General features: G+C 52.9%; 11 non-coding genes across 11 annotated transcripts; 5 read left to right on the top strand and 6 right to left on the bottom strand.

Moving 5' to 3' along the window:
- The first annotated feature begins 1,102 nt into the window (after positions 1 to 1,102).
- Positions 1,103 to 1,184, top strand: TRNAS-AGA. Its single transcript has one exon. It is a non-coding gene; the product is annotated as a tRNA-Ser (tRNA).
- Positions 1,185 to 12,668: 11,484 nt separating this feature from the next.
- Positions 12,669 to 12,740, top strand: TRNAA-UGC. The gene has a single exon. It is a non-coding gene; the product is annotated as a tRNA-Ala (tRNA).
- Positions 12,741 to 17,259: 4,519 nt separating this feature from the next.
- On the bottom strand, positions 17,260 to 17,331 carry TRNAG-UCC. Its single transcript has one exon. It is a non-coding gene; the product is annotated as a tRNA-Gly (tRNA).
- Positions 17,332 to 22,561: 5,230 nt separating this feature from the next.
- TRNAI-UAU lies at positions 22,562 to 22,635 on the bottom strand. Its single transcript has one exon. It is a non-coding gene; the product is annotated as a tRNA-Ile (tRNA).
- A 9,288-nt stretch (positions 22,636 to 31,923) lies between these two features.
- On the bottom strand, positions 31,924 to 32,005 carry TRNAS-UGA. The gene has a single exon. It is a non-coding gene; the product is annotated as a tRNA-Ser (tRNA).
- A 4,560-nt stretch (positions 32,006 to 36,565) lies between these two features.
- Positions 36,566 to 36,639, bottom strand: TRNAN-GUU. Its single transcript has one exon. It is a non-coding gene; the product is annotated as a tRNA-Asn (tRNA).
- Positions 36,640 to 38,224: 1,585 nt separating this feature from the next.
- On the top strand, positions 38,225 to 38,296 carry TRNAM-CAU. The gene has a single exon. It is a non-coding gene; the product is annotated as a tRNA-Met (tRNA).
- Positions 38,297 to 39,060: 764 nt separating this feature from the next.
- On the bottom strand, positions 39,061 to 39,134 carry TRNAN-GUU. Its single transcript has one exon. It is a non-coding gene; the product is annotated as a tRNA-Asn (tRNA).
- A 4,416-nt stretch (positions 39,135 to 43,550) lies between these two features.
- Positions 43,551 to 43,623, bottom strand: TRNAQ-CUG. The gene has a single exon. It is a non-coding gene; the product is annotated as a tRNA-Gln (tRNA).
- A 4,306-nt stretch (positions 43,624 to 47,929) lies between these two features.
- Positions 47,930 to 48,002, top strand: TRNAR-CCU. The gene has a single exon. It is a non-coding gene; the product is annotated as a tRNA-Arg (tRNA).
- Positions 48,003 to 57,314: 9,312 nt separating this feature from the next.
- Positions 57,315 to 57,388, top strand: TRNAT-AGU. The gene has a single exon. It is a non-coding gene; the product is annotated as a tRNA-Thr (tRNA).
- The last annotated feature ends 12,409 nt before the right edge of the window (positions 57,389 to 69,797 follow it).

Raw genomic sequence — 69,797 nt, forward strand, 5'->3', positions numbered from 1 at the left:
TTCAGGGACAGACTGAATTGTTCCTATTCCGGCCAGAGCCAGAGGACTGAAAGCAGCAACATCAAACCCCTGTGTAGCTCGCAGGAATGGACATAAACACTCCCTGGTATCTGAGGAGATGTTCAGCTTTGCCCTTGGTCAACTACAAGGCTAAAGGGAAAGGAGGTGGCGCCAGGTATAAAGAGTGAAACACGACACATCATAGTTATGCCCAAGGTGGCTGCAAAATCTTTTTATGTACTTGCTGTTATCAGCAGTGTATTGTTTTCTCTGGAGTCTAGACCTTGGCCAAGAAATTTGTACTTTGCTAAAATAATCGACTGCCCCTGGTGAAGACAATGGACTTGACACCCACTGGGGTGTCCCTACACAGGTTCAAGTACTAACAACAGTGGCTGCCTTTTAGCCATAGATTTTAATCAGGGCAATAAATTGAAACAAACCCCTGTTAAATCATTTCTCAGCCCGAGTCCTTCACCCACATTCCCTAGAGCATTGGGCCACCATGTGGACATTTCATTTCTGACCTCAGTTTCACACAGAGACAAAATTTCCTTTGCACAGATCCATAAACAGCAAAACCTCCCTGTGTCTCTGGTCTGAGCCAGGGCATTCGATGCCAGTGAACCTTTTTCTCCTGCAATGGTGACGGTCAGACAGAGGGGTCATGGCACCTGCATCCCTGCCACGGATATATTGGCTCGGCTCTTTCTTTCTGCTGCTGTTGTTAGTCCATGAAACATCAGGGATGGAATGCAAGGCTGAGTTCACGCACCAGCCCTCTGAAAAATTTCAGTGCCCCAGAGAAATCCTGCCCCCTGCTATTGGAACGATGTGCTGGAGATTTGACTAGGAAAGGGACTGTCTGAATTGTCAGAGTGGGGAATGAACAACAATCTACAGCAATGTCGTTCACACAAACACACTCTCATCCTGCTCCAGCCGGAAGGGAAATGGGCAGGAATTCTCGCTGTTCAGCCCAGGACACACTTACACTGATGCGCAGCCGTGAGTGTGCTGGGGAAGCTGGTCTGCGCAAACAATTTGAAGTGACAATTTAGTGAGAACAAAATCATCATGCAGTGAAAGAGTTGCATGTCAAGTAGTTGTGGCCGAGTGGTTAAGGTGATGGATTAGAAATCTATTGGGGTCTCCTTGCGCAGGTTCGAATCCTGCCAACTACGCAAGCGCTGCTGTTGTTATTATTGTAGTCTTAGTGCCTGAGCATCCACAGTGCGAATGGGAGATGAATCTAGTTTCACTCTGTCTACACTTAAAATGCTGCTGTGGCACTGCTATAGCACTTTGGAGTAGACAGTGACTGGAGGGGTTTTCCCATCCCTGTAATAGCTGCATGGACAGAACAATTCTTCCTTTTCTTTAGCACTATCTAACCCGGGCTTAGGTCACCTTAACTATATGGGTTTGTGGGGGACTCACACCCTGGGAGACGTCGCTTTGCCAGTTCAGTGCCCAGTGTACACCAGCCCTTAGATCCCTCTGGGTATTTCAATGCAGGCACTGACCTGTGGGAGGAAAACATCAGCTCACAAATACACAGACTGAATTTCCCACATTTAATCTCGCTGCACTTTCCAGAAAGTCACAAAATTCAATTCATTCTTGCTAGGACAGAGAAAAAATAAGTGATACTAAGTTTTTGGCTTGGGTAAATAAAATTAAGTGTTTAATTAATATAGTAAAAATCTGTACTGATTCCTCTAACTAACACCACAGCGTGAAATAGGAACAGAGACAAAGCTTGTCAGTGACGACTAATTTCGCAAATGATCTTCCCATTATTAATTTCCACACTGTCCCCATTTGAGGTCTGGGCATCACCAGTGTCATTGCTCTGCATTCACCTTCCCTTAGAATTGTTCCCGGACATTCGACTTCCTCTGCAGCGTGGGGCACGGGGTCACTTGCTGGAGGATTCCCTGCACCTTGAGGTCTTTAAGCCACAATTTGAGAACTTCAATAACTCAGACATAGGTTAGGGGTTTGTTACAGGAGTGGATGGGTGAGATTCTGTGGCCTGCATTGTGCAGGAGGTCAGACTAGATGATCATAATGGTCCCTTCTGACCTTAAGTCTATGAATCTATGAATCTATTCCCAAATTTGGAAAATTGTGCAGTTCAGAATGTGAATAGTGACCCCGTGTCCTTCTTGCACCTGCTCTACATTGCTCCACAGCAGCTTCTCCACCTGCAGAGTCACCCCAGCATGGCAGTGCAGCCGCCCAGGGTTCAGCAGGGGCCCCTGGCAAGGACAGTGGGTGCAGCTAACAGCCCAGTGTGCCTGGCCCTGAGGCAGCTGTAAAAAAGCAACCCACACCCCCAGAAGTACAGAGACTGAATTCCCCAACTTTAACATCATGACCCCCTGTGGAAAGCCACACGTGTCAGTTGTATTTTCACAGGGAGATGCAAAAATCAAGTGACAGCAATTTTTAAGTTGAGTAAATAAAGTTGAGGAGATAGTTATTAACCTCAGAAAAATATACTAAAGATCCCTCAACATAACACGTGAAGGTGAAATATGAACAGAGACAAACCTTGTCAGCAAAGGCTCATTTCCCAAATGATCCTCAAAATGTTACTAATTCCCACCCCTCCTCCACAGGAGCTCTGTGCAGTGTCACTGTTCTGCAGGCAGCTTCCCATTCAATGCTGTTGTGGGACATTCCCAGGCCTGGAAATGTACCAATGACAGAATTTGAAGAGCAAACCTGGCTCCCCGCACCAGGCGGGATTTGAGTGTTTTGTCTTTGTCACTTAGTCTTTGTCAATAGTACAGACACCATGGGCAGGACTCCAGACTCTGCTTGAGGGATCCTGGCACAGGGCTGAGGGAGGAGAAAGAATTGTAGATTCTCACCTGCCCTCTGGAGAGGAGGTAATAATTGAAGGGGGCATTTCCCACTCCTCCCCTCCTCAGTGTCCCAGGGCTGGAATTCTACATTCCACAGGGCCAAATGAGGGGGTGATGCCATGTGGTTAATGAAAACCAGTGCTCCAGGTGAGATTTGAATTCACAACCTCAGCATAGCTCCTTTCAGCACTGCCCTATAAGTACTGTGCACTAACCAATTGTTCCACTGGAGCACCTGTTGAATAGTATTTTCTGAAACCCCCCTAGGCTGATAAAGCCAAGGCGTGACCCCCCAAAACATTCTCAGTGGGGCTGAGAGCAGGTAGCGACAAGTGTTGTACTTGGTGGGGTGGATTCTTCTTAAGGGTTCCAGGCCCCATTTCACCCTTTTGTTCTTCCCTGTGTAATAACCGAGCTGGTTAAGACTCAATGGAGAGTCTTGCTGCAGCCCAACAGATCTGAAATCACTGATAACCAGCTCTAAGCATTAGTCCTGCTTTGGGACAGTGTCTCTCCTGCAAGAAACTGCCCAGTCTGCGCTAGCAGTGAGGCTCCCTCACTAACAGCTGAAATCAGGGAGAGCTGTGTGAAGTGCAGGGCCCCAGGGGTGCCGGAACAGGGGGGAACAACACCCCAGGGCTTTTAAAAATGGGAGAGCTCTGCCTTGCCACTTTGTAATGACCGTAAGGGTGAGTGAGGGTGGGGAGGGGACAGAGAGCAGTGAGCGGGAGGAGGGGTCTTGGCGGATGAGGCAGCGTAGGAGCCTCTTGTGGGAAATATCTCCTGCCCCACTGCCAAAAGGAGCACCTTGAGTGGGAACGGTCAGAGGCCCCACTCGGGGGCTGGCCCTGCTTTCCTACCTGCTTTTCAACTGCTGCAAAAACATCCCGAGCAGAGAAGCAGCGGGCCAAAATACTTTCAAGCAGCTGCCAAAGTAGCTCAGTTGGGAGAGTGTTAGACTGAAGATTTAAAGGTCCCTGGCTTAACCCCAGGCTTTGGCAAGTCCTTTGGCAGCTTGTTCTCTGGAAGTACAGCGGTGCCTGCACCCAAGGTGAGCAGGGCTGGCCTAGGGCAAAGCAATTTTGGGGGCCCTTTCCATTAAAAAAGTTGCAATTCTGTATTCTCATGGGGCCCCTGAGAGATGAGAGCTGTCTTTCCGAACGTGGTGGCCCTCAGGAATGGTGCCAGAGGGCTGCTGGGCAGTGACAGGCAGGCATTGGGGATGAAAACTCCTCTGCGCAGTTGAGCAAGGGCACTACCAGGGAAGGGGCATCTGTGAAAGTGGCCATGTGGAAGGTGGCAGGGATTTGGGGGCCCAGGAGGAGGTGCTTGCTGTTCAGTGCCTTGGAGCAGCTGGACTTGGCCATGGTGGGTGTTCAGGAAATGCACATTAACAACTCTAGGGTAGCTCAATAGGCAGAGGTTGATTGGAGGAAAGGCCTCCTGGACAGGGAAGAATGATGGGGCTGGAGTCTTGTTCTTCACATTCACGGTGCGAGTACAGAAGGTGCTGGAGCTCCGACCAGGGAGGGCATTTCTGGTGGGCTTTGTGATCTGTGGCACTGGTTACTGCTATATTAGTGTGTATGGTCCCCAGTTAAGGCATGAGAGGGAAGATCAAAGGCTCCCTTCCTCTGGACTGCATGATGTTTGGTGTTGGGGGGGATTTTAATTGTGTCAGCCGGCCTGAGCACCGCTGGTCCCGTTTTCCCAACCGTCAGAGGAAACATTTTTACAATGAGCACTACCTGGCGCAGGTCTGTAGTGAGGTCAGCTTAGAGGAGCTCACTCCAGCCACAGAGGGGGTTCACCTTTCTGCGGGGACAGACCAGGACTCGCACTGACCGGATTTATGCTTAGCTTTTGTGTCTTTAGCATGTTGCTTCTCAGATTCTTTCTTGGCCTGACTTGTTATACTTTGGCACTTAACAGGCCAGAGTTTGTGCACCTTCCTATTATCCTCACTAGGATCTGATTTCCAAATTTTAAGGAATGACTTTTTGCCTCTAATGGCCTCCATTACTCTGACGTTTACCTAGAGTGGCTTTCTGCTGGTCCTCCTATTGTCGTTTCTGATTTAGGGCAAACGTTTCATCTGAGCCTCTAACTGTGGTGGTTTTAAACGCTCTGCATGCTGCTTGCAGGCACCTAACACTTGTGACAGCAGCTCCTTTTAATTCCCATCCAACCATCTGTACTTATGCCGATAGGTCGACTTTAGGTCTTTAACTTTGAGCGGTAGCTGAGAAGATGTTAAATCAGGCAGAAACCCATTCGACAAACCTCTTCATTTCCTTGTTATTTCCTGACTTAGTCATTCATCGCCTTTTCCTTATTTCCTGGCTGAGGCGGCGGCCTGCCAGAGAGCTCCCTGGCACCTCTGGCTGCCTGGGCTGAAGGCAAGAGGCAGGCCTAGGCGTGGCCAGGGCCTCCTGTCCTGGAATGAGGCTGCAGTGCTTCCTGGTCCCCTTTTCCCACCCACACCGGCAGGCGGCTGCTGCGGGAGAACACGAGGGAGGCTCTGGGGGCGCTACGCAGCGCTGTGTGTGTGGCTGTCAGGGGAAAGAGCCGAGGCTCCCGACTCGACCTGCCATTGACTCGCGTGGCTCTGCGCACCGTCAGCCGGGGCGGGCCAGGCCGCGGACGTGACTCAGGCTTGGGCCGCATGGCCGCGCTTTCCTGACGAGGCATGAGGCAGGCCAAGAGCTTTGCACAGCGTACAGGGAAGTGGGAGGGAGGCGTCTTTGAGCCGGCGTGTCTCCTCCGCTTCTCCCTTGCCGCTTGGGCGGAGGCGGGAAGGGAGCGAAATGTTCCCGGCTGAAAGTTTTTGTGCTCGGCCTTGAGGATTAAACCTGAGCCTCCGGCACGGCTGCTTGGAGATGGGCTTTTGCAGCGCGGCCCCCACACTCTTGTAGGCAGCAGGTGAACCCACTGTGTCCAAGAGGGAGCCTTCAGGGTAGCAAAAGGGGAACATCACGGCTCCCAGGAGACCTTGAGGAGCCCACGAGGAGCCTTCAGTGGCAGCCCTGGGGGAGCATAACCCCCCCTCCTTTCCATTAACAGCTGCACTCACTGACCCATGATACCACAGAGTCACCTACCAGCAGCTGGTTTGCCAGGGCTGCTGCCCAGCACCCTGCAGCGCTTCCTGCCAGTGCCAGAGCTCACCAGGCACTAGCCTGGAGCCAGGGCCGCTAGGCGCTGCTGAAGAAAAGCCAGCAGAGGGACACAGTGGAAGTGTCCTGTGCCCAGAACACAGAGGTTGATTAATCAAAACCCTCTTCTGCCAGCACCGGGCCTCCTGCTTCTTACACTGGGCCTGCAAGCGAGGGGGCGGCTGGCACAGCGCCAAGAGTCTAACCTGTGAGGCAGGAGGCGGCTGACGCCTGCAGCCTGCTGGGGAGCTCCCAGAAGTTATTAAGGGACAGAGACTCCTGAATGCCCTTAGTAACAAGGGTTTGGGGGTCACCGAGGCCAGTAAGGGGGTCACTATGTCGGCCCTATAACCCTGGGTGTCAGGTCACTGTGCAGCTTTGATCTAGAGCTCGGATCCCAACAACCAACCAGCAGCCCACAGCCTCCCCCTGGGTCTGCCCCACCTGGTTACTCCTTACAGGCCGACCTCACCCCCCTTCCAGCCCCAGATTCGCCCCCTAATCATCCTACTGCCACTCAGAGCCACAGCCGTGGAGGTGCTGAAGGAGGGAGGGGTGACTCTAGGGTGGGGTTCTTCTCTAACGATGGCTGGCAGAAAGGTGGTGCTCTGCTCTGTCAGGGACCTGCCCAGTTGCCTCGCTGCCAGGGGATGCAGACGTTTCTGTAAGGCCATTAAATGGGTATTTGGCTTCTGAGTGAATGTGAGGAATGTGCAATCATGAGAGGGAATTTCCATCCTTCTTTCTACTGCTCTTTAGGCCTCCAGTGGCCTAATGGATAAGGCATTGGCTTCCTAAGTCAGAGATTGTGGGTTCAAGTCCCATCTGGGGTGGAAAAACTCCTCCCTTTTTGTATATTGCAACAAAGCCTTGGTGTTATTTTCCCCAAGGAAGCTGGGAGACGTTTGAACCCAAAGTACTGGATCTTCAGAGCAATCCCCCAGAAACAGCATCTTCCACTTGACAAATGCTTTCTAGACCCATCGGTAGCAAACACTTAATACTAGTGTTTGTCTGAGAATAGAAGGAAGGGGAATGTTTACTCTGACACCTCAGTGAGTGAAACAGACAGAAAGAACAAGGCTGTCCTGAAAGAGAATGGATCTGTCTGGAGACAAAGCAGAACCTGAGAATGAGCAACAGTGTGAAAAGAAGAACTTCAAATGGGTGTTAGGTGTTAGATAGGTTGGTCTGACAAATTTCAAGAAAATACCAATGCTCGTAGACTGATGCGGACACTGGCTGCTACTGACCTTTTACTGAGAATTCATTGAGAAATATTTTCCTTAACTATGTTATGGAATATTAGGTGGGCTATGAAGGCACCATTCCTCCTGCTTTCGCCCTTCGAGACAACATGGCTACATGGCATGCAGCCAGTGCTCACCTTCCAGTCAACTGCTAGAGAAGACAACACAGACAGGGATGGCAGCAGGGCAGACTGGAGCTCCATGGAGATGGTGGGACCAGGTCTCATCAACGGGGAGGTGGCCACCCCAGCATGCACAAGGCTGAGCCAGCAAGTGTGGTGTGTGCTTCACCATGCCCCTACTCACTGCACGTGGTGGTGGAGGGCAGTTACTGAGTTTGGTTCGTCTGGCAAATTTAGGGCTTGGCTACACTTGCAGAGGTAGAGCACTGGGAGTTAAACCACAGCAAGGAAACCGCTGCCGTGTGTTCACACTGACAGCTGCAAGCGCACTGGAGTGGCCACATTAGCAGCTCTGGCAATGCCACAGAGAGCAGTGCAGTGTGTTAGCTATCCCAGTGTGCAAGTGGCTGCAATGTGCTTTTCAAATGGGGGATGGGGATGGAGTGTGACAGGGAGTGTGTTGTGTGTACGTGGGGGGAGCGGCAGTGTGTGTGGGGGGCTGAGAGTGTGTCAGCATGCTGTCTTGTGTGTTCGGACAGCAGCAGACCCCCCTCTCTCACACACATTCACAACAGCAGCATTCCACACTAATGGTTGCTTTGTCCCAGAGCAGATAAGCAGCCGGCTGTCAGAAACGGAGCTTTGAAAGGGGATATCCATATGCCTGCAGCCGATTTCAAAACAATGACCAGAGTGGGCACTTGACTTCAGGGGATTATGGGACATTTCCTGATGCCAAACATAGTGCAGTGATGCAACACGTCGTCCACACTGATGCCCGGGTATTTCAGCAGGGCTCAGCGAGCTTTATGCTTCTCATGGAGGTGGATTACCCAGAGTGCTCCACCTGCAGAGCCCAGGTGCTCCATGTGCCTTGCGAGTGTGGACACCTCAGGAGTTAGGGCACCCGGGGCTGCTTTAATGGGCTCTAACTTGCAAGTGTAGCCAAGCCCCTAGACTATGTCACTTGTGTGACTTACTTGTGCTATTGTAATAAATACAATAGACGTGCAATGGTCAGAAATTGCACCAGCAGAAAAGTATATTGCAGGGAAACCATAAGGAAATTAAGAGTTTAAATTATCCTCCACAAGTCCCGCGTCCCACTAAAATGAATCCAACCCACAGGGCACGTGGGCAGAAGTATCGGTGTCAGGATGCTACATTGTTAGCACAGTAAATGAAGCTGCAAAATAAATGATGTTTAAATGACCTCACTCTGTTGTTTACAATCCTGTGTTAAGAGGTAATAGATACAGATGTGCACCAGGCAGGGTCGCTTGGAAGACGAAGCCTTTATGCTTCCATCCCCCACCACTGTCAAGTTTTAGCCAATTAGGACAAGTCAGCAAATAAGAACAACCTCAGGTCTCAGTAACTGCTGCAGGTAGCAAAGTCCTACAGGGAGCAGTTTCTGGCACTACATCCCACTACTGATCAGCACAGGAGTTTTGACCTGTGCCGGTTCACCCCTCCTTAGGCAACCTGGGGACCCCAAGCTTGCCCGGGATCACCATATCGATGCCAAACTTAGTGCAGACACCCAATTGGCACAGCCCCCTGGAGCCCAGAACTCCTGAGCTCAAGCGATCCGCTGGCCTCAGCCTCCCCAGGAGCTGGGATCACAGGCACCAGCCACAGGGCCCGGCTGGTAACAAGGTCTCCCGCTTCCAACTTCAGGCTCAGCCTGGGAGCTCTGCGCTCTGAGCAGGTGGAAGTGGAGCCTGGAGCTGAGCTGATGTGCTGAGGGTTATTTGCACTGTGCGCTTCACATGGAGGTGAAAACACGGGGCACAGATCTTTGAGCACAACCCTCGTCCTGAGGAATGGGGGAGGGGCTGCATAAAGAGAGACCGGCTCTCCCTGGCGGGGCTGCAGCGGCTCTTCACAGGGGCAGTCCCACTGCCAATTGGTACCAGAGTTTTGAAAACCTCCTTTCCTGGGCAGGCTCCTCTCTCTCTAGGGGGACTGGCGACCCCAAACTTCCCAGAAACCAGCATAGCGAGGCCAACCTGAGCACAGACACCTGCTCAGCACCCCGGGGTGCAGCCCTGAACTCCGGCAAACAGCTACGCTCAGCTGACCACCCAACAAGCGTCACACGCAGGAGCCTTCGTGCCCCACGTGTTCAGGTCCCTCCCAGCGCCAGTTTTAAACTCCCCTGCTCAGTTCTAAGCTTTGGCCACACGGGGGCAGCCTGGAGCTCAGCCAATGCCTCCCATTGCTGGTTCCGTTTCCCGCTCCTCGTGGCAGGTTCACACCCCGCAGGCAGATCTCTGAACCCGAGCCGAACCGTTCCCCAAATCCAGCGCTTTAGCAGCAGCTTTGCTAGGAAAGTGCTGACGTCCCCAAGTAACGTAAGAGCCAGAGCGCTGTGTCCAGGATCTTCTATTGGGCCCCTCACCGTGGTGTCTGTCAGGTGTAAGGAGAAACCAGGGAAATGTTTTCATGGCATTTAAGGGCAGAAGGGGCCATTAGCTCAGCTAGTCTGACCCCCGAATAACACAGAATTACACCATGACACGTATTGAGCCCACAGACCTTAGACAGATCAAAGCGTTTCAGCCCTCAGGAAGGAGGCTAAACTGGGTACCAGAGGCAGCGAACAAGGGGCCCCCAAGGCAATGGCAGGGAACTGACGAGGTGAAATATGCCCAGATGATCCCAGCAGGCGACCCACCCCCATGCCACAGATGTGGGAGTCCCTGTTCCTCCTGCCCTTAAGAATCTCTGGTGGTAAGTGGGTCCCCCCCGTTCCCCAGATAAGAATCCTCCATGTGATTTCCCTGGCTTCACCTCCAGATAAGAACATTGTGTGGAGGGAGTGGGAGGAAGGTTGTCTGGCAGATCTGTAAAGGGGGACTGTGTCTCCCTGTCTGGCCCAGGCTCCTGGGAGGAAGTGATCTCAGTGTGTCTGGCTGTCTCCATTCCTCCCACCCATAAGAATCCCTGGTGTGTGGGTGCACCCTAGACCATTAAGGATCTCTGGTGGGTGGGTGTCTCTCTCCCCCTAGTCAGGATCTCTGGGACGTGCCTGTATAAAAGGAGACTTTGACTCAACCAGGCTGGGCTGCCAGCGTGGAACAGACCAGGTCCTTCTGTGGAGGGTTTGCGTTCCTCCAAGGACGTGATCTCAGTGTGTGTGGGTGTCCCTGTCCCTTCAACCCTTAACAATCCCTGGTGCGTGGGTGTGCTGGGCCCCATTACAATCCCCTCTGTCTTACCCCCCATGAGGGATCCATTTGATGTGGGTGTTCTCCACACTACCGGGGGTGTCTGGTTCCCCTGTCCCTCCTGGTTAATAGTGGAGTGTGTGGGTGTCCCCCCGCCCGTTACGGATCCGTGTTGTGCGGATGCCCCCGTTCTTCTCATTAAGAATGGTGCAATGGAGCATAAGGGTGTGTCCCCCACCCCATGAACTAGCTCCCGTGTGTGGTTCCCCTACCCCCACCCAGGCTCTGTGGTGTGTGGGTGTCGCTGTTCCTCTTTTCAAGATCCGTGTTGCAGGGGGGGCATCCCTCCCCCCAAGTCAGAATCCCCAGCATGTGGGTGCTCCCATCCCCCCAGCCAGGCTCTGCGTGGGGGGGTGTCTAAAAGGAGACCATGTCTCACTGAGGCTATGCTGCAGAGGTTACTCACAGGGACAACCCCACTACTGATCAGCATGGGAGTTTTGACCTGCTCCATTTCTGACCTGGGTCGGTTCACCCCTCCTTAGGCAACCTGGGGACCCCAAGCTTCCCTGGGATCACCATAGTGATGCTGAACTTAGTGTGGACACCTGATCGGCACAACCCCCTGCAGCCCAGAACTCCTGAGCTCAAGCGATCTGCTGGCCTCAGCCTCCCCAGGAGCTGGGATCACAGGCACCAGCCACAGGGCCCGGCTTGTTTCTCAGCCTGGCAGCTGGAGCTTTAAATTCTGCTTGTGAGCTCTGTGCCTTGGCCAGACAGGGACAGCCTGGAACTGGGAAATGCTCCTGCTTCCCCCGCCCCCCTCTCATGTCGAGCTGCAGGCGCCGCTGTCCTCCCAGGTAAGATCCCGGATGTTTCGGTGCCCCCATCCCCCGTCCAGGTGTCCGGGTACCTCTGCCCCCCATACAGAATCCTGGGTGTGTGGGTGTCCGTCCCTCTGCAGAGGATCCCGGAGTGTGGATGCCCTTGTCCCCCGCTATAAGATCCTGGGTGTGTGGGTGCCACTGTCCCTCCCAGTAGATCTCTGGTGGGTGGGTCCCCAGGGTGTGAGTGCTCCCATCCCCCGATACAGGCTGGGGGGGGGGAAACTGGCTCTCCCTGTCCTGCCCAGGCGGTGCTACAGCAGCTGTTCACAGGGGCAGCAACCCCACTGTCACCCTGCAACTTTAACCTGCTCCAGGGTGACCTGCTTCCCCTCCTTTGGGAGCCAGGGACCCCAAACTTCCCAGGGTCACCTGATCGATGCTGAGCTGAGCTGTCCCTTGTGCAAAGCAGGGGGCCAAATTCCATGGAAACAATGGATAAGCAGGGGGCCATGGGCACATCCAGCCCTGGCCATGAGATGTTCCCTCCCCTTTTCTTTATGCCCCTGTTGTTATTTCATGGATTGTCTGGGATGGGGGAAAACTGAATTCACTCCAGGTGGAGGGGGGAAGAACCCTGAAAATCTCAGGCCCCAACTCCTGCTACGAGGATCACTGAGGTGCTGGGAATCTGCATGGGAAAGGGACGGTGTGAATTGTCAAGGTGGGGAATGAATATCAATCTACAACAAGAGCCACCTCATTAATCACTGACACAGGCTAATCCTGCTGCTGATAGAAGGGAAACTGGGAGTGATTCTTTGCTGTTCAGCCATGGAAACAGTGACCCAATTGCACTGCAGTGAATGTGCTGGGGAAAGCTGGACTTTACAGGCAGGTGGAAAGAGCAGATCCTAGAAACACCTGGAGCTCCCCACAGCACTTCTGCCACCGGGGTCAGGTGTTGAGCGACTCACAGGGCCCCTCCCCTCCCATTACCTTCCAGCAGGGGGTGGCAGCACCTCCCACCCAATGCAGGGGAGAGGGCTGAGTGTATCTCTGCACCCTGAGTCCAGGGCACCCACTCTCTCTGCCCCACACATAGAATCTGGCCCTGCTGAAAACTGATCCCTATGAGCAAGTAAACTCCAGGAGAGCAGGACTGGCCCTCAGAGAGGGGAATGGGCTTCTCATGAAGCATATAGGTCACGGGATGTGCTGGGAACAGGACGGCTCTGAGTGTAACCCGTAGGCCCCACAGCCTATGTGGGGATGTAGCTCAGTGATAGAGCACATGCTTTGCATGTATGAGGTCCTGGGTTCAATCCCCAGCATCTCCAAGTTCTTTTCACCCTGCTGCTTTGCTCATGCCCAGAGGGGATGTTACCCAGCAGTCTCCCTGCAGGAATTTCAGTCCTGCTCAGTCAGGGGCAAGTGCCAATTGCATGGAAGGTCTGGGGGGGTTTCTGCTCCTAAGTCTCCTCTGTACATGTAAGATTCCCACCGGCTGTGCTGCTTGGGGCAAGGGTAGATGAGAAGGGCGAATCTTCCAGCACTGGAGGGGAAGGTCCCATCTGCACAGACTGAGAGGCAAAGACTAGACGTATTTCTTGTCTGGGCCCAATCTTTTCACCTGGTATAGTCCTTGTTCCAGCTCAGGTGGTAGCTAGGGGATGTCTCATGACTGCACCCATGTTTGTTCAGTTCCACCCTCTTATAGAGCTTTGGTACAAGGCAGGAATCTTTTGTCTCTCTCCTGGGGAAAAGCCCCAGGATTAAGATGGATTCCTGTACCAGGTGACATGGTCACATGTCCCGTGAGACACCCCCCCCCCCCCAAGCCTTCATTCTTCCTGGCCTGACTCACAGATGGTGCAGGACAGAGCCATCTCCAGTAAATTGTCCTGGTTAATGGGCCATCAAGAATCCAAACCACTATTAATGTCCCAAACTTTGCATCATTACAACAGGACCTCAGAGTTATAGTTCATATTTCTAATTTCAGATCCAAGAATGATCGGTTCATACAATAGGATGAACACTCACAGTAGATTATAAGCTTTGTAATGATACCTTACAAGAGACCTTTTGCATGAAGCGTAGTCCAGTCACTTTATATTCACACTCATTAGCATACTTTAATAAAATCCTATGGAGTGCAACTTCACAACAGGGAAAGGGTTTTACTGCGGCACCTGGGAGCAGTTGAGTTTCATGTTCAGGCTGTGGTATGAGTTCCTCCAGGTTTCTTGTAAGCACACAGGGACTTTAGCGGGTGCTCTTGATACAGGAATGGCCCAGACATGATAAAGTGATGGGAATTGCATTTTCCTTTTTTATTTCTGTATTTCCAATGACATTTCTATTTGTGATTTCATTTTGCTTTGTATAACTGTGTTTTCTCCTGGATTTGATATTTAACAAAAAAAAGAATATGGCCTCAGGGCACCAGATGGAGGAGCAGGCGGGGCTAGGACTGCTAAGAGAGCGAGAGTAGCAGGTTTTCTGTATAGTTTCCTGCCCTCATTTTTCTTGACTAGTTTCTCTTCTGTACAAAATTTGCTTTTTGTAGAATGTGAGCCTGGCTAGCTCAGTTGGCAGCGCATCAGCCTTCTAATTTGAGGATCCAGGGTTCAAGTCCCTGGTGAGGCAAAGAAACACTTTCCCCCTGTGACATACCCAAAGAGTTTTAGAAGGACTCTCCTTGACTTTAGTTTTTCCTTTTCAGGACATGGCCTTTCCCAGGAAGGGCCCTTTACTGCCTGGGACTGAAGGTGCTACTGCCTCACCTGTCCACTGGCCTCACAGTCTGGAGGAAGAAAGGCCTCTGGGCCTGCAGTAAAGTGCTGTGTGCTGACTTTTTGAGCAAATGCAGGGCTGGCCAGAGAGGCATGTTCCCACTGAGTCCTCCCTGCCAGAAAAAATTGTCCCCACAGACAGGGGCAGCTCCAGGCCCCAGCACACCAAGCACGTGCTTGGGACAGCAAGCCACTGGGGGCGCTCTGCCGGTCGCAGCAAGGGCGGCAGGCAGGCTGCCTTCGGCGGCATGCCTGCGAAGGGTCCGCTGGTCCTGTGACTTTGGCGGACCTCCCGCAGGCAAGCCGCTGAAGGCAACCTGCCTGCCATGCTTGGGGCGGCAAAATGCCTAGAGCCGCCCCTGCCCACAGAGTCCTCCCTGCTGGAAGTCTACAGTAATCAACAGGTGCTCTGCTGGTCCCATGGTGTAAGGGCCAGCACTCAGGACTTTGAATCCTGCAATCTGAGTTGAAGTCTCAGTGGAATCTGAGAACAATTCCTGTGCCACAAACCCTGCTGGGTCTTCCAAGGCTCTGTCTTGCTTTCTCAAAGGCCATGAAAGCCACTACAAGAGGTTTTTTTTCCTGCTGATAATAGCTCACCTTAACTGATCACTCTCGTTATAGTGTGTATGGTAACACCCATTTTCTTCATGTTCTCTGTGTGTGTGTGTATATATATATATATATATCTATATATATATATCTTCCTGCTGTATTTTCCACTGCATGCATCCAATGAAGTTGGTTTTAGCCCAGGAAAGCTTATGCTCAAATAAATTTGTTAGTTTCTAAGGTGCCACAAGTACTCCTTGTTCTTTTTGCAGATAAATTAATGGAGGTTAAGTCCATGAATGGCTATTAGCCAGGATGGGTAAGGAATGGTACCCCCTAGCCTGTTTGTCAGAGGGTGGAGATGGATGTCAGGAGAGAGATCACTTGATCATTACCTGTTAGGTTCAGTCTCTCTGGGGCACCTGGCATTGGCCACTGTTGGCAGATAGGATGTGAGGTTGGATGGACCTTTGGTCTGACCCAATACGGCCATTCTTCTGGTCTTATGAAGGGAGGAGCAGAACACTGTGACAGAGTTTCTGTAGTGTAGTGGTTATCATGTTTGCCTAACACCCAAAAGGTCCCTGGTTCAACACCCGGCAGAACCAGGCTGGCTTAATTTTCCCAGCTCCTACTAACCTGCCCCTGCTGTTGTAGGAGCAGCAGTGATTTCAACGCTCAGAAGGTCTGTTATACTTCCCCTGCTCCCACTTTTGTCTCCTCCCCCTCTCTGAATGCCTGTGAAGTTGCTTTTCCCGTCCCGCTCCCTCCTGGAATGCTGGTGGGATGAATGTTCTGGGTGAAGAGCAGAAGAGCTCCCAGGTAGACAAGGTGTCTGGGACTCTAATTAGGCAGCGCTCACACACCCAGAGCATGGACACTGCCCAAGGTGGAGTGTGACCAACCAGATGCAGCCAAGTCATCTCTAGTCACAGGCCATGAGGTGCAGGCCCTTAAAAGGGAAAGGGTCCTGTGCTCAGGAGAGCACGCACAAGCTTGTACCTCCAGTGAATGCCCTTTGCCCAGACCGCCTGGACAGTGGTTCTCTGCGTTGCATTTCATTGTGCCTCAAGGAGACTTACCTTCATCGCACCGTCCATAGCTGCGCTGTGGGACACTTACCTTGCAGAATCCTGACATCTCCAGTGCTGTGCCTGTCCAGGGAGCGTGAGTATGCGAGTGTGACCCCTCCCCCCCACTTATTTTGAGCTTAGCTGTCAGTATAATAAATGTGCTGCTTTCTGCCAAACTCTGGTGGGTCATTAGTGCTCCCTATGCTTACTAACTGGCCCAATTTTGGGTAACACCTGCGATAACCCCAATCCCTGCATGGCAGAAGGTAGTGAAATGAGCTGAGGAAAAAGCCTTGGCATCAGCAGGGGAAAGCTAGAGGATCTTGGCCAGTCACCTTTTGAAGCCTTGTGGCTTGGTCTCCTCTGCCCTTGGAGGTTGGCCTATGGCGGCTGGCTCTTCCTGCTGGCCTCCTTTGCGTGAGTTGCCAAAGGAGGGAGTGAGGCAGGAATGGGGCAAAAGAGGAAAGTCGAGCTGAGGAAGGCAGGGCAGAAACTAAGCGCCTCAGTGCAGCTAAGTGGGGTTAGTAGAGCGTCACCAGTCGTTCTGCAAACCCTGGGGAGGTGCGGTTGGCTACTGGGAGGTAGAAACCTGTGCCTTCCTCTTGGCTTCCCAGGGATGGCTACTTGCAGCCCAGGAGAAGGACAGTTCTGGGTGAAAGGAAAACAAGCAAAGCTATGGGAGGAAATTTGGGTGCGGGATGCTGGCTCTGCGCTGGGGGAGGGGGTTGGGGTGCAGGCGGGGTGGCGCTTACCCCGGGCACTGCAGCTCCCAAAGTGACCAGTACACACAACCCTGTAGCAGCAGCTCCTAGATGGGCTGTGCCAGGGGGGCTCTGTGCGCCGCTGCCTGCATGCGCCGCTCCCAGAGCTCCCATTGGCTGCAGTTCCTGGCCAATGGGGGCTGCGCAGTTGGTACTCGGGGCAGGGGCAATGAATGGAGACACTCCCCCCATCCCAGGGGATGCTGGGACATGTTGGCCACTTCTGGGAGTGGCACGGAGGGATGGAGGCAGAGTGGGCAGGGAGCCACCTTAGTGCTGCTGGAACATCTCTGCACACCCATTGGGGAGGGGAGCAGAGGGCCTCCATGTGCTGCCTGGGGTAGGGACAGTGCACAGAGCTGCTTCCCCACCTGGGCCTATTACAGGAGTGGGTGAGTGGGGTCTTTTGGCCTGCAAGGTGCATCAGGTCATGCTAGATGATCACACTGGTCCCTTCTGACCTTAAAGCTCCTGAGTCTAAAAGGGAGAGGGAAGTAAAGGAAGTTTTTTAAAAAAATAAACCAAACGTAATACCAGGACAACTCCAACAGCTCATTGTATAGTCCCATTGTGTGTTGAATGACCTGCAGGACATTGATTCTCTCATTCCATTGATAAACTGATACAATGTGACTGAAATAAAACCAATTCCCAGGGGAGAAAACATCACATCTCTGCATTGGCTGGGAATCGAACCCAGGTCAACTGCTTGGAAAGCAGCTATGCTCACCACTATACCACCAATGCATCCGACAAAAGTGCCACTTATGCTTGCCCAATGAGGCTAGAGCAGCATTGAGGAGATTTTTCTGCCTGTTAAAATGTACTGGATTCTCATCACTAAAAAAAAAAACACCTCCATCTTCACTTGGGTTTGAACCATCAGCCTTTCAATTAGCCACCAAAGTTGTTAACCACAGGGTATGTCTACACTACGGGATTATTCCGATTTTACAGAAACCGGTTTTTGGAAACAGATTGTATAAAGTCGAATGCACGCGGCCACACTAAGCACATTAATTCGGTGGTGTGCGTCCATGTACTGAGGCTAGTTTTGACTTCCAGTGCATTGCACTGTGGGTAGCTATCCCATAGTTCCCACAGTCTCTCCCGCCCATTGGAATTCTGGGTTGAGATCCCAATGACTGATGGGGCAAAAACAGTGTCGTGGGTGATTCTGGGCAAATGTCGTCAGTCAATCCTCCCTCCGTGAAAGCAACGGCAGACAATCATTTCGCGCCCTTTTCCCTGGATTGCCCGGGCAGACGCCATAGCACGGCAACCATGGAGCCCATTCAGCCTTTTTGCACTGTCACCGTATCTCTAGTGGATGGTGCTGACAGACGCGGTACTGCAGCGCTACACAGCAGCATCCCCTTGCCTTCTGCAAGTTAGCAAAGATGGTGTAGCAGGGTGGACCCTGCTCCGGGGTTTTAAGGGGTTAAAAGTGGCCTGACAGAGCTGAGCTGATTGGGGAAGTGGCACGCTGGGTGAGGGAACCCAGGCGGCTGTGGGTGTGTTGGGCCTGTGAGAGGCGGGGCCACTTTTGGCGGGACTGCCTGGCCCGGAGGAACACGACCCCGGGCAACCCAGGAAGGGTTGGCCCAGAGAGGGACAGTGGGAAGAAGCAGGGGGCCCAGGCAACACCGAGGCTGGGAGCCTGTTGGCATTGCCGGGAGCGGGGCCACCTGAAGAAAGACTGCCCCCTAGTGGGGAGGGCAACACAGCTGGAGGCAGCCGAGAGAGTGGCTGACCGGCCAGTGGGCCACCCAGGGGAGGTGGTGAAGACCGCAGCTGGGATGGTGGGGACCCTGCGAGAGGGTCGGACCCAGACCATCGCCAGGGAGGTCATTAACGAGGAGACCCAAACAGAGTGGGCCCAGCAAGAGGCTGGGGCCCAGGAGAGACTGGTCCAAGAGACCAAATGGACCCAGGTGGTGCTGGGACAGACCACCACCGGAACCCAGACCCTGAGGGAAGAGGGCCTGGGGGACTTAGCCACGGAGCAGGCGTGGAAGACAGCCGTAACGGAGCTCCTAAAAGTCCGACAGGAGAAGGAAGCCCTGGCCGGCAAATTAAAAGACGGTGAGGAGAAGCAGGCACGGCTGGCAGGACACCTCCGGGCCGCACAGGCCAGAAGGCCCCATGATCCCCAGGGGTGGGGGTTTTAAGGGGGGAGGTGTGTAGCAGGGTGGACCCTGCTCCGGGGTTTTAAGGGGTTAAAAGTGGCCTGACAGAGCTGAGCTGATTGGGGAAGTGGCTGCAGCTGGGGGCCACGCCCCAAACTGAGGAGCAGGGCCTTATAAAAGGCAGGGAAGCCAGGAGCCAGACAGTCTCTCTTCTGCCTTCAGAGAGAGACGGGCCTAGCTGCTGGGAAAGAGAGACCAGGTACCTGAGTGCAGCCGGGCTGGGGAAGGCTGAGGAGCCGGGGAGCTCCAGCCTAGAAAGCCCCAGGCTGCGGCCTAGGAGTGGGCCGATAGGTACTGTGGGTCGCAGAGGGCGGCCCAGGGGTAGGACAAAGCAGCAGGTCCAAACCCTCCTTGCCAGGGATGAGTTGGCTGAGACTGCAGTCTGCCCAGAGTGGGGGGCTAGACAATGACTGGCAGTAGCCATACACTGAGGCAAGGTAGGGATAGAGGGTGAGGGTTACCTAAGGAGGGGAGACCCAGAGAGACGGGGGTGATTGTCAGGGGGCAGCACCCCAGAGAAAGGGGCACCAGGTCCAGGGAGGGACACGGGGGCCAGACGAACAGGTGGATCACTGGCCTGCAGAGGGCGCTCCGGTGCTGGACGGAGCAAATTCCATGAGTCACCAGCAGGAGGCGCCGCAGGGGTGAGTACCGCCCTGTTACAGATGGTTACCAGCCATACCGTCCCGTCTGCTGCTTTGCAAGTTGACAATGACAGTTGCCAGTTATACTGTACCATCTGCTGCTGTCATGGGTTCTCCTGGCTTGCCTCGGTGAGGTCGGCTGGGGGCGCATGGGCAAAAATGGGAATGACTCCCCAGGTCATTCCCTTCTTTATGTTTTGTCTAAAGGGAGAGTCAGTCCTGTCTAGACTATCAGACAAGCCTACTAAAGAACCAAAGAGGCAAATGGCCGCTCCGGGTCAGAGCCCCAGACATCCCACAGTAATGATGAGCTGCATGCCATTCTAGGAGGTGCCCCTGAAACAACCCCACCCATTGCTTCCCTCCTCCCCCACCCCTCCTGGGCTACCGTGGCAGTTATCCCCCCATTTCTGTGATGAAGTAACAAAGAATGCATGAATTTGAAACAACACTGACTTTATTGCCTCTGCAAGTAGAGCTCAAAGGGGGGAGGGGAGGGCAGCCTCCAGCTGCTATGATATTCCAGGCAGGACTGAATCTCCATTAGACAAAGCTTAAAGAAGAGAATGACCTGGGAGTCATTCCCATTTTTGCCCAGGCACCCCCGGGCGACCTCACCGAGGCTAGCCAGGAGCACTCACGGGACGACGATGACGGATACCAGTCCTACTGTACCATGTGCCGTCCGGAAGGGAAGGGAAGGGAAGGAGATGCTGCTGTGTAGCGCTGCAGCACCATGTCTGCCAGTAGCATCCAGTAGACATATGGTGACATTGCTTTCACGGGGGAATGGGGAGCAATGACATATACCCTGAACCACCTGCGACAATGTTTTTGACCCTTCAGGCTTTGGGAACTCAGCCAAGAATTCAAATGGTTTTCGGAGAGTGCGGGAACTGTGGGATAGCTACAGACGTCAGTCACCCCTCCCTCCATGAACGTCCATTTCATGCTTTGGCTTTCTGGTACGCTTGTCTCAGCTCCTTAAGTTTCAGCACTGTGTTGAGTCCCTGCTGTGGCCTCTGTCTATCATGGCCTTGGAGATTTTTTCAAATGTTTTTGGCATTTCGTCTATTGGAACGGAGTTCTGATAGAACAGATTCATCTCCCCATACAGAGATCAGCTGCAGTATCTCCCGTACGGTCCATGCTGGAGCTCTTTTTTGATTCTGGGACTGCAGGGTCACCTGTGCTGATCGGCGCTCCACGCTGGGCAAACAGGAAATGAAATTCAAAAGTTCGCGGGGCTTTTCCTGTCAACCTGGCCAGTGCATCCGAGTTCAGATTGCTGTCCAGAGTGGTCACAATGGTGCACTGTGGGATGGCACCTGGAGGCCAATACCATTGAATTGTGGCCACACTAACCCTAATCCAAAATAGCAATACCGATTTCAGCGTTACTCCCCTCGTCGGGGAGGAGTAGAGATTCCAGTGTTAAGAGCCCTTTATATCAATATAAAGGGCTTCGTTGTGTGGACGGGTGCAGGATTAATGTGATTTAATGCTGCTAAATTCAATATAAACTCGTAGTGTTGACCAGGCCAGAGAGAGCAGCAGGTTTCCTCTATTGTTTCCCACTCTTGTTTTCTTGACTAGTTTCTCCTCTGCACCAACTTGCTCTTTTGGTCTGTGAGCCAGGCTAGCTCAGTTGGCAGAGCATCAGACTTTTAATCTGAGGGTCCAGGGTTCAAATCCCTGGTCAGGTGATAAACTACTCACCAAGATCTTAACCTGTCTTTCTCACATCCTCTTTGATGTTACTTTTTCTCTTCAGAATTTTCCCTTTCCTCAGAAGGGCCTTTTTGTGTGTGGGTTTGAAGGAGCAACTTCCTGACAGCCCCTCTGTCCTTGCAGCCTGGAGGAATAAAGCCTCTGGGCATAGAGCATGTTCCTCCCCTGCACACACACACACATACAAACACACAGAATATCCCTAAGGAATTAGAATCACCTGCTGCCTTCCCCTGTCCTGCTGGATCCCCAAATGAAGATGCTCTTCAGCCTAAACCCATGTCCCCTCTTTTCCCAGTGCCCGTCAGACCCAACCCTCAGTCCCTCCTATGCTCACTGCTCCTCACTCCCAACCAGAGCCTGCTCCTCTTCACCCTTCTCCTCTGTCCCAACCCACAGCCCCCTCCTATTCCCAGTGCCCCTCAATCCCAACCGACAGGCCCCTTCTCCTCACGCTGCTCCTCAATCCCAATCCACAGCCCCCTCCTTCCCTCCAGCAGCAGGTGCTTCAGATCCCCCCAGGAAGATTTTCTTGCAAGGTTTCGTGTATGAGTCTGCATGTGGATTTTACAGTAAGTTGGAAATAGGTTGGGTTACTTGCTGAAATGATCACTTTTGGCTGGTGTTGGATTCCCAGTCTCCATGTTATAGGGGCAGGAGAAATAAAGGGTTGTTATCCTTGTTGTGTGAATCGAGGGCAGCACAACTGTGCTTGGCAGACCCCGATTGAGGGACTCACCCTCAATTCAATAGCACTTGCTAGGCAGGGGACATGGGTTCCAAAGCTGAGTGGGCTGGGGCTATGTCCATACTGCAATGAAACACCCACAGCTGTCCTGTGCCAGTGCAGGCTCCCAGGCTAGGGCCCTGGGGTGGTAAATTTGCACTGTAGACATCTCAGCTCAAGCTCAAGATCAGTATCGGGCTCTGGGAGTCCTCAAGGTTGGGAGGGAGTTTAGCAAGCAAACAAGGTAAAATGGCAGTGGATTATTACCCTGGACTCAACAGCATTTCTCCATTGGTCTGTCTGCTTTGGGGCAGGGACAATAACACGTCCTGCTGTATTCGTTATTTCAAAGGGCGGTTTAGGATTTTCATTCTCACAGACGGTGCACAAAGCAGGACTCAACCCTCGGTGTAAACTAAATGAGCCGCCCAGAGATTCTGGCAGCCACAATGAGCCATTTTGTGTGACATCCCAGACCTGCGCCTGTCCCAGAGGGAGGGGGGACATCTGTGACAGGCTGGAACACTGACCTATCAGCTCTTAACTCCCAAACTTTCAGTAACTCTGTTATCAGTGCCCGTGAGTGTAATTTAAACAGCCACACTGGGCTGGACCAAAGGCCCATGTAGCTCTGTGTTTTATCCTCTGACAGTAGCAAATACCAGGTGCCCCAAAATTAATCAACAAGGCACCACTGGGAATTGAACCCAGGATCTCCTGTTTATAAGACAGGTGCTTTAGCCAGCTAAGCCATGGTGCCTGCCTGTGGCAACAACACACTGTCTGCCCACACCTGACTCCCTGCCATCCCCAGTGGGGCCTGAGAAGCTTTGCTTGTGTTGGATTCTGCAAAGCAGAGGAGCAGGTGAGGTTTTCCTTGCAAGAGGGGTGTGTGTGTGTGCGTGTGCGTGTGTGTGTGTAAGTAAATCTTTGGCCAGGTCTGCACTACAAAGTTATTTCAGCATCATTATATTGCTCAGGTGTGTGAAAAACACACAACGCTCCCTCGGTCGGCAGATTTTGGCTGATGCACACACTGCAATACCACGTCTGGCGACAAAATTGCCCTGTTTTGGTGACAATATAAAACCACCTTGACAAGAGGCCTAGAGCGTTGTGCAGCAAACTTGAAGTGACAAATTGTCAGTGTAAATGCTGCTGGTCATTATATCACCATAACTGGCCTCCACCAGTATCCCACCATGCCTGCCATGACCTCCCCTGCCCTGCATTCCTGCTACAGAGGCTGGGTCCTTCCTGTTTCATAGCTCCATAAAGTTCTGACTGCTGAGCTGTTATCTACACCGGGATTAGGTTGATAGAACTGCATTGCCAGCCTAAGTAATCTAATTACACTAACCTAATTTCATAGCGTAGACCTGTCCAAAGAATCACACACACACACCTGGGGAGCAAAACTTCACCTGCTCCTCTGCTTTACAGAAGACAAACATGAGCAACACTTTTCAGGGCCCAGTGGGGATTGGCAGAGAGTCAGATATGGGCAAACACACTGCTTTAAGTAAGAGCAGGTACCATGGCTTAGCTGGTTTAAAACAAGAGAGACAGGAGGAGAAATCTAAGGCCAGCACAGATAGGGACAAAAAGGAGTTTCTAAACACTAAGCGGAAGAAGGGGCTGAATGAACTCCCCCCCTCACATCTAGTGAGGAGCTGAGGGAAAGACTTCAGGAACAGACCGTTTGCTTAGACACACCTGCTATGCAAGCATGATGGGGCCACTGTCCCAAAATGACCAGTTTTGGCTGGTGGTGGGTTACAAATCACTTTAGGATTGAATGGAATGAAATGTTATTATCCTTCCTGCATGAGTGAAGGGCAGCAGAACACACCTAGTCGGTCCTGATGGAGGGGTAGGTGGGTGAGGAATAGCTTTTATTGGACTTTGTAGAAGTGATTGAGAACGTCACCCTAACCCAGTGGTCCTCAAACATTTCACACTGTGCCCTCTTATCCATGGCTGTGGCCCCTCGGAAGCCACGGTCAAGAACCAAGGCTGTGAGTGGGTCAGTTGCTTGCTGGGAAGAGGGGTGCAGACAGGGGTTAGGGGGGTCAAGTCCAAGCTGGGAGCCAGGGGCCCAGGCTGAGGGTGGGGTTGGGGAAGAGCTGCGACAGAGTGGGGCTGAGTGGTGCTACCTCCCTGCCCTCCATGGGGGCTGGCTCAGGCCCTGAGGTGCCCCCATGAATGTTCCTCTGTGTCCCCCTAGGAGTCATGCCCCACATTTTGAGGACCACTGAACCCTACTCACTAATCAGGGGCTAGTGATGCCAAAGCCCAGGGAAAGGGAGAACAAGCATGGGGCTCCCAGCACCGGAGCCATGTGAAGGGGCTGCAGGAGAGGGGCAATGGCTGGTGGCCCAGGGAGTTAAGGGCAAAGGGGGCACAGGAGGGGGCAGGAGTTAGGGGTGAAGGAGGAGCAAGGGCTGGGAGTGCAGGGGCTAGCGGTAAAGGGGGAGTGGGGATCGTCCAGGGGCCATGGGGAAGTGCCAAAGTACAAGCTTTGCCCAGGGCACCATTTTCCCTAATGCTGGTCTGAGCAAACAATTGGAAATGACCCTTCAGTGAGACCAGAACCATAGTGTAGAAAAGCCCCTTTGTTAAGTGCTGGTGGCTGAGTGCTTAGAGAGATGGGTTAGAAAACAACGGGCGTCTTTCTGTGGAGGTTTGATTCTTGCCTGCTGGGTAAGGCTGGTGTGTGGTGTCTCCATGACTGCACTTTCCATCTCTGATCTGCCCCAGGGAACCAAGTCTAGACCTATTCAGAGGCTCTAGGCCAGGGTTTCTCAAACTTCCTTTCACTGCAATCCCCTTCTGCCAAAAAAAAAAAAACACTTACTACATGGCCCTGGAAAGAGGGACCCAAGCCCCTCCACACTGAGCAGAGGCTGGGGAGACAAAGCCTGAGCCCTGCCCCAGTTAGGGGAGGGCAAAACCAGAGCTTGAGGGATTCAGCCCTGGGTGGTGGGGCTCAGACTTTTGGCTTCAGCCCCAGGCCCCAACAAGTCTAATGCCAGCCCTGGTGACCCCATTAAAACAGGGTCATGACCCACTTTGGGGTCCCGACTCACAGTTTGAGAACCAATGCTCTATGCTGATGGGAGAGAGTTTTCCTGTGGTGCAGTTAATCCACTTCCCCAAGAGGTGGCAGCTATGTCAGTGGGAGAAGCTATATCGGTGGGTGTGCAAGCTTGTATACCACATTTAAGAAGTTTAATCAAACCCCATTTTTTAAACCACTTGTGGACTGGGAATGGCAAAGGACCTCAATGAAGCAGGGTCTGTCCGTCAAAGTCCTGGAGATCATGATTCCATACCCCTTTTGTCATGGGGGTAGAGCTTAGTGGTAGAGTGCTTAACTGCAGTTCAAGTGCTCTTTGGTTCAAACCCCAGTGTCCTCTTATAACATTTTTTCTTTTCTTTTTTAAAAAAAGGAAAACATTTTCATTTCCATTCTCCATTATGTTCAGGAGCTCCACTATACGGGGGTGTTTGATATGAATGTAAACGCTCAACATTTCGCTGTCCAAATGCATAAAAACCTAGCAAAGCTGTCCATCAGCTGAAATCAGTTCCAGTCCTTTAAGTGTCTTGTTTATGTTTTCATCAATTAAACAAAGGTATCATACAAATGTACATTTGCAGATCCCTCTTCTCCAGGAGTTATGCTCTGCAGAAGAACAAGAACCACATCCAGCTGCAGTTCAGGAGTCTGATGACAAATGTTCTGAGGGCTAGAAAAAATGCCTTCTAGTGAGCTATTGAACAAGCTCAACCTTTTTAGCTTATCAAAAGAAGATTGAAAGGTGACTTCATTGAAGTGTTGAAGGGCCTTAATGGAGAGAAAAGGTTGTGTATTAAAGAACTCTTTAATCTAGCAGAGAAAGGCATAACAAGACCCAGTGGCTGGAAGGTGAAAAGAGACAAATTCATATTACAAATAAGACACAAATATTCAACAGCAAGGATGATTCACCGCAGGAACAAGCTACCAAGGAAAGTGGTGGATTCTCCATCTCCTGATGTCATTTAATGAAGACTAGATGCCTTTCTGGAATGTGTTTGCCCCAAAAGTAGCTCTTGTGTCATACAGGAGGCCTGTGATATGCAGGGGGTCAGATTAGATGCTCTAATGGTCTCTTCTGGCCATAAAGTTGACTAATTTCTGAAAAACTGAGTGTAGCATTGAGAGCAGCGTCTGATGTGTTCCTGTCTAACTGGATTGCTTCCTAGAACGAACGCTCCTTGAGTGGGGTGATCCACAGGGAGTAGCTCAAACCTCCAAAGTGCCTGGGCAGGGGCAGGACATTAGCACAGCAAGGGAGGGGTGTGGCAGTGACATCACAAAGGCCTTTTGCAGGACCTCAGACTATTGGTCAAAGGTGGTGGGGAGGTGGTGACCTCACAGAGAGATGCTGACATCAGCCAGGCAGGACAGGGGTGAGGGGCCAGGGAAACCTCAGAGACCCCTGTGGCTTTGCTTCAGGAAGTCTCCGTCTCCAGGTCTCTCTTTGAGGACTGAGAGAGTATTCAGGTTCACGGACGTGAGTGCCAGGAGGAACCTCTTTCGAGTTTTCTCCTTCCCTTTTCCTGATTTTACTAGAAAACAGTCATCCCTGTTTAGAAGGTAAGAGCCTCCTCAAGGTTTGAAACCTGTTCAGTCTGATCCATCAGGTGACAGCTGAATTCTAGGCATGGAAAACACGAGCTTAAGGATGCAGAATTTTATTCCACACTTGGGATTTTGTCCCATAGAATCAGTGGGGACATTAGGGTTTGTCCTTTTTTGTTTCACCTTTTCTCCATCCACCTCTCCCCCCTCCTTTCTCTTCATCTCTTGCTTCTTTTGTCCTTTCACCTGTTCCCCTCCCAACACCAGGAGCAGGATGTGTGTGTGTGTGTGTGCGTTGCAGGGGAGTGCTCTGCAGCTCCCACAGTGGGAGGTCCACCCAAAAATGTGGGGCTGAAATAGTGCTCGGGCAGTGATCCCCACCGGTGACCTGGGCCATCCTTTGGGCTCTCTGGTGAGAACCCTCAGCCTCCCATCCTCAGTCTCTACCCTGATTGGCTGAGCAGGGGGTTTTGACAGGGAGGAGACTCAGGTCCTTGTTGTTCTCTTTTAAGACCAAGTAAATAAGTCAGAACCAGTCATATGTTTGACAAATTTTGCTGCTTCTCTGTATTAATGATCTCTGAGCAGTTCATGATACTCTCTAACCTTGCAGTTCTCCTCAAATACTTGCTGAATAATTACTGTGCGCTGTTGTTGGTCTGGAGCTCATCTGAGAGCACTTTATTTAAGTCATTCAGTGTGTGAAATTCAAGATCCGATGGTTAGTTTGAAAATCAGGGCTCTTGGGTCCTATTCCCAACTCTGCCACTGGCTGGCTGGGTGACCTGAGACAAGTCAATTCTCCTTTCGCAGCCTTAGCTTCTTCCTCTTTCAAGTAGGGATAATAATGATCTGCTCCTACCTACCTCACGGTGGGTGGAGGATGGGGATCCATTGGAGAGTGTCACTAGGAGTAGTGCATAATATGAGGTGTCCTATCACGTTTACTCAGAGCAGATTATGACATAATAGAAGAGCTGAAATAGTCTATTTGATTTGTATTTTTTTATTTTGCAATTGTTAAGAGCAGCAACTACTTATCTCAGACTGAAGCATCTTATCTAGTGTTTGTGGTCTAAGTGTCTCCCCTCTGTGTGTGATGAGACAATTTAACACACTCTGACAAACAGGAGATGCTTTTGTTTTGCAACAAAATATTTTTGCAAAGACCTTTCATCCCACTTGTTTTGATTTCGAGAAACAAACTGGTTTAGTCTGAAGGGGGTTTTCTGACATTGAGCAGGCGCAGTGTGTCCCGTGACAGCCGCCCGCTATACGGCGGCCCCTGCTGAGGGCACCCTTGCTGCAGCTGGTTCTGCTGGCGCCCTGTGGTTGCCCTCGTTCGTCCAGGAACAAGCCTCAGGTGAGCTGAAAAGAATCCTGTCCAACTGAGTCTGGCAGCCGCCATCATGTAGCCAGAAGTCCCCACACCTGTTGGGGAAACAAACCAGCCACCAGAAAGTGGCCCATTGTCTCACGCGGTGCCAGAGCCTGGCACAGCGCCCATGGGCAACCTTTGCTCTGCACACGCCGGCCGGTTCCCGTGAAAGATGTGTCACTTCACGTCTCAGTATTTAAATGTACCTCTGCCACTGGCAGATACTTTAAGGTTCCCGGCAGTGAGTTCTGGGGACGGTTGCTCACTTTCACTGAATGTAACTGTATGTGCAGCTCTGTGCAGTCACATTTGATAGAAGTTTGGTAATTAAATTATACAAGAGTCTCAAGTAGAGTATCTACTGCCACCACTATGTTTTGTCCCCAGAAGCCTTTACAGCCATTCTGAGGGGAAATGGGCCCTTTGCCCACAGAAATGGTCTATAGGGGACGGCTGCAGGCAGCAGGCGGAGAGATAATCTCATCAAAATGATTTGACTCCTGGGTAATGTAATCAAAATCACTAAAGGAATGTCCGGGGTTTCTATTGGCACTTAACTTGCCTGCCCCTGGCTGGCTCTGGTTGTACAAGATGGACGTGTAATTGGGGTTCAGTTGTGTAAAACAGAGTAATCGCAGTGCAAGGGATGTTAGGCAAAGGAGAACTGTGTGTGATGATGTAAGGTTTTAAGGACCTAAACTGACACTCATGGTTTGTAAAACTCTTGTTTGGAAGGTTTAAGATGAATTGGTTTGGTTCTGCTTTGCTGGGTTTTTTTTAATGATGCCACTGAAAATCCATTTGAATCATTCAAAGTGGCAAAACTGACAGACCCTTTTGCCAGACAGAGGTAACTAGTGTTGTTTGGGATTTAGCATTTAACCCTTAAGGTACCTCACTACTCTATAAACGAATAAGTCATGTGGGAAAGACAGCTCCCGCCCTTCATTGTTAAAGGTCAGGTGGGCAGGGCCGGCTCTTGGCACCAGCAAACCAAGCATGTGCTTGGGACGGGATATTTTCAGGGACAGCGTTCCAGCTGTCTTTTTGTTTTTGTTTTGTTTTGTTTCAGGTGGCAAAAGCCTAGAGCCGGCCATGGCAGCAGCAGCACGTTGTGCCCTGGGGCTGCTGCAGTTCGTGCCGAGGGGGAGCAACACCCACACCTTGTGGCTGGGCCAGGCAGGCTCCGAGCAGGGGACACGTGGGCTGGGCCCCCCCCTGCAGGGCGCACGGAGCCACCTGCAGGTGCTGCAGGGTGGCTGCCCCCCAGCGCCACAGCCGGGGCTGGGCGAAGCGGCCCAAGCCGCCCAGGGACTGCGGCAGGGTGGCCAGAAGCAGCAGCAGCAGCGGGGTCATAGGGGGCAGGGCGCTGCCATGCGGGGCCCATGTCCCACTCTCTGGGGCTCTGCTCCCTCTGGGGCTCCCCTGCCCCGGCTCCTCAGCCCCCTGCCGGGGCAGTCCCCCGGCTCTGCCCTCCTGGGTCCCAGCCGGTCCTGGAGGCGTGAACCCTGTCTGGAGGGACTCTGGGCTGAGGCCCGGCCCGGGAGTCCTGCTGCTTACCCCGACCCTGCCAGCGCCGGACCGACTGCAGGCGAGGGGGGCATGGGCAGAGTCAGCACTGGTGGGGGGGGAGCCCAGGGCTGGGGTGGTAGGGGGTGGGGGTGAGAGCCCAGTGCTGGGGTGGCAGGGAGTGGGGGTGGGGCACTGGTGAAGGGAGTGAGAACCCAGGGCTGGGGTGGAGGGCAGCCAAAACAATTTTTTCCTTGGGGCGGCAAAAAACCTAAAGCCGGCCCTGCAGGTGGGCCAAAAGCTCTCTTGTCCTGCTGGGGAGCTCAAAGTCAGGTACTCGCCTCAGGTAAAGGTGCTGCTGCTGCCCTCCCAGAAAACAAGCTGCTCCCTACACAAAGGGGGAGGAAAGAGCCTGGCAAAACCTATGATTGACCCAAGAACCTTTAGATTTTCAAGCTAACGCTCACCCAACTGAGCTACTTTGGCAGCTGTGTAAGATGGCTCTCGTTTGATGCTTCTCTGCCCTGTGGTGCTGGGGGGCTGGCGCTGCTGCTGCCTGTGGGGCTGGCAGGGGGGCTGATGTCTGCACAGAGGGGGGGGCACTTGGGACCTTACCAGACTGGCGCAGTGAAGACGGGGGGTTGACAGAGCAATACAGACGCTTTCCAGAGCACGGAGGAGCTGGAAGGGGCGTAAGGTCGGCCTGTAAGGAGTAACCAGGTGGGGCAGACCCAGGGGGAGGCTGTGGGCTGCTGGTTGGTTGTTGGGATCCGAGCTCTAGATCAAAGCTGCACAGCGACCTGACCCCAGGGTTATAAGGCCGACATAGTGACCCCCTTACTGGCCTCGGTGACCCCCAAACCCTTGTTACTAAGGGCATTGAGGAGTCTCTGTCCCTTAATAACTTCTGGGAGCTCCCCAGCAGGCTGCGGGCATCAGCCGCCTCCTGCCACACAGGTTAGACTCTTGGCGCTGTGCCAGCCGCCCCCTCGCTTGCAGGCCCAGTGTGAGAAGAAGGAGGCCCGGTGCTGGCAGAAGAGGGTTTTGATTAATCGACCTCTGTGTGATGGGCACAGGACGTTTCCACTCAGTAGCGTAGCTGGGGGGGAGCAGCTAAGGGCGGTGGGTTCCTCCGGTGGGGGTGTGGAGCAGCCGTTCATTTTCCTGTTCGCACTCCTCTGTGGTGTGAAAATCAGGGAGGGGAGGCAGAAGCCCCACTTCCCTCCCGAAATGATGCCCAGTGGGGGAAGCCAGGACAACAGGGTGGGGCGGCAAGTGGTGGCCAGACTGTCACCGCCAGGGTCTAGTCTAGCTCAGGGTCCAGCTCAACTTCCTCCCCGCGCCACTGGTCCCCAGTCCCCTTCCGCCACCAGGTCAACCCGGGCACTAGGGCAGGAACGGGGTGAGGCAGCAAGTCAAGCTGAGCAAGGCAGGCAAAAGCGAGTCTTGTCTTCATGGGCTGCTCACAATGACGTCCTTTTTGTGTGCAACTGCGGCAAAAACATCCCGAACAGAGAAGCAACAGGCCAAAATACTGCTAAATGGCTGCCAAAGTAGCTCAGTTGGGAGAGTGTTAGACTGAAGATCTAAAGGTCCCTAGTTCAATACCGGGCTTTGGCAGGCCCTTTCATCCCTTACTTTTTGGGATGGGCCGGGGTTTGTTTTCTGGGAGAGCAGCAGCACCTTTACCTGAGGCAAGTACCTGATTTTGCGCTCCCCAGCAGGACAACAGAGCATGGGCTTCTGCCCCTAGCTAGCCCACCTGACCTATAACAATGAGAGATGGGACGTGACTTACTTGTTGACCCAAAATGGCAGGAACAGAGTGAGGCAGGACGGCCCTCGGAGATGGTGCCAAAGGGGACAGTGACTTGGGAGGAAAGCTCCTCTGCAAAGCTGAGTGACGACAGTACTGGGGAAGGGGCATCCGGCAGGGATTCAGAGGCCCAAGAGGAGGCACTAGATGTTAAGGTGTGAAAGGAAAGATCTATGGTGGGAACTGGCTCCCTTCCTCTGGACCACAGTGTTTGGTGTTGGGGCTGATTTTAATTGTCAGCCGGCCTGAGAACTGCTGGTCCCGTTTTCTCGACCGTCAGAGGAAACGTTTTTACAATGAGCACTACCTGGCGCAGGTCTGTAGCGAGGTCATCTTAGAGGATGTGTTTCTCCGTAACGGTACCAGTGGCGGGTGGGCAGTAGCCTCCTATTCCTCTGACCCGAGCTCACACCAGCCACAGAGGGGATACACCTTTCTGCGGGGACAGGCCAGGAGACGCACTGACCGGATTTACGTGAAGGAGAGCACGTCGACATGGCTAATCTATGGGGCATGGGGCACTAGGTGAGTGGCAGAGGCTTCAGGTGCTGAGAGTTTGCCTGACCCCTCAGGGACACAGTGTGAGGTGGTGTCCCAGGCATCTCTATGAAAGGAGCAGAACAGGATTTACTTGGGGTGGGGAGAGAATTGAGAGTGTCTCAGGGGGTTGTACAGAGGTATTGCCTGGGTGAGAGACTGGCTAAAACACAGGCCTCTCTGTGAGCAGGATTTGAACCTGCACAGGGGAACCCTATTGGATTTCAACTCCAACACCTTAACCACTCGGCCATCACAGCTGTGAGCACTAAACTGCCCCAATGCCAGAGAAACTGGTAAATAATCCCAATGCCCAGGTGTGAAGTCATCTGAACTACAGAATTCCCACCGCAAACCTGGCCCCCAAAGCACAGGGGGCATTGGGGGTTTGTTCTCTTTGCTTAGCCGTGTGCAGTCGCACAGAGAGCGCGATTAAAAGTCTTCCCTCCCACAGAGCGGTAAGGGGAAATGATTCTCAACTTGAAGCCTGATGTGAATGAGGATGTCTGGACCAAGGGGCCAGGGACTGACCTTTGCTAGAGAAACCACTGTCAAGTTTTAGCCAATTAGGACAAGTCAGCAAATAAGAACAACCTCAGGTCTCAGTAACTGCTGCAGGTAGCAAAGTCCTACAGGGAGCAGTTTCTGGCACTACACCTGCCCAGCTCTGCTCCCCAGCTCTTCTCGGGCTCCTGCTCTCGCCTTAGCTCCACCCCACTCTGGCCCAGGCAGCTCCAGCTCCCACGGAGGATGGGACCCCCTGGCCTGGTGACTCCCTCATTACACTGCCTGGCCTGTCAGTGCGGCTAACTTGGAGCTTTGGCCTCTCCCCATTGCCCCTGGGGACTGTCAGTCTCAGGGGCCTGATTTCCCATTGGCCCTTCCCCCCTCTATTGGTGCTGGGAACTAGGCAACCAAACTCCCCCCCCCCACACTAAGTTTTAGTAAAGGGCCAAGAGCCCCCTTACACAAGCCAGACCTGTGAGCGTCACTGATGTGCAGAGAAGGCAGCATAAGCTGGTCCCATGGTGTAAGGAGCAGCACTCAGGACTCTGAATCCTGCAATCTGAGTTCAAATCTCAGTGGGACCTTGTGTTGGCTTGTGGTGAAGCCTTGGAGCTCACAGTGCTCAACTTCCCTGTCTCCAGCTGTGCAAGAGCCAGTCTCCCCCCTCCTGCTGGGTGACTCCCACCTCCTAGAGCCAGGTCTCTGGCTGGGGTGGCCACAATGGGTTGGGGCTCTAGAACTTGCTACCCTGACGGTTGGGATTCTTGGTGCTTCACCTGGTGCCCACAAGTGTGGCCCTGGTGCTTCCTGCCACACTTTTCCTGGGGCCCACATGGCCCTTGAAGAAAGGAGGGTCAGGGCCGGGATTAATAGTTAGGGCTTGGCAGGAGGGAAGAAGATTCCCAGGCTGGAGCCTCACACACCTTTCCTCCTCCTCTGGGCACCTAGAGCAGAGGCAGCACAGCTCTGTCTGCTGGACACCTCGGCAGAGTAGGTGAGTTGATGTAAATACAGTCTGGTCCCAAAGCCTCCCCCAACCCTGGCTCATCACTAGCTGTCAGGGGAGAGTCATTCACACCTTGCTTCCAAATCATCATTTGAAATTCTGAGGTTGGCCAACATTGCCGAAGCCAATGCACCGACATTGTCAGCAAACACAACAGCTGGGTGAGGAAACCCGACTTTGTCCAGACTTTTCAAACCTATTTTACTTTCTCAGGTACAAGTATTTTTCATACGTTGGATCTGCTTTTAAACTGTGTGTTAACGTTTCAATTTCCATTCAGATTTGCAACCAGTGACAACATTGGCAGCGCTGCATGTAACTACCTGACCACTGGGGGGTGTTGGGGAAATTCGGGGGAGGGGGTGCACAGCCCCCTGGCTGGGGGGCGTATAGGAAATGCCGGTTTCACTGAATTGAGTCTCCTGCTGCAGCACCTCAGTAGGTCACATCAGAGAGGAGCTGCAGTGTCTAGGCAGTGGGATGCCTGTGCCTTTAAGAGCCCAGCCCTGGGAAGCCCATGCTGAGAGGTGCTGCCTGTGGGAGGGGAAATAGAAAAGCCCCTCTGCTCCCCCCACCCTGTTTTTGCAAACACTGGAGTCTCAGCCCCCCGGGGTAACTGTTACCCCTCTGCCCTGCCTGTGCTGGGGTTTAACCCTCTGGCAGCGCCTCCCCCTGGGCTGAACTCCGGCTCCTTCCCCCCTCCCTGACTTTGCCCTTCAGCCCCTCTCCTAACTCTGCCTCCAGCTGCTTGACCCCCCGACCAGTCAACTTCCACCCCCTGCTCAGACCCTGGCCACCCCCTCCTCTGATTTGCCCCTTTTTAATCCCTGTAAAAAGTAGGGGGGGCTGGGTCCCATTCTCTGGGGGCTGGACTCCTGGCCCCTGCCTGCCCAATGCTCAAAGCGCCCCCCACAATCTTGCGGATGTTTGCCGAGTGCTGCAGGGTCACCTGCAGGGAGAGAGAGACGCGGTTAGGAGGTGATGCAGCCAAGGGTGCCTCACCCAACACTGAGATGCAGCCACCTCTGGGGTGAGTTACACAAGTCAGCAAATGAATTTGGAACAGGAAACGCACTGAAAGGACCGAGGCAGCTTCAGGAGGTGGAGAAAACCAGAAAAAGCAGGAGCCCTGGATCCCAGCCCTGCCCCTCCCCCCCTCTACCTCCTAACTTCCACTCCCCTCCCACATTTGAGGGGAGAACCCAGGAGTCCTGGTCCCCAGCCTTGCCCACCCCCATATTTCGATATGGCTCCATCCACAGCTGCCCCCCCAATTCCAGGGCAGCGCCATGGGGCACACCGGGGCCTTCCTGTTTGCACAGGACAGGTGACGCCAGTGCCCCAGGGTGGGGAGAGCTGATGCTAAGGGAGAAGCAGGCAGCAGACACCCCCACGACAGAGAAAGAAGTGCTAGGGGGCGCCGTGCTGCAAGGAGAGAGGGGGGTTGGCAGGGAATGGGAGGATCTCCCCTCACAGCGGGTGCATCTGTCTCCCCCACAATTCCTCCCCAGCCCTACCCCGGCCCAGGCTAATCCCGGCCCAGCTACCAGGGTTAAATTTGGCCTGGATTCCCCAGCTGCTGGGGGAGGGGCATGGGGCTGGGGAGCATGAGCCTCGACTCCCCCTTCCCCCGACACAGCTGCATGGGAACTGACCAAAGGAGCCTGCAGCACTGCTGCCTAGAGGAAACTGAAGCACCAGCCCGTGACAGGCCTTGACGACAGATCACCAACAGATGGCAGGGGAGACGTCATTCTGACCCTGCTTCAAGTAGATTGTGGCAAAGATTCAAAAACAATGAACGTTAAAACTCACCAAATATGGGTCAATCCATCCTCATCGTGGTGTCCGCTCATTATATTCCACACCCCAACGTAGCCCTCAGATGGACAACATACCCTCCTAACTCAGTGTCTGTACATTAAACTTTTACCCCCAGTCAGGGCTACTGCAGATTACATATTCCTTACGCCACCCAATCTTAAACCAAACTTCGCACCCCTTGGGTAAGCCATACGTTGTTCCCTGAGCACCAGAAACTTCTACGCCTAAACGCTGTGCCATACACTTTTTTTTATCTTTGAGCATCATCTTAATAAAATGTTGATATATGTTCGAGATCCCGGCTCCTGTTCCTTTGCAAGGCGTGTGCGTTTGCTCCGGGTTTTAGTCTGCTAATACAGCGGGCAGGGGCAGGGATCGTGCCAGACGCACTTGCCTGCTGCAGACACGGATCCAAGGTTGAAACTCGTCCCCCCACAAGCTGAAGGCTTAACTGAAAACAGTTTAAGAAGTGCTCCCGTCTCTGGCACTCAGCTACCCAGCTCCCAATGGGGTCCAAACCCCAAAAAGATCCCTTTTACCCTGCAGAAGCTTTAAAATCAGCAGCCTGCGCATCTGCCTGCCAGAGCAAGAGCGTATAAGGCACTAATCCGGATAGCAGCAGCTGGGTGACAAGCAACACCAAGCACCAGCAGAGTGGCGCAGCGGGAGCGTGCTGGGCCCATAACCCAGAGGTTGATGGGTCAAAACCATCTTCTGCTAGGCATGTGCTTGTTTCTTTTCCCTCTGGGCCTTCAAGCGAGCCGGTGACCAGCAGAGCCCCAAGAGCCTAGGCCATGAGGCAAGAGGTGGCTGAGGCGAAGCGGCCTGCCAGGGACCTCCCTGGCACCTCTGGCTGCCTGGGCTGAAGGCAAGAGGCAGGCCTAGGCGTGCTGAGGGCCTCCTGTCCTGGAATGAGGCTGCAGTGCTTCCTGGTCCCCTTTTCCCACCACCCCGGCAGGCGGCTGCTGCGGGAGAACACGAGGGAGGCTCTGGGGGCGCTAGGCAGCGCTGTGTGTGTGGCTGTCAGGGGAAAGAGCCGAGGCTCCCGACTCGACCTGCCATTGACTCGCGTGGCTCTGCGCGCCGTCAGCCGGGGCGGGCCAGGCTGCGGACGTGACTCAGGCTTGGGCCGCATGGCCGTGCTTTCCTGACGAGGCATGAGGCAGGCCAATAGCTTTGCACAGCGTACAGAGAAGTGGGAGGGAGGCGTCTTTGAGCCGGCGTGTCTCCTCCGCTTCTTCCTTGCCGCTTGGGCGGAGGCGGGAAGGGAGCGAAATGTTCCCGGCTGAAAGTTTTTGTGCTCGGCCTTGAGGATTAAGCCTGAGCCTCCGGCACGGCTGCTGGCAGATGGGTTTCTGAATGGCATCCAGCCTGCTCTTTGGACCACCAGCTGAAAGCACTGAGGCCAAGAGGCAGCAAAATGGGACCTTTGAGGCTCCCCCACAGGCCTCGGGGAAGCAAGGAAGCAGCACAGGCTTAGCGTCGTCCCTGGGTGGGCTCGAACCACCATCCTTTCGGTTAACAGCCAAACGCGCTGACCCATTGCACCACAGAGACACGGAGGGGCAAGGCTGTATTGAGCACAAAAGCCAGGCATCAGCTCAGGGTACGGTATAGCACATGCATGCAGTGGATAGACAAGCAACAGCAAGGAACTGGACTGGTATGGAGCGAAAGTTCTGTGGGAAGGAACCGAAAGGAGCACCGGGGCTGTGGTACAGCGCTCGCATACACTTTCTTTGGCCTGTTTTGCTGGAAGAGTTAGCAGAGCGAGATTGTTAGTCACAGGTCAGTGGGTGGGATTATGGAAATACTGGACTCTTGGACGGGAGCAGGGGGGGGGCACACGACTTCTGTGGCACATGCACCACCTCTGCAACTAACGTTTGCTACCTCACTCCCTAACAACACACCTTTTACCTCAGGACTAAAATACACCGTGAAAGAGATCTAACGGCATAAGCTTAGGGTGAGCAACTGCAGCACTAACAACAATTTGAAGAGATTCAAAACCGCCTCTGCCTCTGTTTTTCCACACCAGGGACAGCAGAAAGGACATCAGCAGCACCTGCAAGACACCAACAAACATCCATTTCTACCTCCCTCCACGAGCGGCCATTAGGAACCCATACCCCTAAATGGTGAGTACTTTTCAGGAGAGGGTGACGCTCTCAGGCCTCAAATGCCAGGTACAGTTACTCTGTCCTTGATCCAAAATCAACAGGAAAATACACTGGATTACTCCTGCCGCAATAACAAAGAAACTGGGGATATCGCAGCAGCTGAAATGACTGTTTGGACAAGCACTCCCGTCATGCAATCCGGGGTGGGTGTAACCATGCAAATGACATCAGCCCCAAAAGGCCTTGACAACACATCACCAACAGATGGCAGGGCAGACTTCATACTGACCCTGCTTCAACTAGATTGTGGCAAAGATTTCAAAACACCGAACGTTAAAACTCACCAAACGCGGGTCAATCCATCCTCATCGTCGTAACCGCTCGTTATATTCCACACCCGAACGTAGCCCTCATATGGACAACGTACCCTCCTAACTCAGTATCTGTACGTTAACCTTTTACCCCCCAGTCAGGGCTATTGTAGATTATGTATTCCTTATGCCACCCGATCTTAAACTGAATTTTGCATCCCTTGGGTAAGCTGTACGTTGTTCCCTGAGCACCAGAAACTTCTATGCCGAAACTCTGTACTGTACACTTTTTTTTTCTTTGAACGTCATCTTAATAAAAAGTTGACTTTGGTTCGAGATCCCGGCTCCTGTTCCTTTGCAAGGCGTGTGCGTTTGCTCCGGGTTTTAGTCTGCTCATACAGCGGGGGCGATTGAGCCAGACGCGCTTGCCTGCTGCAGACACGGATCCAAGGCTGAACCTCGTCCCCCACAAGCTTGAAAGCTTAACTGAAAACTGTTTAAGAAGTGCTCCCATCTCCGGCACTCAGCTTCCCAGCTCCCAATGGGGTCCAAACCCCAAATAGATCCCTTTTACCCTGTAGAAGCTGTAAAATCCTGTGACCAGGGCAGCTGCCTAGCAGCCTGCGCATCTGCCTGCCAGCACGAGAGCGCGTAAGGCACTAATCCGGATAGTGGCGGCTAGGTGGCAGGGGGAGGGTGTGAAGAAGCAGCAGAGTGGCGCAGCGGGAGCGTGCTGGGCCCATAACCCAGAGGTCGATGGATCGAAACCATCCTCTGCTACGCGTGCGCTTGTTTCTTTTCCCTCTGGGCCTTCAAGCGAGCCGGTGACCAGCAGAGCCCCAAGAGCCTAGGCCATGAGACAAGAGGTGGCTGAGGCGAAGCGGCCTGCCAGGGAGCTCCCCGGCACCTCTGGCTGCCTGGGCTGAAGGCAAGAGGCAGGCCTAGGCGTGGTGAGCGCCTCCTGTCCTGGAATGAGGCTGCAGTGCTTCCTGGTCCCCTTTTCCCACCACCCCGGCAGGCGGCTGCTGTGGGAGAACACGAGGGAGGCTCTGGGGGCGCTAGGCAGCGCTGTGTGTGTGGCTGTCAGGGGAAAGAGCCGAGGCTCCGGACTCGACCTGCCATTGACTCGCGTGGCTCTGCGCGACCGTCAGCCGGGGCGGGCCAGGCCGCGGACGTGACTCAGGCTTGGGCCGCATGGCCGTGCTTTCCTGACGAGGCATGAGGCAGGCCAAGAGCTTTGCACAGCGTACAGGGAAGTGGGAGGGAGGCGTCTTTGAGCCGGCCTGTCTCCTCCGCTTCTCCCTTGCCGCTTGGGCGGAGGCGGGAAGGGAGCGAAATGTTCCCGGCTGAAAGTTTTTGTGCTCGGCTTTGAGGATTAAGCCTGTGCCTCCGGCACGGCTGCTGGCAGATGGGTTTCTGAATGGCATCCAGCCTGCTCTTTGGACCACCAGCTGAAAGCACTGAGGCCAAGAGGCAGCAAAATGGGACCTTTGAGGCTCCCCCACAGGCCTCGGGGAAGCAAGGAAGCAGCACAGGCTTAGCGTCGCCCCTGGGTGGGCTCGAACCACCATCCTTTCGGTTAACAGCCGAACACGCTGACCCATTGCGCCACAGAGACACGGAGGGGCAAGGCTGTATTGAGCACAAAAGCCGGGCATCAGCTCAGGGTACGGTATAGCACATGCATGCAGTGGATAGACAAGCAACAGCAAGGAACTGGACTGGTATGGAGCGAAAGTTCTGTGGGAAGGAACCGAAAAGAGCACCGGGGCTGTCGTACAGCGCTGGCATACACTTTCTTTGGCCCATTTTGCTGGAAGAGTTAACAGTGAGAGACTGCTAGTCACAGGTCAGTGGGTGGGTTTGTGCAAAGTAGGAGTGTAGCCATGGAGACCTTGCCCCACGTCCTGTGCAGCTGCAGACCCCACGGCAGAGCCTGGCAGCTGCGCCACAACGCCGTCCAGGACCGCCTGGTGAAGGCCATCGCCCCGCACCTCGGAGAGATCGCTGTCAATCGCGCCATCCCCGGCACCGACAGCCCGCTGCGCCCGGACATCGTCATCACGGATGAGGACCGGAAAAAGATCATCCTCGTCGATGTGACGATCCCGTTCGAGAATAGGACCACGGCCTTCCGCCAAGCCTGAGCCCGCAAACTCGAAAAGTACGCTCCCCTGGCTGACACCCTGCGAGCAAAGGGCTACGAGGTCTACACCGACGCTCTGATCGTTGGGGCCTTGGGCGCCTGGGACCCCCTTAATGAATGAGTACTGCGGACCTGTGGGGTGGGCCATTGCTACGCGCGGCTCATGAGATGCCTAATGGTCTCGGACGCTATTCGGTGGTCCAGAGACATTTACACAGAGCACGTCACCGGCCACCGTCAATACCAAGAGTGAGCCGGCATGACTTCGTTCACCCACAAGGGGGAAGAGACCTGTAAACTTCCCCTGTTGGACTTTATCCCCTGAGCCCAGAACCAACCGAACTGAACTCTGCCCTGTGAGGGGCACCCTATCACCATTACCCAGTCCGCTCATTTACTCACGCCCACGACTATCCATAACCTGTTTGTATGAGTGATGTGCCCTCACTGCTTGCTGGCTGTACCTTGAACTCTCCCACCGTATACCCCGCATTGGGGACATGACAGACCGTGTATATGTATATGCCATCCAATACCAAAACGCTAACATCCCCCTACAACCTGTATGTTACCCCCAATGACACAATAACTGACGCCTCAAACACTTTATATTGTTTATTTTTAAATATTCTCTAAGGAACTGTCTTTGAAGAGAAGGAAGGAGAGGAACCAGCGAGAGGAGGGAGGCTGAAAGACTTCTCTCTCTTTGAACAGAATTCTGTGTTAATGGTTCTTGCTTTGAATTCCTCAATTGGAGTCATTTCGGGGAAGTGATCCTCACTTAGTTACCTAATTTTCAAAGTCATGTGAATGGTGTTTGGTGCGTGTCTGGGAGCTCGTCATGGCGAGGTAGAAAGCAGTGGGGGCAGAGAGGCTGTGTAACAGCCAAGCGTGTTAGCCTTGTTTTTCGGCTCTTTAGAGCTCAGATCCAAGGGTATATTATTTCTTTTGTTAGGTAATAAGTCATCTATTGGACTTTGATTTATTGTCTTGTGTCTGCAGGTAGTAAATCAATCACCAAATGTGCTCCTGTTGATTCTGCAACTTTACCAGGGTAAGAGGTAGGAGTAGAGTGGATGGGGGAGCCCCACCTGTCAATCCTGTGCTGTGAGGACAGGAGGTAAGTCAAAATAAGATATATCAAAATCAGCTACACTATTCTTGTAGCAGAAGTTTTGTGTTTTACATTGACCCTGTTCCCCCACCCTTCCCCCAGTGTAAACCAGGCAAAAGTGTAAGTAGTCTCTTAGCCTATCCATGCTGTGATCAAGTGTCTTGGGGTCTATCTACACTATGAAATTAGGTCAAATTTATAGAAGTGTTTTTTTTAGGAATTGTTTTTATACAGTCGATTGTGTGTGTCCCAACACAAAGGGCTCTAAGTGCATTAAGTCACTGGACTGCATCCACAGTACCAAGGAAGCATCGACTTCTGGAGCGTTGCAATTTGGGTAGCTGTGGGTAGCTATCCCACAATCTCCGCTGTCCATTGGGATTCTGGGTTGAGATCCCAATGCCTGATGGGGCAAAAACAGTGTTGCGGGTGATTCTGGGTACATGTCATCAGACCCGCCTCGCCCTCCCTCCCTCCGTGAAAGCAACAGCAGACAATCATTTCGCACCTTTTTTCCTGGGTTACCTGAGCAGACGCCATACCACGGCAAGCATGGAGCCCGCTCAGCTCACCGTCACACCGTACGTCTGCTGGGTTCTGGCAGACATGGGACTGCATTGCTACACAGCAGCAGCTCATTGTCTTTTGGCAGCAGAAGGTGCATTATGATTGGTAGCCATTGTCATTGTACTCCTAGGTGCTCTTTTAGCTGATCTCAGTGAGATCAGTTGGGGTGCCTGGGCAGACAAGGGAGTGACTCAGCCAGCTCATTCCCATCTTCTGCCAAGCAACCAGGAGAGGACGATGGCTAGCAGTTGTACTGCCCCATTTGCTACCAGCCTAAAATGTAAAAGCTAGATGGATCAAAACAAGAAATTGACCTGATTTCTTTTTGTGAAATCAACGGCCTGCTAAACCCACGGTTTTGAGTTCAATCCTTGAGGGGGCCATTCTGTGTGACAGTTATTTGTGTTTCTTCTTGATGCAAAGCCACCCCTTTTGTTGATTTTAATTCCCTGTAAGCCATGCCGTCAGTCGCCCCTCCCTCCATCAGAGCAATGGCAGACAATTGTTTCACACCTTTTCTCAGTGCAGAACCAGAAGCTGCAAAAGCAAAACCAGGCAAGGAGGCGACAGCAGTGCGGTGACAAGAGTGATGAGGACATAGACATGGTCATAGACTTCTCACAAAGTACGGGCTGGGCAATGTGCCCCGGCAATGTGCACATCATGCTGATGAGCTCTGCATGGTCACCTGTGCTGATCAGCACACTACACTGGCCAAACAGGAAACGAAATTAAGAAGTTTGCAGGCCTTTTCCTGTCTATCTGGCCAGTGCATCTGAGTTGAGAGTGCTGTCCAGAGTGGTCACAATGGAGCACTCTGGGATAGCTCTGGAGGCTAATACCTTCAAATTGTGTACACCACTACCCTAAATTCGACCAGGCGAGGCTGAGTTCAGTGCTAATCCCCTCGTTGGAGGTGGAGTAAAGAAATCGATTTAAAGAGCCCTTTAATTTGAAAAAAAGGGCTTTGTCGTGTGGATGGGTCCAGGGTTAAATCGAGGTAACGCTGCTGAATTCAACCTAAAGTCATAGTGTAGACCAGGCCTCCGAGGGATTTTACAGCTACTGGCTGGCTGGGTGTCCAAGAAAGGGAGCAACCCTCCCCCCCGCTTCCATTGATCACACTTGGTAACTACTAAGCAGAAGCACAGAATCATAGATTGATTTGCTGAGTCTCCTGCAGGCTTCCTAACAGCACAGCAGGGCTGCTCTTGGATCTGCACAATGTTGTTTCGTTTAGCAGTGACTGTGAAGGCACTTCCAGCTATTTGGCCGTGGGAACTCTGGTATTAAGTGGACACCCTGTGTATGGCTGTATTGCTTGTAGATTTATATATTCTGTATTGATGTTACCAAATGGAGTATTTTGTAGCTGTCTGCTATAATTTGTTTAACTTGTATGAAATATGAATATGCTCCCTCAGACTTAACTACCTGCCTTTCACACACTCCCTGCCCCTCGATCTCTGGGGTGGGAACAAGCCACCAGCATGTGGGTCCATTGGATTTTTTTTTATTTAATTACTTCTCATTGTTAAATTATTTATGAGTGTTTTTTAAATTTCATTGCAATGCATTTTCTTCCTGCCACTGTCACCTGGCAGCTCAGGGATGTGAGATTCTTCTCCATTGCGTTTCTGCCTATGGAAAAAGAAGAGAGATCACACCTCAGTACTTTTGGAAATAAAAGCAACCTGGAAACAAACCAGCTGTCTCCTCAGTGTGCAGTTTGTGTCTCTTTTGCTGCAGTTGATGTGTGTGCAGCATGTGTGGTGCACAGGGGCACTGTGTGCTCACATGGGAATTCACCACCCTTGGTGCAGGATTTGACTTGTTCCTGGAGTGAATGTAGCACTGTGGAGTGTCAGGCACAGGCTGCATGACCCCTTCCATTTATCCTTGGCGCAGATACAGCCCAGGCAGCGCTACTGCAACCTCCCATCCTGCTGCCCTCCACCATCATCTGCACAGCCCACCTGTCAGGGCAGGAGGGGAATGTTGCTCCATGGATCCTGCTTCTCAGATGGGGCTGCCCTGGGATGGGGGTGTGTGGTTGCATCCATTAGGTCACCAGACTGAGCCTTCTAATATCCTTGGTGATTGTTCTCAAGATCCAGGACTTTGTGCTCAAACAAAGAAACATCTCCCAGCTTCCTGGTTGAAAATAAGGCCCTTTCCTTGCAATATAGAGGAAAGAAGTAGATCTTCACCCCAGATGGGACTTGAACCCACAATCTCTGGCTTCAGAAGCCAATGCCTTATCCATTAGGCCACTGGAGCCCTGATGTACAGCTGTTGAAGAGATGGAAATTTCCTCTCATGATTGCACATTCCTCACATTTGCTTCAACACTAAATAGCCCCTTTATGTGCCTTAGAGAAATGTCTGCATCCCCTGGCAGCGAGGCAACTGGGCAGGTCGCTGACAGAGCTGAGCACCACCTTTCTGTCAGCCATCTTTAGAGAAGAACCCCACCCTAGAGTCACCCCTCCCTCCTTCAGCACCTCCACGGCTGTGGCTCTGAGTGGCAGTAGGATGATTAGGGGGTGAATCCGGGGCTGGAAGGGGGGTAAGGTCGGCCTGTAAGGAGTAACCAGGTGGGGCAGACCCAGGGGGAGGCTGTGGGCTGCTGGTCGGTTGTTGGGATCCGAGCTCTAGATCAAAGCTGCACAGTGACCTGATACCCAGGGTTATAAGGCCGACACAGTGACCCCCTTACTGGCCTCTGTGACCCCCAAACCCTTGTTACTAAGGGCATTGAGGAGTCTCTGTCACTTAAAGCTTCTGGGAGCTCCCCAGCAGGATGCGGGCGTCAGCCACCTCCTGCCACAAAGGTTAGACTCTTGGCACCGTGCCAGCCGCCCCCTCGCTTGCAGGCCCAGTGTAAGAAGCAGGAGGCCTGGTGCTGGCAGAAGAGGGTTTTGATTGATCCACCTCTGTGTTATGGGCACAGGACACTTCCACTGTGTCCCTCTGCTGGCTTTTCTTCAGCAGCGCCTAGCGGCCCTGGCTCCAGGCTAGTGCCTGGTGAGCTCTGGCACTGGCAGGAAGCGCTGCAGGGTGCTGGGCAGCGGCCCTGGCAAACCAGCTGCTGGTAGGTGTCTCTGTGGTATCATGGGTCAGTGAGTGCAGCTGTTAATGGAAAGGAGGGGGGGGTTATGCTCCCCCAGGGATGCCACTGAAGGCTCCTCATGGGCTCCTCAAGGTCTGCTGGGAGCCGTGATGTTCCCCTTTTGCTCCCTCCTGGACACAGTGGATTCACCTGCTGCCTACAAGAGTGTGGGGGCCGCGCTGCAAAAGCGCATCTCCCAGCAGCCACGCCAGAGCCTCAGGTTTAATCCTCAAGGCCGAGCGCAAATTCTTCAGCCGGGAACATTTCACTCCCTTCCCGCCTCCGCCCAAGGAGCAAGGGAGAAGCGGAGGAGACGCGCCGGCTCAAAGACGCCTCCCTCCCACTTCCCTGTACGCTGTGCAAAGCTCTTGGCCTGCCTCATGCCTCGTCAGGAAAGCACGGCCATGCGGCCCAAGCCTGAGTCACGTCTGCAGCCTGGCCCGCCCCGGCTAACAGCGCGCAGAGCCACGCGAGTCAATGGCAGGTCGAGTCGGGAGCCTCGGCTCTTTCCCCTGACAGCCACACACACAGCGCTGCCCAGCGCCCCCAGAGCCTCCCTCGTGTTCTCCCGCAGCAGCCGCCTGCCGGGGTGGGTGGGAAAAGGGGACCAGGAAGCACTGCAGCCTCATTCCTGGACAGGAGGCCCTCGCCACGCCCAGGCCTGCCTCTTGCCATCAGCCCAGGCAGCCAGAGGTGCCGGGGAGCTCCCTGGCAGGCCACTGCCTCACCCAGGAAATAAGGAAAAGGCGATGAATGAAGAAGTCAGGAAATAACAAGGAAATGAAGAGGTTTGTCGAATGGGTTTCTGCCCGATTTAACATCTTCTCAGCTACCGCTCAAAGTTAAAGACCTAAAGTCGACCTATCGGCATAAGTACAGATGGTTGGATGGGAATTAAAAGGAGCTGCTGTCACAAGTGTTAGGTGCCTGCAAGCAGCATGCAGACTGTTTAAAAACACTGCAATTAGAGGCTCAGATGAAACGTTTGCCCTAAATCAGAATCGACAATAGGAGGACCAGCAGAACGCCACTCTGGGTAAATGTCAGAGTAATGGAGGCTGTTAGAGGCAAAAAGTCATTCCTCAAAATTTGGAAATCAGATCCTAGTGAGGATAATAGGGAGGTGCACAAACTCTGGCCTGTTAAGTGTCAAAGTGTAACAAGTCAGGCCAAGAAAGAATCTGAGAAGCAACATGCTAAAGACACAAAAGCTAAGTATAAATCCGGTCAATGCGAGTCCTGGTCTGTCCCCACAGAAAGGTGAACCCCCTCTGTGGCTGGAGTGAGCTCCACTAAGCCGACCTCACTACAGACCTGTGCCAGGTAGTGCTCATTGTAAAAACATTTCTTCTGACAGTTGGGAAAACGGGACCAGCGGGCCTCAGGCCGGCTGACACAATTAAAATCCCCCCCCCAACAACAAACATCATGCAGTCCAGAGGAAGGGAGCCTTTGATCTTCCCTCTCATGCCTTAACTGGGGACCATACACACTAATATAGCTGTAACCAGTGCCACAGAGCACAAAGCCCACCAGTAATGCCCTCCCTGGTTGGAGCTCCACCACCTTCTGTACTTGCACCGCGAATGTGAAGAACAAGACTCCAGCCCCATCATTCTTCCTTGGCCAGGAGGCCCTTCCTCCAATCACCCTCTGCCCATTGATCTACCCTAAAGTCATGAATGTGCATTTCCTGAACACCCACCATGTTGAAGTCCAGCTGCTCCAAGGCACTGAACATCAAGCACCTCCTCTTGGGCCCCCAAATCCCTGCCACCTTCCACACGGCCACTTTGACAGACGCCCCTTCCCTGGTACTGCCCTCGCTCAGCTGCACAGAGGAGTTTTTATCCCGTCTACCTGCCTGTCACTGCCCAGCAGCCCTCTGGCACCATTCCTGAGGGTCACCCTGCCTTGCTCTCTTCCTGCCATGTTGGGAAAGACAGCTCCCATCTCTCCTTGTTAAAGGTCAGGTGGGCTAACTAGGGGCAGAAGCCCATTCTATGTTTTCCTACTGCAGAGCCCAAGATGAGAGACTCACCATCAGTGCCACCCAGAGGGGAGGCAAGTGGGGCAATTTGCCCCAGGCCCCGCAGGGGCCCCATGAGAATACAGTATTGCCACTTTTTTTAATGGAAGGGGCACCCAAAATTGCTTTGCCTGAAGGTAGCCCTGCTCACTTTGGGTGCAGGCACAACTGTGCTTCCAGAGAACAAGCTGCCCCTGCACAAAGAGGATGAAAGCACCTGCCAAAGCCTGGGAGTGAACCAGGGACCTTTAGATCTTCAGTCTAACGCTCTCCCATCTGAGCTACTTTGGCAGCTGTATGCCAGTATTTTGGCCTGTTGCTTCTCTGCCCGGGATGTTTTTGCAGCAGTTGCACACAAAAAGGACGTCATTGTGAGCGGCCCATGAAGACAAGACTTGCTTTTGCCTGCCTTCCTCAGCTTGACTTGCTGCCTCACCCTGTTCCTGCCCTAGTGCCTGGGTTGACCTGGCGGTGGAAGGGGACTGGGGGCCAGTGGTGCGGGGAGGAAGTTGAGCTGGACCCTGAGCTAGACTAGACCCTGGCGGTGAGAGTCTGGCCACCACCTGCCGCCCCACCCTGTTGTCCTGGCTTCCCCCACTGGGCGTCATTTCGGGAGGGAAGTGGGGCTTGTGCCTCCCATCCCCGATTTACACACCGCAGAGGAGTGCGAACAGGAAAACGAACGGCTGCTCCACACCCCCACCGGAGGAACCCAACGCCCTTAGCTGCTTCCCCTGCTCCCCCCCAGCTGTGCTACTGAGTGGAAGCGTCCTGTGCCCATAACACAGAGGTCGATTAATCAAAACCCTCTTCTGCCAGCACCAGGCCTCCTGCTTCTTACATTGGGCCTGCAAGCGAGGGGGCGTCTGGCACAGCGCCAAGAGTCTAACCTGTGCGGCAGGAGGCGGCTGACACCCGCAGCCTGCTGGGGAGCTCCCAGAAGTTATTAAGGGACAGAGACTCCTCAATGCCCTTAGTAACAAGGGTTTGGGGTTCACCGAGGCCAGTAAGGGGGTCACTATGTCGGCCTTATAACCCTGGGTGTCAGGTCACTGTGCAGCTTTGATCTAGAGCTTGGATCCCAACAACCGACCAGCAGCCCCCCAGCCTCCCCCTGGGTCTGCCCCACCTGGTTCCTCCTTACAGGCCGACCTTACCCCCCTTCCAGCCCCGGATTCGCCCCCTAATCATCCTACTGCCACTCACAGCCACAGCCGTGGAGGTGCTGAAGGAGGGAGGGGTGACTCTAGGGTGGGGTTCTTCTCTAACGATGGCTGGCAGAAAGGTGGTGCTCAGCTCTGTCAGCCACCTGCCCAGGTGCCTCGCTGCCAGGGGATGCAGACGTTTCTGTAAGGCCATTAAATGGGTATTTGGCTTCTGAGTGAATGTGAGGAATGTGCAATCATGAGAGGGAATTTCCATCCTTCTTTTTGCTGCTCTTCAGGGCCCCAGTGGCCTAATGGATAAGGCATTGGCTTCCTAAGCCAGAGATTGTGGGTTCAAGTCCCATCTGGGGTGAAAAACTCCTTCCTCCTTGTATATTGCAAAGAAGCCTTGGTGTTATTTTCCCCAAAGAAGCTGGGAGACATTTGAACCCAAAATATTGGATCTTGGGAGCAGTCCCCCCAGAAATGGCATCTTCCACTTGACAAATGCTTTCTAGACCCATCAGTAGCAAACAGTTAATACTAGTGTTTGTCTGAGAATAGAAGGAAGGGGAGTGTTTACTCCAACACCTCAGTGAGTGAAACAGACAGAAAGAGCAAGGCTGTTCTGAAAGAGAATGGATCTGTCTGGAGACAAAGCAGACCCTGAGAATGAGCAACAGTCTGAAAAGAAGAACTTCAAATGTGTGTTAGGTGTTAGTTAGGTTGGTCGGACAAATTTCAAGAGAATACCAATGCTCATAGACTGACGTGGACACTGGCTGCTTCTGATCTTTTAGTGAGAATTCATTGAGAAATATTTTCCTTAACTAAGTTATGGAATATTGGGTGGGCTATGAAGGCACCATTCCTCCTGCTTTCGCCCTTCGAGACAACACGGCTACATGGCGTGCAGCCAATGCTCACCTTCCAGTCAACTGCTAGAGAAGACAACACAGACAGGGATGGCAGCAGGGCAGACTGGAGCGCCACGGAGATGGTGGGACCAGGTCTCATCCACGGGGAGGTGGCCACCCCACCATGTACAAGGCTGAGCCAGCAAGTGTGGTGTGTGCTTCACTGTGCCCCTACTCACTGCACATGGTGGTGGAGGGCAGTTACTGAATTTGGTTGGTCTGGCAAATTTAGGGCTTGGCTACACTTGCAGATGTAGAGCACTGGGAGTTAAACCACAGCAGGGAAAATGCTGCCGTGTGTTCACACTGACAGCTGCAAGCGCACTGGAGTGGCCACATTAGCAGCTCTGGCATTGCACTGTGGTAGCTATCTCAGTGTGCAAGTGGCTGCAATGTGCTTTTCAAATGGGGGGTGGGGATGGAATGTGACAGGGAGTGTGTTGTGTGTACGTGGGGGGAGCGACAGTGTGTTTGGGGGGCTGAGAGTGTGTCAGCATGCTGTCTTGTGTGTTTAGACAGCAGCAGACCCCCACCTCCCCTCATACACACTCACAACAGCAGCATTCCACACTAATGATTGCTTTGTCCCGGAGCAGATAAGCAGCCGGCTGTCAGAAACGGAGCTTTGAAAGGGGATATCCGCATGCCTGCAGCCGATTTCAAAACAATGACCAGAGTGGGCACTTGACTTCAGGGGATTATGGGATGTTTCCTGAGGCCAATCACAGTGCAGTAACACAACACGTCATCCACCCTGACGCCCGGGCATTTCAGCCAAGGCACAGCGAGCTTTATGCTTCTCATGGAGGTGGATTACCAGGAGCGCACCAGCTGCAGAGCCCAGGCGCTCCATGTGCCTTGCGAGTGTGGACACCTCAGGAGTTAGGGCGCCCGGGGCTGCTTTAATGAGCTCTAACTTGCAAGTGTAGCCAAGCCCCTAGACCGGGGTAGGCAATCTATGGCACGTGTGCCGAAGGTGGCATGTGAGATGATTTTCAGTGGCACTCACACTGCCCAGGTCCTGGCCACCAGTCTGGAGGACTCTGCATTTTACTTTAATTTTAAATTAAGCTTCTTAAACATTTTAAAAACCTTATTTACTTTACATACAACAATAGTTTAGTTATATATTAGAGACTTATAGAAAGAGACCTTCTAAAAATGTTAAAATGTATGACTGGCACGCGAAACCTTAAATTAGAGTGAATAAATGAAGACTCGGCACACCACTTCTGAAAGGTTGCTGACTCCTGCCCTAGACTATGTCACTTGTGTGACTTACTTGTGCTATTGTAATAAATACAATAGACGTGCAATGGTCAGAAATCGCACCAGCACAGAAATATATTGAAGGGAAACCCTAAGGAAATTAAGAGTTTAAATTATCAGAGGGGTAGCCATGTTAGTCTGGATCTGTAAAAGCAGCAAAGAATCCTGTGGCACCTTATAGACTAACGGACGTTTTGCAGCATGAGCTTTCGTGGGTGAATACCCACTTCTTCGGATGCAAGAAGAAATGAGTATTCACCCACGAAAGCTCATGCTGCAAAACGTCCGTTAGTCTATAAGGTGCCACAGGATTCTTTGCAGAGTTTAAATTATCGTTCACACGTTCCGCGTCCCACTAAAATGAATCCAACCCACAGGGCACGTGGGCAGAAGTATCGGTGTCAGGATGCTACATTGTTAGCACAGTAAATGAAGCTGCAAAATAAATGATGTTTAAATGACCTCACTCTATTTTTTACAATCCTGTGTTAAGAGGTAATAGATACAGATGGACACAGGCAGGGTCGGTTGGAGGATGAAGCCTTTATGCTTCCATCTCCCACCACTGTCAAGTTTTAGCCAATTTGGACAAGTCAGCAAATAAGAACAACCTCAGGTCTCAGTAACTGCTGCAGGTAGCAAAGTCCTACAGGGAGCAGTTTCTGGCACTACACCTGCACAGCTCTGCTCCCCGGCTCTTCTCAGGCTCCTGCTCTCTCCTTAGCTCTGCCCCACTCTGGCCCAGGCAGTTCCAGCTCCCACGGAGGATGGGACGCTCTGGCCTGGTGACTCCCTCATTACACTGCCTGGCCTGTCAGTGCAGCTAACTTGGAGCTTTGGCCTCTCCCCATTGCCCCCGGGGACTGTCAGTCTCAGGGTCCTGATTTCCCATTGGCCCTTCCCCCTTCTACTGGGACTGGGAACTAGCCAACCAATACCCCCCCACTAAGTTTTAGTAAGGGGCCAACAGGCCTTAACACAAGCCAGCCCCAAGAGAGTCACAAATGTGCAGAGAAGGCAACATGAGCTGGTCCCATGGTGTAATGGGCAGCACTCAGGACTTTGAATCCTGCAATCTGAGTTCAAATCTCAGTAGGACCTTGTGTTGGCTTGTGGTAAAGCCCTGGAGCTCACAGTGCTCAACTTCCCTGTCCTGTTGTACAAGAACTAGTTTTTCCCATCCTGTTGGGTGCCTCAGGCTCGGGGTGGGAGGCTGCAGTGGGTTAGGGCTCTAGAACTGGCTACTGACACCTGAGGGTTGGGATTCTCAGGGCTTCACCTGCTGCTCGCAAGTTTGGCACTTGCCTCTGTGCTTTTCCTCTTGCCCACCTGGCGCTTGAAGGAAGGAGTGCCAGGGCCAGACTTCATAGTCAGGGCTGGGCAGGATGGAGGAAGAGTCCCAGGCGGGAGCCCAGCACCTCTCCTCCTCTGGGCACCTGGAGAAGAGGCGGCTGGTGCTGACAGCTCCAAGGGAAGGTTTAAAAGCCACAGAGCAATGGAAGGTGGGGCAAGAGGAGGGCAGGACCATGCCTATGCGTGGCCAGCAGACAGCCACAAAGACACCTGGCCAGGCTGCTCCTGCCATGCCGAACACCCACTGAAGGCCACCCTCAGGCCAGCATGCAGGGCGGCTGCTGATGCTCTGTGGCCAACATCAGAAGAAGGTAGGAAAGCAGGGCCAGGCCCCCTGATGGGGCGTCTGAACGTTCCCACTCAAGGTGCTCACTTTGGAAGTGGAGCTGCCCATTTTTTTGGCAAATCAGGAATGGCAAAGCCGAGACTGGAAGCACCTGGGACTCATGCCCCAGCCTTTGTGACACCCACCCCCAACTCTTTCCCGGGGCTCTAGCTGAAGCCAGAGCATTGGCCTGAGTGACCAAGAAGAGGTTCCAGACCTGAAGGGAGCAGGACTTGCAGCACAAAGTGAGCACAACCATGAGGGGACTCAAATCCTGAATCATCTGATCCACTGGGAGATTCCTTATCCTTTAGGCCACATGATGAGGGGGTCTAAGCTCTTCTTTGGAAAAGCTGGACACTGTGTTTCTCAGGTCATCTGCTGAGGGGGGCCGAGACTCTCTGGGCACAAGAATCCGAGTTCCCAGCGACACGTGAGACTTAATTCTCTGGAGCCAGGTGCAGGGCTTTGGCAGGGAGGCTCAGGCATGGGGGATTGGGGTGCAGCGGACAGAGCGGCTGTCTAGGTGCGGAGATTTAGTCGCACTGAGGAGGAGGAGGAATCCTGCTGACAGGCAGTGGCTGTGCAGAAAAAGAGGAGGGACTTTTTTTGCCTCTCTTTTGCCTGCCTGCTCACTCTTGTGGTGAGCAATGAATATGTTTTCCAACAAGCCCAGGTAGCTCGGTTGGTAGAGCATCAGGCTCTTAATCTGAGGGTCCAGGGTTTAAGCCCCTGTCTGGGTGCTCAGCTTTTAAATTGCCTTGTGTGCCAGGAGCCAAACTCTGTTCACAGCCACACAGGGATTCCCAGAAACTGTGGCCATTTCCTGGAAAGGTTCCTTTCCTTAGCAATCAGGAGAGAGGCCTCATCCACAGGAGCAGGCCTAGAACACACAGTCTCTGGCTGGCAGGAAGCGCTGTGGGGCCAGGTGCTGAGAAAGCCCAGAGGGGGAGCAGCAGAGATGGGGGGAAGAGAGAGAGAGAAGCAATGACAACAGAGGGCAAGTGTACAGGGGGCATCTGGTCTGGCTATTGTGGGGAACTTCCCTGGTTTATACATGACCCTGGTGGAATTGGCTGTAGAAAGGATCTGAGTCCCCCACCCCCTTACCCAGAGGCTGCCTGACCTCGAGGACTGTTAGGATACAGATATTCAGGCCTGTACTTTAAGAATTTAGGTGTATTTTTATCACTTAGCTAGTTATAGAGGTATAAAAGAAAGAATAAAAAATCACTGTCTGTCTGTGTAATGGCCTTCTCTTACTGTGACAGTCTGAGGCCTGGTTCTTAGGCTAAGCAGCAAAGGCAGCCATAAGGTGGGAGGTGTATGGTCACATCCTCACATTCCTAACTAGTCACACTGAAATAAGGTGCGATTGGGCTGTGAGGAATACAATCCTGCCCTGATATTCCATCACCTCCAGAGAAAGGGAAACTTAGTTTGGTAGCATCCTGTCTGGCAAGAACTCACTTATCAATAGACACAGCTGGAAAACCCTTATGTCTGTATAGATGTAGTTGTGAAATCCTCCCTTCTGTATTGTTTTGTATGTTTATTTGCATGGTCTCTGGGTCTGTGATTGTTTCTGTCTGCTGTATAATTAATTTTGTTGGGTGTAACCAGTGAAGGAGGTGGAATATAACCATGTTACAGTATATTAGGACTGGTTAGTCTAGAGAAGGAGTGAGGGTGCCAGGCGGCGCGGCGGTCGGGGCCGCGTGGTGAGTGTCCCGCTGAAGCGCTGGCCGCCCCCCTTCTCTCTCCCTCCGCTCCCTCCCCTTCCCCCCCCCCACACTAGACCGGGCGCGCACTCTGCAGCACAGGGAGTCCCCTGGCTCCGGCCACCCTGTGGGTTTTTTCTTTTGTTATTCCCCTGCTTTGCCAGCCGCGCCGTTGTCTTTCCCCCCACCCCCCTGCTTTGCTGCTCCAGCCTCACCGTTTTTGTGTTGTCCCCCGCCCCCCACTTTGCTGCTCCAGCTGTGCCGTGTCCCTCCCCCCCAGCTTTGCTGCTCCAGCCCCACCGTTTTTGTGTTGTCCCCCGCCACTTTGCCACTCCAGCCACGTCGAGTCCCCGCTTTGCTGCTTCAGCCGCACCATATCCCCCCCACACACCCCCGCTTTGCCGCTCCACCCGTGCCATTTTTCCCCCCTGTTTTGTTGCTCCGGTGGCCCCACCCCGTTTTTTTTTTGCTTGGGATGGCAAAAAAGCCAGAGCCGGCCCTGCCCACACCTGACTCCCTGCCATCTTTACAGGGGCCTGACAAGCTTTACTTGCGTTTGGATTCTGCAAAGCAGAGGAGCAGGTGAGGTTTTCCTTGCAATGTGTGTGTGAGTCAATCTTTGGGCAGGTATGCAATACAAAGTTGTTTCAGCAGAATTATATTGCTCAGGTGTGTGAAAAACACACAACGCTCCCTCGGTCGGCAGCTTGTGGCTGGTGCACACACTGCAATGCCACGTCTGGCGACAAAACTGCCCTGTTTTGGTGACAAAATAAAACGACTTCGATGACAGGCTAGAGCTTTTTGCAGCAAACTTAAAGTGACAGAGTAGACGCTGCTGTTCATTATATCACCATAACTGGCCTCCTCCAGTATCCCACAATGCCCGCCGTGAACTCGGCTGCCCTGCATTCCTGCTACAGAGCCATGGGCCCCTCCCCTTTCATCCCTCTGGGAAGTTCTGACAGCTGAGCCTGCTGCTCTGCTCCGGCAGCCAGGAGCAAATCACTGCCGTGGATGCTGCTCTCTCCCGCCCTGTGAACACAGAGCAGGCGGCGGGAGCTTCCTTACAGTGTAGGGGGGCCACTGGCATCCGAACTGTGACACGCCCAGGACATCCCTTCCTTCGAGGAGGCTCTTACCTTCTAAACAGGGATGGCTGTTTTCTAGTAAAATCACTAAAAGGGAAGGAGAAAACTCGAAAGAGGTTCCTCCTGGCGCTCACGTACGTAAACCCGAATACTCTGTCAGTCCTCTAAGAGAGACCTCGAGAAGCAAAGCCACAGGGGTCTCTGAGGTTTCCCCGGCCCCTCGCCCCTGTCCTGCCTGGCTGATGTCAGCATCTCTCTGTGAGGTCACCACCTCCCCACCACCTTTGACCAATAGTCTGAGGTCCTGCAAAAGGCCTTTGTGATGTCACTGCCACACCCCTCCCTTGCTGTGCTAATGTCCTGCCCCTGGCCAGGCACTTTGGAGGTTTGAGCTACTCCCTGTGGATCACCCCACTCAAGGAGCGTTCGTTCTAGGCAGCAAGCCGGCTAGACAGGGAAACATCAGATGCTGCTCCCAATGCTACACTCAGTTTTTCAGAAATTAGTCGACTTTATGGCCAGAAGAGACCATTAGAGCATCTAATCTGACCCCCTGCATATCACAGGCCTCCTGTAGGACACAATAGAAATTTTTGGGTGCAACACATTCCAGAAAGGCAGCTAGTCTTCATTAAATGACATCAAGAGATGGAGAATCCACCACTTTCCTTGGTAGCTTGTTCCTGTGGTGAATCATCCTCGCTGTTGAATATTTGTGCCTTAGTTGTAATATGAATTTGTCTCTTTTCACCTTCCAGCCATTGGGTCTTGTTATGCCTTTCTCTCCGAGATGAAAGAGCCCTTTCATACCCAATCTTTTCTCTCCATTAAGGCACTTCAACACTTCAATGAAGTCACTTTTCATTCATGAAGGACCTCCCGCCGCCGAATTGCTGCCGAAGACCCAGAGTGGAAGAATCTCCGGAGGCCCGGACCCCACGAGAGTTTTCCAGAGCTCCCGGGGTTAGTGAAGGACCCCGCTCCAGGAGCCCCAAAAAACTCTTGTGGGGGCCCCTGCGGGGACCAGGGCAAATTGCCCCACTTACTCCAGCATCTGGGCGGCCCTGATGGGACCTGGAGCTACTGTTATTTCAGGACTCCTGTGAGACCCTCAGCTGGTTGGTTTGCACTCTGCTCTTGGGACTCTCTCTCCTCCTCCCTCTCTGCTGCTCTCCTCCCCTAGACATTGAACCCAGCCCTTGCTGCTGCCAACACCAACTGGCAGAAGGGCCTATAAGTCCCCTGCCTGAGGGGAGGCCAATGCATGTGGTCGGCCATAAGCAATATGATATTTTCTGTCTTATTCTCTATCCCTTTCTTAATGATTCCCAAGGTTCTCTTTGCTTTTTTGACCGTCGTTGCACACTGAGTGGATGTTTTCATAGAACTATCCGCAGTGACTCCAAAATCCCTCACTTGAGTGACAACAGCTATTTTTGGCCTCGTCATTTTATATGTATAGTTGGGATTATGTTTTCCAATGTGCATCACTTTGCATTTATCAACAAATCTGTCATTTTGTTGCCCTTTCACCCAGTTTTGTGAGCTCTTTTTGTAACTCTTCGCAGGCTGCTTTGGACTCAACTTTCCTGAGTAGTTTTGGATCATCTGCAAATTTAGCCACCTCGCTGTTTACCCCTTTTTCCAGATCGTTTATGAATATGTTGAATAGTACTTGTCCCAGACCCCCTGGGGGGCACCACTATCGACCTCTCTGCATTTTGAAAATTGACCATTTATTCCTACCTTGTAATCAGTTATTTACCCATGAGAGGACCTTCCCTCTCATCCCATGAGAGTGTAATAGAGCAGAATAGGGCTTCCTTGGGAGGGGGCGTGAATTCACAATATATCAGGGGGTTGTGCACATTTATTGTCCTGGTGAAAAAGTGTGTCTGATACTCAGTCTTTGCTGCTCCTGCCAGCTGTGACTGCTGAGGACATTTTCCTTCTCTGCTCCAGGGTCTCTCCTCTGCCAGATTCTCAGCAAGTCAGGCCCCCTGCAGACTATGGCAGAGCAGTTTGGTAATAGGCTGCAGGACTCAGCATGTAAGAATGTAGCTGCTGTAGCACCTTGACTGTCCATGGGCCAAATCCTGCAGCCCAGGATAACCTCCCACTGATGGCAATGGGAATTGAGCCTTTGTAACTAGCTGCTGGTACCTGAGGTCTCAGTTACGGATTAAACTGGTGGCAAACAGAGCTTCAGCCAAAGAAGTGAAGGATGTAAGTGAAAGAGCAAAGCTGGCCCTGGGGAGCTGCTGCAGTCCCATCACCACAGCTGGAAGGGAGAAGAGGAAAAACTCCCTAAAGTGCTGGGAGCAGCCCCGAGAAAAGGAAGTTTGTCAGTGAGATCAGTCGCAATAACTGTGAAATGACAGAGTACTTTCTCCTCTGTGCCGACATGGCTGAATTGTGTTACTTTACTGTGAGAATAAGCTTTAAAATATCCTGCTCTAATTTCAAGATGGGTCTGTAACCATAACTGGACTCTGTGGGAAGTGGCCTCTGGATAGTGATCTTTGGGCAGAGCTGGCTGAAGAGCCTTCCTACTCACCAGGAGATCCTGGCTTGACCTGCTAGTTCTTCCTTGCTGAACCTAGTTTGTCTGTCAGGCTCCTTTCTTTTATTTCTTCTAATGAAAAGAAAAGACCTCACTGCACAATCCTTGTAAGTGCTTGTTCAAGACACAGAGACCCTTCCTTGCTAAGTCTTGGAAAGTGTTAAGTGGTAAATCTGGAGCTGATAGAAAGGTTACCATGACTCAGAGTTGAGCTGAAGCTGCTGTGACTGAAACACAGAGCACTAATCAGTATCTAATCACAGCAGCTTGTGGGAGAAGTGCATGTTATAAGCCTTCTGTCAGCTCAGCTGTGGCTTTCTGTGCACTGAGCCAGCCTGCTCAAGGTCTGCAAGTCTTGAGGGAAATGGGGAACATTTTTACTTTGGAATTTGAAGGTGTAGTCTTGGACCATCAAGTGGAGGGGTTGCAAAGTGCCTGCTAGGCAAGGCACCATGGCTTAGTAGACTAAAGCACCTGTCTAGTAAACAGGAGATCCTGAGTTCAACTCCCAGTGGTGCCTTGTTCTACAGCTTTTGTCTCCTCTGCTCACATTTTCCTGTGTCTTCCTAGGAAACAGAAGAGACCTCCCTTGACAATCCAAGTAATTGCTTGTGAAGGAAAAGGCTTCTTTCCAACGGAGCATTGGGGAGAATCAAATCCTCAGTCTGGTGTTGATGAAAAGGCTATTGGCATTGGCAAGGAGGTTGCTTCCGCTGCAATTTGCTGTGACAGGAGACCCTGTGTTGTGCGGCCATGCAATTCACTGGGGATATCTGTGCACCAGGGGCGGCTCTAGGCACCAGCAAAACAAGCCGAGCCACGCGGGACCAGCGGTCCCTCTGCAGTCATGCCCGCGGGAGGTCCGCTGCTCCCGCGGCTCCGGGGCGCCTCCCGCGCATGACTGCTTGGGGCAGCCAAAAACGTAGAGCCGCCCCTGCTGTGCACAGAGCCCCTTCTAGAGGGTTCTCTGCAGGGCTTGCAGGAAATGGAGAATGACTGTCCTTTCACTTTTCATGTTATTGTTGATGAAAAATGGAGCAGTTCGGGGAGAAGTCCCAGAGCGTGGCACCATGGCAGAGCTTGCCAAGAGAGCTGCTGGATAAAGAGCAGATTCAGGATCCAGCATCCAGTGCTGCCTTGCTGAACGTGCCTCCTCTTGTCCCCTTTTGGTCAATCTTTTTTGTTAACGGAGAAGCTCGACTCTGGCTAGCCATACAAATGCTTGCAAAAGAAACGGGTCTTTTTGCTGACAACTGTCAAAAGGAGGCTTTGGATAAACATGGAAAGAAGGTCAAAGTCACTGTAAGCTGTTGAAGCTACAAGGCAGAGCACTAAGCACAGTATTACCACGACTGGTCACAGCTGGATCTCTGTGTGGTGGGATCCGTGGGGTACAATCCCAAACTGTGGAACTGCTCTGTCCTCTTATCTCTCCAGCCTGGGCTGTGTCTTACAATGCTGCACTAGTGACAAGCAACAAAACCCCCTCCATGTGCTGTGATCACTCAGCCAACAACACTCAGCCCCCTCCCTGCTCCCTGCCCCCTTACCACACTGCCTGGGGCCAGGACCGGGTCCACTCCGCCGGGACCTCAACCGGCTCTGCGGGGCCCGACTCCCCGGGCCGGGCCGGCACCGGGGCCAGAGCCACTCCGCCGGCACCGGGGCCGGAGCCGTGGGGCCCGACTCCCCGGGCCGGGCCGGCACCGGGGCCAGAGCCGCTCCGCCCGGCCGCAGCCGTGGGCCCGACTCCCTGGGCCGGGCCCGAGTTGGGGGTGCTTGGCTGGGACTGGGCTGGGGCACTCGGCCAGAGCCAGAGGGAGCCATTCCGCCCCTGTGCCCAGCTTACCTGCCTGCTGCTTTTTTCTGGTTTCCCATGAACATTTGATTTGCGGGAAGCAGGGGAAGCAGAGGAGAAGGAGGGTGGAGCATTCAGGGGAGAGGGGGAGGTGAGCTGGGGCCGGGCAGACAGCTGCCTGAGCCTTTGTTAAATTTAAAAGCTTTTTAGAACCAGTTGTCCTGGAACCACTGGTTCTAAAAAGGCTTCTAAATTTAACAACCGGTTCTTGTGAATGGGTGTGAACTGGCTGGAGCTCACCACTGGCTGTAAGTTGGGGGAATCAGCCATCACCTGCATAAGACCACACATGGGGAATTGCTTAACCTTGCTTGCAAAGACACATGGTGCTGGGCCCCAGATCCAACTGAAGTCTTCAGTGTCACAGTGACCAAAGGTGTGTGCACAGAATGGGGATGGTGTATGTGTGTGTGGGTGGACGGATGGATGAATTGATTTCTCCATGTGTTTGTGCGGTTTTCTGCAAGGGTTTTGTGTGTGGGGGGGTGTTATTACAGCTCTGGGGGTTGTGTTTGTGGCTGTGCAAATGTGTGTGTGTTCATGTGGCTGGATTTGTGCATGTGTTTGCATCTGTTAGTAGTTGTGTTGATGTTAGCTGGAATTATGTGGGTGTTTGTGTATATTAGCAATTGTGTGTGTGTGTGGCTGGATTCATTCATGCACAGCCCCCATACCGTCGACCCCGGTGGTGATTTCCCCATCTTACAAGGGCTGGCTGGCCTGACACTTAATCCCTCTGTGGAGTGTGGCAGGGGCTGCAGCTCACCCCCTGTGGGGCAGGAGGGCCCAGGTGTGGGGCACTGGGCTCTGATGCACCTGGAGAGAAGCTCAGGTGAGGCAGGGCAGGGCGTGTGGTGTCCGTTCTCTGTTGCCTGGTGCTGGGCCATAGCACAATCCCCAGCCACGCCGCACAGCGCACCCCGAGGGGGGCAGGGGGCCAAGCAGACGATCCAGCACAAGGGGGGTGAGGATATGTCATTGGGGGGAGGAAAAGCCTTGGGCTGCACTGAGGGAGTGCAGAGCAGGGGTGACACCCCAGAAACCTGCAGCAAAGGGATGGACAGGTGGGGTGGGTGGATAGAAGAGGCAGCGGGACTAAAATCTAAAAGGGGAGTGTGGGGTCTAGTGGTCAGAGCGGGGAAGGGGGGTTGCTGGTCAGAATTCCTGGGTTCTATCTCCAGCCCTGGGAGGGGAGTGGGAGCCAGTGGTTAGGGTGTGTGTCGGGGGGGGAGCCAGGACTCCTGGGTTCTCTCCCTGGCTCTGACTCTCTCTTGTGCAATCCCGCGGCAGTTACCCAACTCACCAGCGTGTGGGAGCGAGGGGCTGGGGCCGGGTTGTGACACAGCCCAGAGTCCCATACTGCCCCTTTGTTACCCAACCCGGGGCAGGGTGGGGGATGGCCTGGGAGACCTGCTAAGAAAGGCGCTTCTGGTGGGTCTGTGTGTGCGTCACGCTGCCCCCGGCTGGATAGACCCCTCTAGGTCAGAACCAGTCTCAGCCCGGATCAGACCCTGGGAGCCCAGCCCCCTCTCTCGCCATGGCCATGTCTATTGGTCTCCTGGAAAGGTCCATTCTCATTGGTAGCTGTCCAGTGGCAGTGAGTTCCACAGGCCTCGGCACAGGCTGTGTGGGGCAGGAGGCCCTTGTGTTGGGAGCAGTGGGAGTGAACTGTGTGTGGTTATGTCTCTGAGCACAATTGCGAATATTCTGGTGTGTGTGTGAGTGTGAGTGTGGCTGGGGGTGTGATTGTTTCTCTCTTTGGGGTTGGGCTAGCATGCCCCTCTGGGTGTGTTGTGTGTGAGTGTTCTTGGGACTGAGAGTCCCTTTGTGCGTCAATGTGTGTGTGTGTGTCACTTGCTGCAGGATACAAAATCCTGCAAAGCCACCACACACACACACACACACACAGTGGGGCTCAGCCCCACCAGCAGGGGGCAGCAGGGACACACACGTTTCTCCTGGGCCAGCTTGGACAATTTCCCATCACGACCCGGCACAGTGCTGGTGACCCCACACGGGGGTGGGCAGTGACCGGGCGGGGTGGGGGGGGAGGGTTAGATGTGCTGGATTCAGAAGGAAGCACTTTGGGAAAATCAGTCACGGCCCTTAGCAGAGCTGGGACACAGACCCAGTGACCCCTGCACCACCCTGGGAGGGGAGTGGGGTCTAGTGGTCAGAGCAGGAGGGGGCTGGGCACCAGGACCCCTGGGTTCTATCCCTGGCCCTGGGAGTGGAGGGGGTCTAGAGCAGGGGGACTGGGGGCCAGGACTCCTGGGTTCCATAGGGGAGACTGTTTTTTCCCTGCGCTCCCCTCCCTAGAGATCCCAGCCCAGCCCCCTAGTGGAGAGTGAGTGGGAGCCGGGGAAGTTGCTCTCCTGCTTCAGTAACATGATTCAACCTCCCCTCCCCCATAGGCTGTGACATCATGGACCTCCCCTCCCCAAGGCAGACAGTAGAAGCCCCGCCCCACCAGAGAAGGGGGGGGTCTAGTTGCACCCACAACAATCCCACTCATGGTTGCAAAGAAACCCCCACATCCCCACAAACCACAGGAGTCCTGGCTCCCAGCCCTGCCCCTGACTGGGGAGAGACGAGGCCAAGGGAGAAGCAGGCTGGGGCGCTGGGGGCACCGTGCTGCGGGGGCAGGGCCGGGACCCGGGACACGCGAGTTACCGTCAGGAGCTGAAGGGGGGCGGGGGCGGGGGCGGGGCGGGAATGAGGAGTTGCGTTGGGGGGGGGAGGTGTCGGGGTGACCCAGGGACCCGCCCTCACCTGGGCTGGAGAGGACGGAGGCGCCCCGGGGCAGGCTGGGAGTTGTAGTTCCTGGCTCGTCTCAGAGCGGAAGTGACGGACGGTTGCTCAGACAACGCGCCCCTCCCGGTGCACTCTGGGAAGCGTAGTTCTCTCTCTCTCTCACACGCGCGGCCTCTATTGTAGGCGGGGCCGTAACTCGTCACTTCGCCGCGCCCCTCCCCGCTCCCTGATTGGCGGAGAGAGCGCGGGACAGAGACTCGGCGCGTGGGGGGAGGCCCCGGTTCCCTGGCCCTGAGGCTTCGCTGCCCCCCCTCCCGGCGCGCGCTGCGGCCGTTGGGATTCGAATCCCGCTCGCGGCCGGGGGGGCTGCGCGGCGGGGCGGTGATTGGCGGCTCCGCACGGGGGGGCCGGTGTACCATCACATTTCGAAACCATCCCGTTTTGCTACTAGTAGCAGTTTCTGCCGCACAACATAACCATCTGGGTTCCTGCTCAGGACTTGCTGCCGCCTGATCCATGGGGTTGCAAATCAGGAGGGACAGAGTTTTTGGTCAAAAACACTCACATTCTGCTTCCTCCTGGCTAATGTGCCAAATTGACCTATTGCAGGGTTCTGGGGGTTTCTGCATTTTAATTTTATTTTAAATGAAGCGTTTTAAGCATGTTAAAAAACGTATATACTTTATATACAACAACAGTTTAGTTATATATTATAGCCATAAAAAGAGACCTTCTAAAAATATTACAATGTATTACTGGCATGAGAAACCTTAAATCAGAGAGACTAAATGAAGACTCGGCACAGCTCTTCTGAAAGGTTGCCGAACCCTGATCTTTTGGATGCTTGAGGCATGCTCTTTCACTTTTTTGTGTGTGAATATATGAAAAGGGAGGTAAGGTTTGTGGGTACAGAGCACTCCCCTGACCCCAAGGTAATAACCAGAGTGGCCCCATTCATTTTTTTCAATGGCTTCCTCCTTGATTATTTCCAATGACTTGGCTGCCTACACACCTGTCACTGGTCCGGGGTTGGCTGTGCTCCTGTCACTGGTCCAGGGATGGTTGCAAATCTGGAGAGATGGGGTTTGTGGTCGAAAACGCTCACGATTTGCTTCCTCCTGGCTAATGTGCCAAATTGACCTATTGGATGAGTGAGGCGCGCACTTCCACTTTTTTGAGTGTGAATACGTGAAAAGGGAGGTAACGTTTGTGGGTACAGCGCACTCCCCTGACCCAAGGTGGTAACCAGAGTGGCCCCATTCATTTTCTCCACTGGCTTCCTCCATGATTATTTCTATTGACTTGGCTCCCTATGCATTTGTCACTGGTCCAGGGATGGTTGCAAATCTGGAGGGAAGGTGTTTGCGGTCGAAAACGCTCACGATTTGCTTCCTCCTGGCTAATGTGCCAAATTGACCTATTGGATGAGTGAGGCGCGCACTTCCACTTTTTTGAGTGTGAATACGTGAAAAGGGAGGTAACGTTTGTGGGTACAGAGCACTCCCCTGACCCAAGGTGGTAACCAGAGTGGCCCCATTCATTTTTTCCACTGGCTTCCTCCATGATTATTTCCATTGACTTGGCTGCCTATGCACCTGTCACTGGTCCAGGGATGGTTATGCATGTGTCACTGGTCCAGGGATGGCTGTGCCCCTGTCACTGGTCCAGCGATGGTTGCAAATCTGGAGAGATGGGGTTTGTGGTCGAAAACGCTCACGATTTGCTTCCTCCTGGCTAATGTGCCAAATTGACCTATTGGATGATTGAGGTGTGCTCTTTCACTGTTTTGTGTGTGAATACGTGAAAAGGGGAGGTAAGGTTTGGGGGTACAGAGCACACCCCAGACCCCAAGGTGATAACCAGAGTGGCCCCTTTCATGTCCTCCACTGGCTTCCTCCTTGATTATTTCCAATGACTTGGCTGCCTATGCACCTGTCACCGGTCCAGGGATGGTTGCAAATCTGGAGGGATGGGGTTTGCGGTCGAAAACGCTCACGATTTGCTTCCTCCTGGCTAATGTGACAAATTGACCTATTGGATGAATGACGCGCACGCTTCCACTCATTTGTGTGTGTGTGACATTATTGATATAAACTGGGACCATATAGAACATGGTTTTCAACCAAGGTCCTGTAGCGGCACCAAATCTTAGGTAAAGGTGGTCATATACGGTGGCTAAGACCAGGTTATGGGTTGGTGGTTATGATTATGCTGTCTGTATGTCTGTGTATCATTTTGTAGTTGAAGTTATAAGTATTGGCTCTGTACTGTCTGTATTTTGTATTTGTGCTCTGCTTCTGGGTGACACTGCAGACAAGTTGGTGTTAGCTCTGATAAGTTCGTTTGATGGCCTATTAAGGACCATCAGCTACACAATCGACCCATGCAGAGAAGGCTGATACGCCTTGTAACTGAGCAAAGTATGCAGGGACTTGCCCATGTGACTCTAGTCTCCATTTTGCTGTAATTTTCCACAGTAAGGACAAAGGTTCTTACACCTGGAAAAGCCTATATAAGGCTAATGCCTCATCTCCATCTTGTCTTCAGTCCTGCTTCTTACCTCTGGAGGGATTTTGCTAGGAAATGAAGCTCTACGCAAGGGACTAGTGACCCATCCCAGCGGGGGATGTTCCAGAGACTTGATTTGAACCTGCAGTTTACTCCAGCACTGTTACAAGCCTGAACTAAGAACTTTGTCATTACTCTATGTAACTGATTCCATTTAACCAATTCTAGCTCTCATCTCTACCTTTTTGCCTTTATGAATAAGCCTTTAGATTTTAGATTCTAAAGGATTGGCAACAGCGTGATTTGTGGGTAGGATCAGATGTGTATATTGATCTGCGGCTGGGGCTTGGTCCTTTGGGATCGAGAGAACCGTTTTCTTTTATTGGGGTGTTGGTTTTCATAGCCATTCATCCCCAGGATGAGTGGGTCTGGTGGTGATACTGGGAGACTGGAGTGTCTAAGGACATTGTTTGTGTGACTTGTGTTCCCCAGTGCGGTGAAACCAAATGGGACTGTAAGAGCTGGATTCACAGGCAAGAGTAATGCAGCAAAAGGCAATCCTAAAATTTGTAAACAGTTCTGATACTTTACATAGACAAATATGAGATACTCTTTTAAATACTCAAGAGATGTGATGCAGAGTTTGATGGAATATAGGGAAAGTATGTCACTGCATCAAGTCTCCTGTAGCAGTAAATTAACAGCAGGGAAGCAGATTTTTATATTTTTAGTGGCATCCAGAAACGGTCCAAGGGAGTTTTCCTGTTGAAGGGGGATGACAGGGGCCGCAGCTTATATGGGCTCGAGGTGCTTAAGCACCAGTAATCTTCAAGGCTGAGGGATCTGCTCCACCAATATTTGGAGTGGTGTTTCTCCCCTGCCCCCGCCGCAGAGCTTCCCTGCCTGAAAGAAAACAGCCAGTGCCTCTCTCCTTTCTTTGTGCTGTTTCTGCCTACGGATATAGAGATCAGCGGCTGGCAGCCTCTTGGAGCACCGGGGGAGGGGGAGGGGAAGAGGGAGAGAGGAGGAGACAGGAGGCACTCAGGTGCTTAGGAGTTCTCTTCCCGCACGCAGGGAATAGCAGGGTGGGAGGCCACACATGATGGCAGCCCCCACCCGGTGTGACGAGCTGGGAATGTTCTTAATGTTTTCTCTGAATACTGTGTTGGTGCCTCAGTGTCTCCTATGCCGTTCTAAAGTATGTAGGTGGTGGATCAAGGTATTTGATTGCTACAGAGCAAAGGGCCAGTGCACCTAAATGCCTGGCACTCTGTCTCCTAGCAACTGATGGCCTGGGCCCCTCCTCTGCAAAGGTGCCAGCTGAAGGTGTTGGAGACAAAGAGGTCAGGTGACCTCCTGGCCTAGGAAAAGAACTGAGCAGAGAGGAGGGGCTGGAGGGGGTTTGGGAGTCTGGAGCTGGCTGGGGATGATGAGGGAAGTGCATATGGGGATCTGGCTCACTGCCCCCAGAATGGACCCAGTTGTGGGATCTTGTTTGCTGTACCTACAAGCTCTGTTTTAGACTGTGTTCCTGTCACCGAACAAACCTCTGTTTTACTGGCTGGCTGAGAGTCATGTCTGACTGCAAACTGGGGGTGCAGGACCCTGTGGCTTTCCCTTGAACACCGCTGGGGTGGGATCGCTGTGGGAAGCACATGGAGGGGCAGAGGATGCTGAATGCACTAAGGAGAGACCCAGGAGATGAAGATGTGTGAGGTTCTTGCCCTGGAAAAGTCTGCTCCAAGGGAGAGGAGGCTCCCCAAAGTCCTGACTGGCTTGGTTGGGAGCAGTTCCAGAGCATCACCCAGGGACTCTGTGCCACCCAATACCCACCGCAGGGGAGGCGAGTGGGCTTTCTGGACCTGAGAGAGTCCCTAGGAGCATGTGCAGTGACTGTGTTGCAGAGTGAGTGTGCTGTGGGGGGAGAGGAGGGATCCCTCCACTGGAGCTTGCTGCTGCTGATAAGGGGGGGGGGGAGTCCTCTCTGGTCCTAGACTGGGGCAGCCTGTCTGCATCCCAAGTTACTTATCCCCAGCCCTCCCCCACCCCAGAGCCTGCACTGCCAGCACCCCAAACCTGAGCACCCTCCTGCACTGTGAACCCCTCATCCCCTGCCCCACCCCAGAGCCCTCACCTAAGGGGGAAAAATGTGCAACTGAAATGTGATGGTCAGTTTGCAGTATCGTGTTTAGCACAATACTTGATTATTTTACACCCCTTTAAAGTATATAAGTAGTTGTATACAGGTGTTACAAAGTGGCAATGTTCTTAATGTTTTCTCTGAAGACTGTGTGGGTGCCTCAGTTTCCCATATGCATTTCTCAAGGATCTAGATGGTGGGATAAGGGGGTGTGATTGTTGTAGAGCCCTGGAGGGCCAGTGTGATGCTGTCTGCACAGAGAATGGCCGAAACCCTGTCTCCGGGCACCTGATGGCCTGGGCCACTCTCCTGCAAGCTGCCAATTGAAGGTGTTGGAGAACAAAGAGATCAGATGGCCTCCTAATGCCTGGAAAAGAGAGAGAGGGCAGAGGAGGGAGTGTCAGTGCCTGTGCGGACTTCCGGGAAGCCCATGGTGTGGAAGGGGATGCTGTGATGCTTTGGAACTACTCCATACAAAGCCAGTCAGGACTCTGCGAGAGACTCCTCTCTCTGAGCGTACTGTCTCCAGGATAAGAAGCTTACACCTTCCTGGGTCTGACCTTGGAGCATTCAGCTCTTTCCACACCGTGCACTTTCTGCAGCGAGTCTGCCCAGGCAGGTCATGGGGCAACCAGCGGTCCCTGCACCCCAACTCTGCAGTCAGACGTGACTCTCAGCCAGCCGGTAAAATAGAAGGTTTGTTAGACAACAGGAACACAGATTAAACAGAGCTTGTAGGTACAGAAAATGACCCCTCAGTCAGGTCCATCTTGGAGGGTGGGGAGCCTAGACCCAAATTCTGGGCCTCTCCCCATTTCCCCAGCCAGCTCCAAACTGACACTCCCTCCTCTAGCCTTTGTATCTCTTCTGGACAAGGAGGCCACCTGATCTCTTTGTCCCCAACACCGTCAGTTGGCACCTTGCAGGGGAAACTGAGGCATCCACACAGTATGCCGAGAAAACATTAAGAACATTCCTAATTTGGCACAACAGGTGTAACAAAATTTAATACCGTATATTGAAGCAGGCAAGTGCTGCTTCTCACTTTCCACTTTTAAATGACCCTTGTAATCGTGTGTTTCTGATGCGTTGTAGCTTAATTTTATATCGGCTTACAGAGCGAGAGCGGGGAGATAGACCACCATTTTGGGCACCACCAAAAATTATACAAACCTGCCGCCTATGGGATTAGAGTCAGTATCGACTTTACAATGGTGCCATGGCACCAGGGCCACCCTGCATCTCACTGCAGACACAGTGCTCAGAATTAAGCAATGTTCTCAAGGCTATTGTACTCAGTACTAGTTTTCAGTTGGCAGCTACATGCTTCAGCCAGGCCACTTTCTCACTAGGCTATATCCTGAATATTGTGACTGGGAATGAGGCGGGGGCGGGGAGTGTAGCAGATGCAAATTCGAGGTGAATATTATCTTGTCAATACTGTCCTGGGTTTATGATGCTTTATGCCATGGACTGAAGCAAAGTGGCTGGTGAATAACCAGGAATCTGGTTAATAATTATCTAAATTCAGCTTTCTTCTTTCTCTCTCTGTGAATTATCACTACTTCAAAATAGTGTGCAAGTTGACTGGATAATGGTAATAGAATAATCTCTTGTTAAAACATTGTAAACCATACTACCTGGTTTTTATATTAAACACCTACTATACATAATACAATAAATCTGACAAACAAAACCTAGGAAAATTTTATTCTTTCTATGTCTTATTTACAGTTTTACAGTAATCTCTTGCTTCAGAATGCCTCAAGGGTCACCCATACAGTTTGCAATAGGAATCAACATGTGGCTTGGCAGCTGACTCTTGACTGATTCCTGAACAGCTGGTAACTCAATATTAATCTGACATAGATACTATATGCAGAAGCACAACTCTGTATATATGGGGAGGGGGTGATTATTGACCTTTCTGCATATGTAATAATAGTTTTTGGTGTTTGTAAGACAAGGCATAATAATGAACTTTGTAAAAGTTCCTGTTTGGTGTGAGAGATGTTACTTATACCTAAATTCACTCCCCTTCCCCACACCCAGCCCTATGCATGCTGGCTAGGGAATATCACTACTGTAGTGTCAGCTTTTAAGAGAGCTTCACATGCAGAGCCGTCAGTAGGGATTTTTGGCACATAAGGCAAGGAACAGAGGCAGCATGTCCGACTCTTCCCTATTAGAGGGAAGGATCCACCAACGAATTTCTGCAAAAGAGCCATATGCGCTGCCCCTCTCCATTGAAGACGACCAGCGGCACTTTGGCAACGAGTACCACAGTCCCTCTCAGAGGGAAGGACTTGCTGCCGAATTGCCGCTGAAGGAGAGACTTTCTGAGCCCCTCACTTTCCGTGCCCGAGGCAAATGCCTCACTCGCCTTGCCCTCGTTACGGCAATGTTCACATGCACCACTTCTAGTATTACGGTAAGTTAAAACAAGCTACAGTACATTGGGACATTAATGCTCTATTATAGTGTTTGCAGTAGCATATTAAAAGCTATAACACTGAACAGACTAGTTAGGGCCGGCTTTAGGAAGTTTGGGGCCCACCCAATTCAAACATTTTCGGCGGTGCCCCAGCAGGGATGACTTTAAAAAAAAAGGAAAAAAAGGTGGGGAAAAAAAAGCCTTTCCTTTCTTAGCAACCGGTTCCCTATGAAAAGTTCTGATTTAAGGGATGTGCCAGAATATGTATGTCTGGTACCAATAGGGTTACTATATTTCCAGATTTAAAAATTCCTCCCGGACAGCAATTTAAAAACCAAAAAGTCTGACATGTCCAGGAAAATATGGCTGTATGTTAACACTACCTACAGTTCTTTTTTAAAAAGATGGGCCTGAACTAGAAATGAACTCCGCTTCACATGTGTGGGTCCCCGCCAGGGGCGGCTCTAGAAATCAGGCTGCCCCAAGCAGCGCGGTGCGCTGCGCCGCCCTTCCCCGGTCCCGCGGCGGGTCCCCTCTTCCCGCGGCTCCGGTTGAGCTCCCGCAGGCCTGCCTGCGGCAGGTCCACCGGAGCCCGGGACGAGCGGACCTGCCGCAGGCATGACTGCAGGTCCACGGAGCCAAATGCCGCCCGGGAAAGGGCCGCCCACGTGCCTGCTTGGCGCTGGGGTATAGAGCCGCCCTGGTCCCCGCCACTCCCTGGGAGTGTGCTAGGGTGACCAGATGTCCCGATTTTAGAGAGACAATCCCAATCTTGGGGTCTTTTTCTTATATAGGATCCTATTAACCTCCACCCCATCCTGATTTTTCACACTTGCTGTCTGGTCACCCTAGGGTGTGCACATGTGTGTGGGTACCAGCTGCTCTCTTCTCCCATCATTGAAGCAGGTGTGCAGGGTCACTGCCCAGGGAATTGCAGGGCACCAGTGGACATGGGGCTGGCTGCAGGCAGGGCAAGGGGTGCAGCAATGGCTGGAGACAGGGGTGTGTGGGGTGGGGTGGGGTGGGCTGGCTGGCTTCAAGCAGGGCCATAGGGGGGTGCGGCATAGATTGGCAGTGCTGAAGACAGAGGAGTGCAGGAATGGCTGGCTTCAGGCAGGGGGGGTGCAGCAGGGGTTGGCTGGAGACAGGGCAGGGGGGGCAGGTACAGGGGGTACAGACCACCCGGTATGGTAAGTGCTCCCTCCTCCTCCTCCCTCCCCCACCAGAGTAACAGA

Source organism: Mauremys reevesii, linkage group 12 (assembly GCF_016161935.1).
Source record: "Mauremys reevesii isolate NIE-2019 linkage group 12, ASM1616193v1, whole genome shotgun sequence".
Taxonomy (NCBI): Eukaryota; Metazoa; Chordata; order Testudines; family Geoemydidae; genus Mauremys; species Mauremys reevesii.